The sequence below is a fragment of the Dipteris shenzhenensis genome, chromosome 18, assembly GCF_047967505.1.
Source record: "Dipteris shenzhenensis isolate YYH24624 ecotype China chromosome 18, Dip_SZ_1.0, whole genome shotgun sequence".
Classification (NCBI taxonomy): domain Eukaryota; kingdom Viridiplantae; phylum Streptophyta; class Polypodiopsida; order Gleicheniales; family Dipteridaceae; genus Dipteris; species Dipteris shenzhenensis.
In genome coordinates this window covers 37,434,862-37,496,567 of record NC_141613.1, presented here as the reverse complement: position 1 = coordinate 37,496,567, position 61,706 = coordinate 37,434,862, and the positions used below count along the sequence as shown (strand labels likewise).

The window sequence follows — 61,706 nt, the reverse complement described above, 5'->3', positions numbered from 1 at the left end:
TATACCACAAGGGATGTAACCACTTTTGCATCTTCTCAATCCACACATGTAGCCTTGCATGTGCAACGAAGCCTATGAATGGTATCCCTTGCATCCTTATAAAGTTCCTTACAAGTTTTCTTCCTTGACCTTCACTTCGGCACGAGGTCGAGGAAGAGGCTTAGATTGAGAATTCCACATGATGCAAAGAGAAACTTTTCTACCAATAGCATAAAGAGAAAGGGGGCCAAGTGAGAGTGCTTGTAGTATGGGATAAACAATCCTAAACTTGCCTACAATATGGCACACAAAAGAAAAGAAGAAGGCAGATCCTTGACAATTCAACAGTTGCACAGAAACACGCAGAGTGGAGGTAGTCAAAGGTCTTTGTGAATCTCAAGTGGATTGTTAGAGTTGGAAACCTTATGGAGATTTATAACAATGAAGCAGAGACTTTGTAATATTTTCCAAAAATTTTGGTACAAAGTTTGAGTTGATCATCTTTTCTTGTAGGACTTTGTGTCCTTTGTAACTTTTGACAGTACTCTTGTACTTCTTTTACATCGAGCTCCTCTCCTTCGATTTGTTTAGCCTCAGATTCTAGTAGAAATGGCTCTCTAAACCTAATCAAATGATGCTTTCCATATCCAACGTACAAGGCACAGAGTAACTGTGGGTGCTTACCTCACACGGGAGGTAGTAGCATCTACTTATAAACCTGCGAACGACTACCTCACACGGGAGGCAATACCATCTGATAAACGTGCGACTCCCAAACTACAACCAATCGGGTTGGCAAAATACGGTATCTTAACAAAGTCCAACAAAGTTTACTTCTCTGTAACATATTTTGTCACACAGAGAGTCCCATCGTGGAGAAAAAGGCAGAGCATCTTGGAGGGAGCAGAGCTCCTTGCAGCCTGACCAGGGAGAATAATAGGAAGGCGAGGCCCACCAAATCTATAAACGGTGCCTAGATTGTGTCTCAGAGCATGTCACTCCCTCAGACATTCCTGCATCACTACCTCCTGGAGGAAGGTCCCTCTTGGAAGTTCTGTGAGTTTTCAAGCCTGTAGTTTTGTTTAGCAAAGTCCCTCATCCATGGGTCCTCATCTTCCATGCGCTCTGGGTTAGAGTGGTGCCCAGTGAAGACCGTGGGTCTCGAGTCCACAAAAACAGCCTCAGTCCATGCTTGTGGTGTAAGGATTGGTTATCGCTGGCCTTTCCTTTCCGGGGGCATACTAGTGAAAGGGTTATCAATTTTCCCTAAATCCATTCGTCCTAATCATCCAAACATGTTGGATATAGTTTCCCTTAATCGAGAGGCTACGGAAGGAGCAGGAGAGTGAGGTACAGCTACGCTTGTGTGAGGGGCTTCAAAGGCTCTTGAGCCAGTTGGTTCTTGCATTTCCTCGTTTAAGCTCTCGGTCTCGTCTGAACTACATGGTCACTATGCCGGGGCCCTAATATTGAATGAGGGCTATTTTAACTATCATGGGCCTTCAAAACTTTCCAATTGTTTTAGTAGAGAAAAAAGTGCTGAAGAAAACAATTTGTCCTGTTGGATGCGATTTGTGTTGGTGGTTGTCCATCCTAAAGGACAAATCGCTTTCCTAATCACTTTTTAGACTTTATTGAGCATATTTGATCAAGAAGTGCATATGGAAGAAATTGTGCTATTTGAATTATGGACAAATGATGGAATGACTTTTTTTGATATTTTTGATAGGCTTGGTGGTGCTCACAAAAGCTATTTTGACTGTCATGGACCTTCAAATGTCTTAGTAGAGAAAAAAGTGTTGAAGAAAGTTATTTGTGCTCTTGGAAGTCCATCCAACAGGCCAAATCACTCTCTTAAGCACTTTGTGGACTTCATTGAGCGTTTTTGATCAAGTAGTGCATATGAAACAAGTTGTTGCTGTTTGAAGCATGGACAGATAATGGAATAACACTTTTGAGGTTTTCAATAGGACTGATGCTCACAAAATCTATTTTGATTGTTATGGGATTGTAGAGCATTCCAAAAGTGCTTAAGAAATTGATTTCTACTGTTGGAAGTCTACCCAATGAGTCAAATCACTTTCTTAAGCACTTGTTTTATCTTTTTATTTATTTAGAATTTCAAAATATATTTTTCCTATTAAAGCAAAGAGATAAGGACAGGATATTATATCAAAAAACGGCTGTAGACTTCAGTGCTGGTTTGGCCTCCTAAACATGGTAGACCCTTCCCTCTATGTATCTTGGTTTTTTCTTGTTAATGTTTTCAAGTAGATATTGATGTCTTGTTTACAATGATGTAGAAAAAAAGAGGAAGACCAAACAAGAATTGTCAACTATTCCCAAGGAAGGGAGATCCCTTTTCCTTGAAGGTTCCTAGAGAGGAGAAGGAAGAAAACCTTGTGATGAAATGCTCTTTGACTTTCTCCATAAGTGCAGTGCAGTGCCCACCAGGATTTCATATCTTCTATGACATGTTCAGATAAAGAATTGGATTATTAAGCTTTGTGGTGGATGATCACATGGAGATTCTGGCTGGACAATATAATGCGTTTTAAATGCTACAGAGGAGGGCATGATTTGTATTATAGACAAATATTACATTCACATGAAGGATGTGGTGAGACCTGAGAAGTTGAAGATCAAGAATTACATAATAAAAGATATGAACTCTTCCCCAAGCATGTCAAGGCAAAGTGCAACATTCACAAGAATAAAAAGTGTCGACTTTTGGAGGAGAGTTTGTCCTTTGTGGTGTACCTTAACTGTCATGAGTTTGACATTGCAAAAGGCCCAGGGATACAAGAGGAGGAGGCAGCAAAAGAGAAACCCTGGGATCAAGAGGCCCAAGAGCAAAATGAAAAGGAGATGCAAGAGGAGGAGAAAGCAACAGAGGGGTTCAAGAGGACCAAGAGCAGCAGGATGAAGAGGAGGGAATAAACTTAGATAAGGAGAAAGATGAAGTTGCTACAATGGACCTTGTGGCACTAAGGTCAGAGACACTTAAGGGGACAGTAAATATTAAAGGACTTAACATTGAAAGTTGTAGTCATGCTGTGCCATTCCCCACTTTTAGAATAGGAGGTATGGAGTATGTTCTTCTTCACAACATTCAAGCAATATTCAACTTGAGGGAAGATTATGCACTGGCAATGATTGCCCAAGCTTGCCAATTGGATTTTGAGCTAGGTGTGGAGGATGACCCCTTATTATGCATAGAGGACAGCTTCTATTCCCAAGAAGCTTTATCCATGTGCTTTGAGGAGGCTCAAAACTGTAAGGAAGACTATGCCATGGATGATGAGACATTCTTGAAGATTCAAAGAGACCTCAAGTTTGACTAGCCCAGAAAAGAGGAGAAGCATAAAGAATAGTAAGAGATTCTAGAAGCATCTACCTTTGGAAGGACAACAATCTAGAAGTAGATGAGAATATGAAGGTGAGAGATCTCATCTTTTGGTATGTTTGTTCTCATGTTGCCATCAATGGAGAGCTCCTTTTCATTTGAGTGATCCTTTCTCATGTTGCCTTTAATGGAAATCTCATTTTCAATTGGTTTGTTGAGTTGTATGATGAAGATTACTTCCTTTTGAGGTCTGATGGGAGCAGGGAGAGAAGTATTGACGAGCTTGCCGGCCTCTCTCACTATATCAAGATCTCAACTGCGAAAATTTTAATTTATTACCAAGCTTTAAGCAATGATGGAGAGACAACTGTTTGGTTTTTCAAAGCTTTGTCCAGTTTTTGGGAGGTGACCAAATCATTCCTATCGAAGAAATCTCTACATATAATATTATCCTAGTAAGAGTCGCTCTAGGGCAGGATATTGTCTTGCATACACTGTATATGCCCTTGCAAGTGACAGTACAAGACCTCTCAACTTGGAAGTTCATGGAAAACACCATCTTCTCAGGTTTATAGAGGCAGTTTTAGCACATGAAGCCATTCAATCTGAAGAAGATAAAATAGCCCAACAACCAAGTTGAAGAAGATAAATCAATTCAATAGCAAGAGATAAAGCAAGCTGAAGATGAAAAGGTAGAAGTAGACTCATAGATTATAGAATAGAAAATAGTTAAGTACATGTATTTCTTTTGCAGAATTCACATCATATAGTCACTATTTTACCACATTGACATGTACATGTATTTCTTTTTGCAAAATTTACATCTTATAGTCACTATTTTTACCATAGTGAAATGTACATGGTATTGTAACTAGGTTTTCAAACTCTATTTGTCCACTTGTGGTTTACAAAAGTCTTTGATGCCTCCATTCCACATGTGTTTGTGTAGCTATTGAGTTGTCCAGAATTTGCGTTCTCCTTTGATAGTTTAACTTGTGATGTTACTAGTTTTTCCTTAATTTGCAACCTTTGCAATATACCTCGATAGAACCACTGAAAAAATTCTTTGTTGAGACTATTTGCCTTTTGTGCTCCTCTAAAATGTTGCATGTGTTGGAAAAATGAGTTTCGTGTAGTGTAATGAGACTTTCCATTCCTTGGGTGGACCAAATTGCAGGGCATCCTTACTTTTTCACAAAATATGGAAGGTGGTTAAAGATAATATGCTGCATTTACAAAAAACAAGTTAATTTGCTTTATTAGATAATCTGCTACATTTACAAAGATAGAACTCACTTTGCTTTGTTAGGAGGTGACATAAGGACATGCTAATAAGGAAAGAGTGACTTTTTGTAACCATGAAGTGTATTTATATTACAAGCTATCCAAGCTTATTTGCTTTGTAAGGAGGTGACATAAGTACATGCTAATAAGGAAAGGGTGAACTTTTTGTTACCATGAAGTTTATTTATATTACAAGCAATCCAAGCTTCTTTCATTGATTTTGTAAAATTCTTCAATTCCTCTTCTAATGCATGATGATCGTTATTTCTCCACGTTTGTTTGTCACAAAGAATGAATAGCTTTTCTAATGATTTCCATACTTCATTTTTCACATTTTATGCAATTCCATCTATCTCATGAACTTTGACTACATTGTGTACGAGCTTCCAAAGGCCATACTTTACTTTGGAAACATATCTCGATTGTCTACCCAGTTTTCTTTTGCTTTGTGGTTCTAATAAAAACCTTCTAGCTTTGACTCCACCAATAGATGGCTTGACAGGGACTTCTATCCCATTTTTTTACTTCTTAAGGTCTGTTGTAATATGAACATCCCCTCCATGGAGACCAATGTCTGACAATACTTTTTCCAATGCTTGAAGTGCCTCCTCCTCATGCTTTTAGGACAAAGCTTCTAGCCAAATCCAATATATACAAATACCAACTTTTCAATGATTCGACATAAAGCATGCAATGAAAATATATATACATTGCAAAGGGGATTTCAAGAACAGCTTTGAAATTTGGATCAAACTTATCTCTATTGGATGCTCTCCTCCACCATTTAGGATCCATGACATATGTTGGCTCCTTGCAATAAAGGCATAGAGATTTTGAATTGCCTCCTTTGCTTATGTTGAACATGCACTTGAGGGTCTTGAGGTCACTTGCCATATGCCACTCCACTTGGAAATCATCTTTTCCCTCGACATGAAGATGCCCTCCTTGAACTTGATTTTTGATAACAGCTGGTATTTTTGTGTGGTGGAATACCCAATCAAGAGTCTAGTGGTCCTCTATCTTAACCTGCCATTGAGAAATGCAAGGCACTTTAAGTTGTGAAGTTGAAGAATCAAACATTAATAAATACAATATGCTTATGGAAAACATTTGAAATCCACATGTGTGATTACCTCAAATGCACCTAGCCAATGTGCTTTTGTGATTACACACTGAAGTGCTTTGGTTCTACATTTGTAATTGATGGATCAAGAGCTTATTCATTAATGTGATGGTCACTCATTAAATCTTTTTCTCCTTGACAATTTCACGTTCATCTAGCTTTATAACAAATTTGAGATATCCTTGGCACTCTTCTATTGTGATACCATAAAATTCAACCATTCGCCTTTGTACTTGTTTAAAGAGCGACAAAAATGTTGTTCCAAGGATTATACATGGTTCTTCCCTTGTCGCTTTCATACACCCCTTCAATATGAAAACAATATCCAATATAACCATCTACTTGCTGGTTGAATAGGCCTAACTTCCACACCTCTGCAAGCTTCAGGAAGAACACACTTTTTATCTTCTAATCTTTCAAAGTTATTGATAATGCTTTGAAAATAGAGGTGTAACCTTTTCTCCTCACTCCCCTCTCATCAAGTGCCCCTCAAATTACATTCACATTAACTTTGTTTCTATCTACAAATTGTTGCACACCGCTGCATTTGACTCTTTTACATTTTTTCTCTGCTAGCATACTTTTTGGAGCACTAGTTGACAGTAAACCTTTCATTTGTTTTATTGAATAGCTATCAAAATCTTGGGTATGAGATGTATTTACCAATATGTAGCCCGACTACACTATCAAGGTGAGAGCCACCACGGTGGTTGGCCCAAATTTTGAATAATTCAAGGTGACAGTACTGACTTGCATGGTAATGAATGATTGGAGGTGGTGGCATCTAAGATTTCCAGCCACGTTTGTGGTGGTGGCTAAGACCCATCGGGCTGGCAATTAATTACCAACCACTGCAGTGGCCCACAATTACTTAGCTTCCAATTACCACCATTGGGCTTGCATGCATGATTACTATAAGTGCAGTAAATTACCAATCACCAGACTTGCATGCTTAGGAGAGTACTAGAGTGCATGGTAATGAGGGATTAGAGGTGATTAGGCTTCATGATTTACTTTTGTGGGAATTATTGCCCGATGGTGGTGGCTACGTCTATCATGGCTACGATTCCACCATGCCACCGCTCACCCACCACCATGCTTTAGCATGCATGATCACTATGAGTGCAATAAAAATTACCAGTCACCGGGCTCACATGCTCTCAGTAGAGAACTAGAGTGCATGGTAATGAGTGATTAGACATGGTAATGAGTGATTAGAGCTTCATGATTTACCTTTGTGGGAATTACTGCCCGGTAGAGCAATGTCTCTAGGCATCACAATGCTGTCAAAAAACAAAGAATTGACACACAACCAAGGCTGAGAATGGGGCTGTCATGACAAGAGAAATCACTAATCAGTGATTAGACATTAGAACATTATTATATATTATATGCCAATGGTGTAACATGTATTTATATTTATGATGGACATGGACCGATTTGTTATGGTGCTGGATCATCTCAGTATATCGAGCTAGTCGAGTTGGAGCCACTACTTCAAACGGCATCAAATTTGGACATGTGACACTTTATTTTATTAATAAAAATGTGCACACGTATCTAGGTCCCAGGGGCAATAGGAAGGGAAGGGTGCATTAAGGTGCATTGGATTGTAGATGCATGGGTCATAGGCTAAGTATAGGTGTAAATGGGAAGATCGAACTTGAGTGATCTCAAGGGACATTAATGAAAGGGTATCACCCTTTCATTGTGAATCATGTAGCATTCTCTCTATTCACCTTGCATTCATCTGCCATCTCTCTCCCACCTTGCATGTAGGTCGAAAAGAGAAACAAGTACTCTCACGAGGGCGCTCTTCCCCATTGGAGGGCCCATTGGCATTCAAATTCTGCATGCATTGCACACATTCGCATTCTCGAGAAATCAGGTTCTTCACATGGGCATATTTATGAGAGACATTGAGGTAGCATTATCACAAGGTCAAATGCCATCTACTTGCATGAGATTAAAAAGTACATAATGGATTTGTTGCTGATAACAGACAAAAGTAGATGAAAAAATACAAACAGATTTGTTGCTGATAACAATAAAAAAATGCTTTAGTAAAGGCAAGGAATGAACATTTAAAAGCCATGCAATCACTAGTATGACCAGGAATTGAAAAACACAAATAAGGCCTGGAAAATAGCAAAGGAATCCGAGAAAGAAGGCAAAGCTTGCACATGATAAATAAAAAATATGGTTTCCTAAAGGCAAGCTAAAATAAGTTTTTTCAGAAATTGCATGGCAACAAAACTTAGGAGACGATATCCAGTGGGACATCTACTTGCTAAGCAAGTATCCTCATAGAGGTTTGGTTTTTATGAAGAAATCCATGTTGCGCCTAGCCAGGTGCTAGGCCCATGAATAAATAGTGATCTTTTACATCTGGTGAAAAAGGAATACTATGGACTGCTAGATAGTTAGTACTTGTTGGGCTAGTTTGTGTGCTAGCCCAAGTACTTTGTAATCATTCTTATTGCCTATTGATGCATAATCATCACTAGGAAGTGACTGTGTGGCCAAATACCACTCTCGTCAGTTTTGCAGATTTGCCCTTGTGAGGCAGAAGTTGTGTTTTTTTGCAGTGACAGAATATTTTGCAGTGTTCTGTAATGGCGTCTGATGCTCTTTCATAGATTGTCACTGAAAAGCTTGACAAGAACAACTTCCAAGCATGGAAGTTTAGAATGATGAATTTCCTTAAGGGAAAAGGCTATTGGGAGTTCATTACTGGAGCTGAACAAGAACCAGTTATTCCTAATGTTCCCAATCAATAAGAGTTGCAGGCATTTAAAGGCTGGCATGCGAGAGCTAGAAAAGTTATGTACTGGCTATCTATCAGTATTTCAGATTCTACGATTGTGCATATTCAGGATGCAAGCATGCCGAAGGAGGCGTGGGATACCTTGATAAAAATGTATAGCACAAATACGCAAGCCAAGAAATGTAGCTCAAGCAGGAGTTGCATAATGTGCAGAGAGAGAATATGAGCATCAATGACTACCACATGAAGGTGAAGAAGATTGCAGATGCACTTGCTTCTATTGGGTCACCAGTGGAAGATGATGATTTAGTTTCTGTGACCTTGAATGGTCTAGGAAAGGATTATGCACAATTCTAGACATCCATTGCCGTCCGTAAGAATTTTCTTGATTTTGAGGAGTTGATTGCTCTTCTAATTTCTGAAGTCTTTGTCTTTTACCACAAAGTTTGATTCTTCATTTGTTGATGGAGTTCTCTCTTCAACCAGATTTTTCATGTTTTTCTTCTTCTCATTGCAAAATTTCTCTGAATGATTGTTCTTGCCACAATAAGTGTAAGGGTTGATTTTATAACAATCCTTCTCAAGATGATTTTTTTTCCCACAATGCTTGCATGCCTTGTACTTTCTTTTTGATGAAAACTTTACTGCAAGTGCTTCTGTGTGCACTTCACCTATTCTTGAAGTGTTCTTTCTCTCCTCCTCTTGTAAAGCACTGATGATGCCCTCCAGTGTGGGTTGGGGAAGATTCTTTAAAGTAGTCACAACATAATCATAGTCTTGAGGCATACTCTTCAAGAGCACAGCCATAGCATCATCTTCAGTAACTAGAGAGTTGATTGAGGCCAATTGTGTCATAAGACTCCTCAAAGTATTAACATGAGCTGCAACATTGTCTCCATCCATCTTAAGTTCAAAGAACTTAATTTTCAAATTCAACTTAGAAGTATGAGAGCTAGCACCAAATAACACATCTAATTATGCTAGGCCTCAAAAGGGGATTCCAAATCTGAAATGTGATGCACATAATCATCTCCTAAACCTAATGCAATTATTGCATAAGCTTTCTCTATCCTTTAGCATCTGCAGGTGTAGTTGAAGAAGAGTCACTTGCCTTCCCTTTACCTTTGGTTGTGGTTGATTCACCTTCTTGAGATGATTGATTCCCTGACTTGACCAAGTCCCACAAATTCTCTTTCATAAGAAAAAATTTGATTTTCATTTGCCAAGTGTGAAAACCTTGGCCATTGAACTTGTCAATCTTAAAGGTAACCATGAGAGGGTCTTACCTTTATCAGGCAGTGTCTACTCTCTTACAAAATGACTAATCTTGCTGAACAAAGAAATCTCCCTCACCATATAAATGTAGATTGCTAGATAGAAACTCAGAAAAGGCTAGTTGTTTAGCATATGCATACCCAGTTGGCTTCTTCCAAATCTTCTTAGCCTGGGTCTTCTTTACCTTGTACTTTGTCCTTTTTGTAGTCTTCTTCAAGTGCTTAGCATTGGAAGAGCATTGAGAGCTTGGCATTTTGACAAGATATCAATGCCAACTGACCTTCAAACTAAAAGAGCATTCTCTAAACTATAGTTTAGCACCACTTCATACCTCAAACATCAACTTAGCACTTACTTTAGCATCAAACTTCAAGAACTGTAAAAAATTCTTGCAAAAAAAAGAGTAACTTGAAGGCTTGATATATCACTCCACATAACTTAAAATTTGGGGCTTTGTGAGCTGGAATGAAGTCCCTCTATCAGAGAATAAACACAACACAGGAGGGGTGAAAAATTGTGCCACATTGCCCATGAGAGTCATGCCAATGTCGATTGGTCTTTTGCTAATTTCTCAACAACAACCACTAGACCAAATGGGCTTAAATTTCACCAAGAGCAAAAGCTCTTAGCATTGCCTAACTTTTGCTTGAAGGGTAGGTTGTTATTTCTATTGTAGAGGCAGAATTTCGCTAACAGTTCGCAAAGGACAGAGAGTGTTGATACGCACAGTAGAGACGATATCTCGAGGAATGCTTTGAGCCAGAGGTGTGCCCTAGGGGGAAGAAACTTTAGTTTAGAGGGTTTGGCAAATGGCGCAATCGATGAAGAGAAAGAAGCTTAGCAAAATCTGAAGAGAAAGGAAGAGGGAGCTTCAAAAATGGAGGTGGTGGAGAAGATGATGAGGTAGTACTTTCAAAGTGGATTCTCTAGAACCTATAAGCTATGATACCAAATGAAGAGATGAGTGGGATAGAAGAGGTGCATAATGACGTGACAAAGGAAGAGCACAAGTGAAGGCAAAATCAAGTGTATTGAAATGAAGTGAGAACCTCCCTTATATAGAGTGGAGAGGAAGGTGTCCTAGATCATAGGCACCTCCCCTACATCAGTGGCAATCAGCCCCTACATCATAGGAACTAGCTAAAATCAAAGGGACCTCCCATGTGGGGACCTTTTCACTTACATCATCACTTATTTCATAGTCTAGAAACCTCATAGCACTAGGTGTGCTTCTACTACACACACACACACACACATGTGACTCCCCTAGATGCACACATGCACCTTAGAGCAAGCCCTTGATTAGATTTATCCCAACACACACCCCTCCTCTAGCTCTTTTCTTCCCCTACTCTACTTTTCTCCACACTCCCTCCTCCAACTCTCATCACGGTATCTGCTCCCTTGCTCATCTGCTGCTCACCCACTCATCTTCAGCATGCCTACTACCACCCCCCCTCAATGCTCTGTGATCCCAATAATATCTGCCTTCTCATATAAGGTGATTGCGTTGCACTCACCTGGAGTAGAAATGCTAGCACTAGTGGAGACCCTTCGTTCCCACAGGCGATTCCCCGCACATCTGAATATCATCACATTAGACGACATGCTCATAGAGGGCCTCTCTATGGCTATTCTATATGGGTTGCCCCTAGATATCGATGAAGGCCTCAATATTTTTAGAACAGAGTACTCTCGATTTGCTGGGGGGGCGTAATCTGAGTCTTGGCAATGTGCATGGTCTTCAGCCTCTCCATTGTATCCTCCATTGGCTCCCTAGAAATTTTTAATACAACAAGCTAGATTGGCGGAAAACTGAGTTGTACAAATTTCCTCTTACTCAGGTGAGGCTCTCAGCAATGGCTGGATGTAATCTTTTGGGCTCTCAACGATCTTTTGGCTCACTGGATGTAATGTTTTGGTCTCTAAGGCATTCATGTAATCTCTTTTTGTTCAATTTGAGGCTCTGAGTATGCACTATTGTTAACTTTTATATTTGTATTTGAATGGTTATGGCCGCTACCTGTAATCTTTTGGCCTTTAAGGCTCTCAGCAATTGCCAAGTTTTTATAAATGTAAGATCCTCTGTTCAATTTTGGATTGTACTTTTTCCCTCATTTATATTTATTGCAACAAGGACTACAATTTCCTTGGTTTATGACCAAATTAGTGCTAAAATAACTCCAACGACCCCACCGTTGTGGTTGCATGGAGATACATCTAGAAAAATACAGTTCAACTTTCAAAAAATGCAATTGACCATATGGCCCTTGAGGGGTCCCGTCTAGGGGCAAAGGCCATATCGACGTGCATTATACAATATCGAGGATGCCACTGGATAGAAATGGCATGTCGATATGGCCCTTGCCCCTAAAGGGGATCCCTCAAGGGCCATATCGTCAATTGCAATTTTCTTGGTTGCATAATGGAATACATTTTCCTTGGTACAAAAATATATAACTCCAAGAACCAGCGTGGTGGCTTTCATAGATCTCCTTCCATTCGCTAGTGCATTGGTCATCATAGACCTCCTCCTGTAATATGTAAAAATAGGTAACGGAGCTATAACTCAAAGAACCAGTGCGGTGGTCTCTCCAAGATAACCTTGAATTTTGGGCGATGACAGGTCGTCAGAGACTGCGCTGAGACTGCGCAGTCTCCAAGACAACCTTGAATTCTGGGCGATGACAAGTCGTCAAGCCAGAGACTGTGATGCTCATAATGATAGATTGTGTCTCATTATTACACCAAAAACCAGCGCGGTGGTCTCTCCAAGCCAACCTATGATTTGCATGGGAGTAAAGAAGTGGCAAAAGGCTGCACGATGACAAGTAGTAGGCCAAAGACTACGATGTGGCGGTATTCAAAATGATAGATTGCATCTAATTATTATGGCAAGAACCAGCACAGTGGTCTCTCCAAGCCAACCTTCAATTTTAATGATCTGCATGGGAGCATGCCCAGTGACAGGTGGCAAAGCTACATCAAAAGGATGCACGATGATAAGTGATCAGGCGGCGTCGTGCGCTGTGCGAAGCAATGCAGAGATGCCATGTGTCAAGATATGCGATGTTCGGAATAAATAGATTACATCTCATTATTATGCCAGTGCACCTTCATGACATCGAGAAAATTTTTGACAAGAGCGTGGGTCCACATAGAATTCAAATATTCACCCAGGAGCACATCGCGTTGCGGCCCCAAAAATGGCCTCGAAAATAGTTCCTCGATTGGCTACACCCAAGCAAATGTTGACTTGAGTAGCATGACAAAGGTGAAAAAGGGGCACATGAAAAGTTGCTAGAGGGGAACAGCAAATGAAGGCACCTCTGAGCAACAAAACCAAGACAACTTGGAGGGGGACAATGACAAGGGAACCTCCAAGGAGCCGAAGGAAGGAAACCCGAAAGGGAACAGTAGGAAGGGCACCTACGAGAGTTTGGTACAAGAATCTCTAAGGGGACAGAAGGCAGTGGAATGCCCAAGACTTGGGAAGAAGAGGCTATGTGGAGGTTAAAGGTCACTATGCCTTTACCCTGGTTATGTACAATACTCAAACATATATATAAATGAATGAAAAAGAAGATTAGGGTGTTCTGCACCCACCAAAACTTGTGTGGCTCTCTGTTTCTCTCTCTCTCCCTCTTCCATTCTTGCTTCCGTTGAGAGCACTCTCAACTGGTATCAGAGCCCGGGTGATCTAGCTGAGCATGCGTGAATGCTTGAAGCTCAGCAGCTCTGTGGGAGGAAGGAGAAGCTCTGTGGGAAGCTTTGTGGGTGACTTTACTTGCATCTGAGCGTGTAGAGACCTTGGAGGAACCTTTGGAAAAGTCACTTTGGTTTTGCAAAGTGGTTTTGAGAGCCTGTTAAGTGTTTTCAAAGAAAAAGTCGTTTTTTGAGCTTTTCCCTGTTTCGTTCGATGACAGAGACTCCGTATTGACTTGTAGAGGTAACTATTGCTTGCTTTTGGTGTCCACTTCACTTCAGGAGCTTGGAAAACACCTTCATTCTTGAATCTGGGATCGATTCATTGGATTTCTGACTCACTGTGTCAGTTTCTGCATTTTTCTACCCGGGTGTTGGAACTCAAGTTTGGAGCAACCATTTGCAGATCTGTCAGTTCCGGTGGACTCAGGAGGTCCTAAAACTTCTATGTTGCTCATCATTCGCACTCCGGTGGAGTTTACAAACAGCTCTGTTTCCAAAAACGTTTTTCAGTCCGTGTGTTGGACCCAGTGATTGAGACCACGGTTTCTAAAACCATCTGTCCCATTGTGTTCCGATGCCCAAAAACCCCTACCTGTCAGTTCTTACGCGATTCGGTGGAGGATTTTCAGAGTTATAGATCTTTGTGTATTCGATTTCGTCTCTCTGTTATGCATTTTTCATTCTAAGGTTTTGAAACCTTAGATTTATGCCACATGGCAGTGGATAAGTGTTGACTCCCATTTCTCACTCATCGGTTGGGATTTTGGAGTTCTAGCAGAAGAGAGATATCTGCAGATTTTCTTGCTGAGTCCGATTATGCAATGGCACCCATGTTTTGAGGCATCTCAGGTTCTATTTTCAGTAGCGGTCATTACCGTGGGACTATGATTTCTTGAGCATACCTTATGCAGATCACTCTGGTTGTAGTTTGAGTAGTGTGCACTCATTCGTGGTATGCATTGGGTTGCAGTGGATGATTTATAGGCCATTTGGATGCATTGCGATCCTTATTGGATGCGCTTATAGGCCCAAATTGCTTTGTGGGATGTAAGTCTACTATTAGACTTCATCTTGCAGAGTTAGTTTATTTCACACTAGTAAATGAGTAGACTACGGAAGATTTGTGGAAGAAACTGTGTGCCACTTATGAAAAGGAAACTACCTCTAATAAAGTTTACCTCATGAAGAGGTTATTTGAGCTGCAGATGAAGGAAGGGGTCTCCATTGCTTCTCACTTGAATGAATTCAATATTATTTTCAGCCAGCTTCACGCTCAGAAGATCAACTTTGATGCGGAGACTAAGGCAATATTTCTCTTATGTTCATTTCCATCCTCATGGGATACCTTCCGTATAGCTGTCAGTAACTCAACACCTAGTGGAGTACTGAAATTTGATGATGTTGTGGGTAGCTTGTTGGCCGAGGAGATTAGACGGAAGTCTATGGACGGCAACAAGCAAGATGCAGCCTTAAATGTGCAAAGGGGCAGATCATAGTTCAGGGAAAGTCCCAAGAAAGAGGAAAGTCTTGTAGCAAATCCAGGACGCAAAAGGATAAGAAAAAGAATGCAAATTGGGGTGCAAATCAAAAGGAAGAGAGTCCAAGGGAGGACAAAGGAAAAGTGAAGATCGAGGAGATCAATGCAGTCACACATGATAGTGACAATGACGTTCTCTTCATGTCTAGTTTATCTGCAGAGTTGCTTACCACTTCAAATGATGCGTATTCCCAGGATTGGATTTTGGATTTTGGTGCTTCATTCCATGTTACTCCCCATAGGGAATGGTTCTCCACTTATGACAGTGGAAAGACAGGTTGTGTGCATCTTGGAAATGACTATGCATGTGACAGTGTGGGAGTAGGTGACATAAAGTTTTCTTTTGCAAATGGGTCTGCATTTATTTTGAAACATGTGAGACATGTGCCTAAGTTGACCAAGAGTCTTATTTCAGTGGGTCAGCTAGATGATGTTGGTTTTCACACCACTTTTGGCTTTCAGAGTTGGAAAATTTAGAAGGGCTCTATGCTTTTGGCCAGGGGTGCCAAGTGTGGGACTTTGTATCCCTTACATGTATCAGGGGTATTTGATCATGTTGTTGCAATAACCGAGCAGCCAAGCACTTCTTTGTGGCATTACAGGTTGGGGCACATGAGCCAGAATGGAATGAAACTCTTATGCTGTTTGGGTTATGTACCGCATTTGAGTTTCTCTGATTTTGAATTTTGTGAGCATTGTCTCTATGGGAAGTAGACTAAATCAGCCCATAAAAGAAGGGGAAAGAAAGAGTTTGAAAAGCATGATTTGGTGCATTCAAACGTATGTGGTCCCAGGCCTACACGGTCATTAAGCGGGACTGAATACTATGTGACATTCATTGATGATGCAACTAGGAAAGTGTGGGCTTATGTTATAGCTCGAAAGAGTGATGTGTTCCAGGTATTTCAGAAATGGCTGGCCTTGGTTGAGAATCAGTCAGGTAGAACGCTTAAATGCCTACGGATTGACAATAGTGGAGAGTATCTCTCTCATGACTTTCAGCATTTCTGTGATACATGTGGGATTAAGAGGGAGCTCACATCCCCTTGTACTCCAAAGCAAAATCTAGTTGCAGAAAAGATGAACCGTACCATTCAAGAAAGGTTGCAATGCATGCTTTCCAATGCAAGTCTTTCTGGTGGTTTTTGGGCTGAGGCAATGTAGATTGCAGTGCATGTGATCAATAGATCACCTAGTAAGAGTTTGGATGGTGGTATTCCTGAAGAGGCATGGAGTGGCAAGAAGCCCTCTTACTCTCATTTGTGTATATTTGGGTGTGAGGCATATGCACATGTGCCAAAAGAGCTTCGAAAGAAGCTAGATCCTAAGTCTAGGAAATGCATCTTTCTAGGTTATGGTGAAAGTGGAGAGATGGGCTATCGTCTCTGGGATCCAGAAGCAAAGAAGATCATACGCAACCATGATGTAGTCTTCAATGAGAAGAAGATGCATAAGGCACCCATGAGGGATGTGGAAATGAGGAGAATCACTTTCCAGTATGTGAATCCACCTACATATGTTGATAGACAGCAACCTGTCCATGCACCAAATGTGCAAGAAATGGTACCACCAAGTACTCCCATAGGTATACAATCAAGGGTAAATGATGGATCATCTATTGGTGGAAATGATGAGCCAAATGTGGCTGATATGCAAGTGGGACAGAAAGCTGAAATGCCCTTGAGAAGATCATCTAGAGTGTCTAGACCACCTGATAGGTTTGATCCAGGGGTAGACTATGTGATGCTTACTGATTACAGGGAGCCTTCTTGCTACAGAGAGGCTATGATGCGCAAGGATCAACGCAAGTGGGAGGATGCTATGCAATCAGAGATGAGTTCACTTATGAAGAATAAGACTTGGGACTTGGTTTCTTTGCCACATGGAAAGAAAGCATTGCCATGTAAATGGGTCTACAAAATAAAGGTCACAGGTGATGATGTGCCTAGGTACAAGGCCCGTTTGGTCGCTAAAGGGTTCAAGCAAGAGGGGTGTGGACTTTGATAAGATATTCTCTCCGGTTGTGAAGATGACCACACTTAGATGCATGCTTGGACTAGTGGCATCAAAGGATATGGAGCTTATGCAGATGGATGTCAAGACAACTTTCTTGCATGGGGATTTGCATGAGGAAATTTACATGGTGCAGCCGGAAGGCTTTGAAGAAAAGGGCAAAGAGCATTTAGTTTGCAAGCTGAAGAAGAGTCTCTATGGTCTTAAGCAAGCGCCTAGAGAATGGTATCAGAAGTTTGATGCTTTCATTCGGTCCCAGGGTTTTAGAAGGAGTGAAATTGATCACTGCCTCTACACTAGAAGGGCTAAGGATAATAGCCTGATAATCCTGGCACTATATGTGGATGATATGCTATTGGCTAGCAAGAATACTTATGAGCTAGACGCCTTAAAGGCCAAGTTGCATGAGGCCTTTGATATGAAGGATTTGGGACTTGCAGGTCATATTCTTGGTATGCGCATCATGCGTGATCAGAGTAGGAAACTCCTTGGCTTTCACAAAAAGAGTATGTTACAAAAGTATTACAGCGTTTCAATATGGAGGGGGGGAAGGCAATGCATACTCCATTGCCTCCATATGTGAAACTGAGTCATACAGATAGTCCCAAATCAGATGAGGAAAGGGCCATGATGGCCAAGGTTCCTTATGCATCAGCGGTTGGGAGTCTTATGTATGCTATGATAGCTACTAGACCAGACATTGCATTTGCAGTGGGGGTTGTTAGCCGGTATATGGCTAATCCAGGAAAGAGGCATTGGGAGGCAGTTAAGTGCATCATGAGGTACATGAAGGGTACCAAGGAGATATGCATCTACTTTGGTAAAGGAGATATGCGTGTACTTGGGTACACAGATTCAGATTATGCAGGGCATGTGGATAGTAGAAGATCCACTTCTGGTTATGTGTTCACCTTTGCAGGTGGTGCAGTGTCGTGGATGTCTCGCGCACAGAAGTGCGTTGCTTTGTCTACCACAGAGGCTGAGTATGGTTGCAGCCATAGAGGGTTGCAAGGAGGCTATATGGCTTGATCGGCTAGTGGGAGATTTGGGGATTCATACAAGTGTACCGACATTGCATAGTGATTCCATGAGTACTATTCAGATAGCACGGTCTTTCATGCAAAGACCAAACACATTGAGGTCAGGTACCATTTCATCAGGTAGGTACTTTCATCAATACCAGTGAGATGGGATCAAGGCGAGACCTCTTCTCTCCATAACAGTACATATTTATGTGTCCAAGAATATGTGTTTTTGTGTGAATTTTTGTGTCTATAGAAACCATATCAAATTCACTCAAATTTGGTTTGATACTATAGAATGTGTGCTTTTCTCTATGTGTGTGTGTGTATCACATCATAATGTTAGAATGTCTACTATTCACTACCACTTTCAAAATTACTGAAGCTCATTTTCAAATCTTATGTGTGTGTTTAGGTGTCCAACAATATTTGTAGTTCCAAATCGATGGCTTATATCCACACAAACACACAAACATGGATGGTAGATGATATGCATTGAATTATCTAAAATTTTTGTATCTCTAAAAACTGTATCAAATGAACTCATGTTCGATTTTGATACTCCAGAATTTGTGTCTTCCTCTGAGCTTTTGTGTAATTATCGGTCCAAGAATGTGTTTTTGTGTGAATGTGTGTATCTCTAGAAACATATCAAACCGACCCAAGTTCGATTTGATAAGGTTTCTAGAGATACACACATAAAATTTCAAAATTTTCTTTTATCAACTTGCAAATCGACCTGAGGTTGATTAATAATTTTGAGAGTTCAAAATTAAAATTTTTCTTTCAAACCTAGAATTTCAAATATGATTTTCAAATTTCAAATCTGAAGTGTGGAGAGAGAGCAATAGAGACAGATATGAATATATATATATATATATATATATATAGAGAGAGAGAGAGAGAGAGAGAGAGAGAGAGAGAGAGAGAGCTTACTTCTTCTCTTGAGCTCAATCAAAGGTGGTTTCTTTGATTTTGGTATGTCTTCTTCTCAATTACTTTTGTTCCGAACTGATTTCTTTTGATTTCTTTCACTTGAATGAAAGTTTGGTTGGCTTGCTTCAGGAAAACATCTCCAATCTACTCAACGTGAACTGCAATCTTCCTATATGCTCGGAATCTGTAGTAAACAGGTTCTTTTTCTTAAAACACTGCTTCAAGGTTTTGTAAATGTGACTTTGCTAGTGTTTGATGGAAAGTTTCATGAAAATTTTTGTCTAAGACAGATGCATGGAGGTCATTGGCAGTTCTAGGACATGCATGGAGTTTGCTAGCTGATTTCTGTAGGAGAAACCTCTTTGTACCTTCTTTGTTTCTTGAGGTCATGGGCTCTCTTTGCCTCTGGCCACTGTCTATCTCTATGGAGGTTGCAGATTTACTGTGTCTGTGAGCATGAGTGCTTTGTCTCTGTCGTGATCTTCCAGGCTTTGTAAGAGCATTAGAGCAAGAGCTTCCAAGGTCTTTTTGATGGTAGGTTCTACGCAGTAGCTATAGGCTTTGTGCTTTTCTTTGAAGGGGAGCTACAATCGAGAAAGATGGCGTGCAAGCAGTTGTGAGATGAGCTGCAGGTGAGAAAAGACAACAAGAGAGGGGAGCTGAGAGAGCAGGGCGCCACGTGAGGGAGGGAGTTGTGAGGACTCACTACTATCATAGGAGGCGGTTGAGAGGAGTGAGGTAGGGAGGCATGAGAGTCGAGGTTGGGAGGGCATGAGAGGCGAGCTTGAGCGAGGGACCTAAGGAAGGGAGAGCGTGAGAGGGAGAGAGCGATAGGCGACACTGAGGCATGAGAGTCGAGGTTAGGCGGTGTTGAGGCGTGAGAGGATAGGCACTCACACACACAGCGTAATAGGCGGCGTATGTGAGAGAGAGAGAGCTGAGAGCAGTAGACAGCGCATGTGAAGTGATTAGGGTAGGGAGAGAGGTGAGAGATTAGGGTAAACCCCCTCCCCAAAGAACTGCACCCCTCCCTTTTAAAAATTCCTCCCTTTTTTCAAATCCCTGGCCACCCCGCCTTAAAATTATCCCCCCGCACCCCCTATAAATTATCCCCCCCTTAAAATCTCCCAATCCTTTAAAGTTAATCACTTTAACCCCTTTTAAAATTAATCTTTACCCCCCCATCCTCCCTCCTCTTTCCCTCCCACCCTAAAATCTTAGCTCTCCTAATATAACAAATTTAGGTTTAGTCTTTGCATTGTTTTTTAATTAGATTTTAAACTTTTTACTTTTTGAAAATGTAGCGATACACCAATCCTTTCAATTTTAAACCTTTTACATTTTACATTTCCGTTTAACCCTTTTTATTTATAGATTACATGATTTTTCCCTCTTAAATTTAATCCTCTCAATTTATGTTATAGGTTTAGGTCTTTCTCTAGTTTTAAATTAAACCCTTTTTTATTTATTGATCACAAATTTCTCCCCTTTTTAATGAAAAAGTGATCACCAACATATATGAAGTCCAAATTAACCTTAGGTCGATTCTAAAACTCAAATCATAATTTGAATGTGTTTTGGTGTATGTGTAAGTAATCATCACAAATTGTCCCAAGGTCAATTTGTAAAGAGTGACCATTGTGTTGAACACCCTATGCTATCAACTCTCAAATCGACCCAAGGTAGATTTGCAGGATGTTTGGGTGTGTCTTACAATGTGTGTGTGTGTGTGTCTATGAGCGTGTGTGTGTGTGTGTGTGAGAGAGAGAGAGAGAGAGACTATGATCATCAAATTGATCTAAGGTCGATTTAAAAGCTTGGCCATTGTGTTCAACATCCTATGCTATTACTTCTCAAATCGACCCAAGGTCCATTTGATGAGTGTTTGGGTGAGTCTTAGAATGTGTTTATGTGTGTGTGTAATTTCTAAGAGTGTGTGTGTGTGTGTGTGTTTTAACTTATCAGACATCTATTCTATAATACTACTGGACCAGTTTTCAATATCAAAGTAAATCAATTACAAACATCTACTATTGTCCTTTTCAAACAACTAGTGAGAATAGTCCGTTAATAACCAATCTCAATACCTCATAAGTGAGAATAAACCATATCATACCATTTCTCTTTACAAGGTGTCAACTTGGGAGTCAATTATTATACTCACATTTATATCTATACATTGCAAAAAGTACAACGATACTAATAATTAGTCTCCAATAAAGAGTTCAATTATATATAACAACACTTGGGAAAATTCCATTGTAGAGTGCTTCTCGAAGTTGCCAACACTGTATCTTTATGCCTTAGATTTTCTAATGTAAACCTGATGGAGAGGTATGCCGACTCACCTGCATCCATCCACAAACATAGCACATTAGAACATGTACACTATGAATTGTGGGACTGCAAGCTTCAATGCCGGCTCACAGTTGTTATCCGTGTCACTCGATCTAGATTAGCATAATTAAATCCTGGCATTTTACTATTCAATAGTAATGAGAGGTGGGCAAGTAAAGATATGAAGAAATGTATATAAAATGTTAGTGAAATCCAAGTAAAAAGTGGGAATCTCAAACAAACCATAAGTATGGGTGTTCCAACCAAGTCTAAGGGAATTCCCGAGGTCGAAAAATCCAAGTATAACCTCTGTATACTTATACCTTTTCTTGATTTCCTGTTGGCATTTTCTAATTACTAGTATTGAAGGACAAAGTCCATGTTATAAGGCCATGGTCCCATTCCACGTTCAATTTTCCTAATAATTATAACAAGTTATCGACTCATGGCATATAAATGAGAAATGACGGCCCTTTCCAATTATCAAAGTATAAAGTGTAAAGTGTAAAATATCAAAGCTTAAAGTGTAAAGTGTACCTGTTACCATACAAGTCCTCATGAGATAAAATCACAATGGCCATAAGTCCTCATGATACCAAGCTTTTGGGATCTTCAAATGTACCAAGGACTAATCTAATCCAATGATCATAGAATACAATAATAAAATGTCAAACAGTAGGTAGCAAAAAAATTCCCTAAATTCCATGGTAAAATAGGCTATATCATATAGAAATTTTATTATAACCCACATCATAAAGAAATCTTCCCTTATGATAACCATAAAAGACATTTTTTCTCTCATAAGGCAAAAAATTCCAATTGAAGGAAAATCTACATGTGATTTCCTTTCTTATGTTTAGAACTGCCATAACATATAGCTCAATGGAAACTATCTATCTCTTTCATCTTGAAATAATTGATCATTAGTAAGAAATTAGGATCATAGAATCTTATTACTAGCAAACTTTTGGAACATATCCAACTAAATGGACCAATAATATGTAAGCTTTTAATAGATCAGGGCTCCCCTACACCTCTTAATTAAAAAAGCTCAAATTTAAAAAGAAAATTCTTGCATGTCAAATCTAGTAGAGCTATTGGTCGGATCCATTAATAAATACGGTCTAGTAGACATAGCTTTCTCTTAGTGGCTACATGAAAAGCTATGAGAGGTGTTAAAAAACACTAGAGCACAAGGTGATGTTCTACTTAGAAGCTCACCTTCATTCTACATCGAGGAGATATTACTCGTGACCTATTACATGGAGGTCCCGTGGACTAAAAATTGCAAGTGAAATGACATTGGAATAGTGACTCTTGTGGAGAGACAGCAATTTCGATATCTATTAAGTATATCTCTATCCCAACGACTAGATCTCTATCTGTGTTGTGATGGTAGTGTGGTAGGAATTATTTTAATCTCAGTGCCGCAGTTTGTGATAAATATCTCGGGTAAGCTAGAGAAGAACCAGAGTAGACATTATCTGCGTTAGACATGGTTTGGGCCTTTTAAGACTAGCTGTGTTGATTTCGTGTTCCTTATGGACTCAGAAGCTACGTATACATCAAAGATTGTCTCGTCATAGCCAGTAAGAAGCTCTCAATAGTGGGCAGTCCTTCCTTCTCTCCTAAGAATTTTCTGAGTCATCGAAACTCCTATAGTTCCCTACTCGACCATGCTTTAGCTCCGGACAGTCTTAATCTAGCTCTTCGGAATTTTTCTTCTCTGTCACTGGCGGTGCTTGACTATCTGCTGCAACTTAGACAAGCAAGGAAGAGAACTCAACTCTGCTACCTCAAACGAACACTTTCGCTGTCTCATCAATGCTATATCCAAGTTTCCTTGAGGAGGTGCTACTTCCTCTCCAAAGCTTTGCAGCTTCCGTCTCGCATTTTGCTTCTCAGATTTTTGGCTCTTGCATTGCATCGCATCCAACTGATCGTCTGGGGATTTGAAACATTCTACGCTCATGTAGGGTGTTCGAGGCTAAATCATCTATGGATCAAGTACACATTTTTCGGTCTGGAATCGGATCCGTAATTCAACAACCCTGGGTAGCATATCCGTTCAGTCAGGCCTGAGGATAATCTCCCTCTCCTCTTGAACGCCGAACCCGTGAGCGCCAAACTCTGAATCCCGTTCAAACCCTTCCTTTACCGCGCCCTGCTTTACCATGCCCTACCTGTCGGACGTCAGAGAATTTGAAATGTCTGACAAAGCCAACTATTGATGCCCGGACCTTCTCCAGCTCTATCTTCTCCGGCTTCAGCTTAGGATCTTGTCCAGCTTCAGCTTCAGCGACACTAGGATGTTCTTTACATTGCCTAGCACAACTTTTACTTATTTCTCCTGTGCGTTGCAAGATTCACCGTGGTAGGCTGTGACCACCATTTGTGCGCTTGAAAGCCTTACGTAGTGAAAGTGGATCACTGCAAGCATTAGGAGGCAAGCTCATGACTTTTTTGCTCTGGGAACTTGTTTTGCCAAGACTTTTGTCTATCTTAGCATTCTGCAGGGCTCAATGTAGACAATATGCAAAAAGAGATCGATGCGCGTATCCAACAAGCGCTATTCTAGTTCAATATGGGTACTAGGTAGATCTCTGCAGTCCAGCGATGCATGGCACGACAATTCCATCCATGCTTGGAAAAGGTTTGCAGAAAAGCATAGTTGGTATTTGTACAGCGTGTGGTCTTTTCGTCTAGTGAGGGACAATCCTTGGGGGTGTGGTAAACGATTCATTGATTGACAAGCGAATGGTCTTTTGTCTAATGATTGTGATTGCGAGCGAGTGCCCAGTAAAAATGTTGACCCTCCTTCACATTCCGTTCAGCTGATTAGTATCTCATGAAGTTTTTCTTTGGCTTGGCATCCGACGCACTATGGAAGCTTTGAATTACCGTTGAGGCTTCCTCAGTCTTCTCACTCAGATCCAATCAAAATTCTAGCTTTTGGTTGCAAAATGTCCCTTCTTAATCACGTGCCATGATGTTGTGGTCTTTGGAAGCAATGGATGTGTGAAAGAGATTGTTCTAGAGATCTCATGGAAAGTTGCAACTCGGAAGCTCGCAAATCCATTGAAGGTCACACCAAAGGGCAACAAAGCAACAATTCCAACAAGGTGTTTCCAACAAGGGAGCTAACAAAAGGATATGAGCTAACGTAGATTTTTGCTGGACGTTCAAGCTTCCGGATCGTTGATGGAAAAGAGGATGGTGTAAAAAACTAGAGCTGAAGGAGCTAGAGCTGCGTAGAGCGTAGCTCTTAAGGTTGGTGGCACTCCCTGACATCTAAGAGGGAGGGCATAGTGAAGGATGTAAAAGGTGAATTCCTTTCACCTCCCTTGAACGGGGTTCAGATTTATAGTTTTCTCAGGTCCATTCAACGAGAGAGGACCCCTAAACTGGACCCCATCTCAGCGCTTTCTCACGAACGACAAACATAGCACGATAGAGTTTATCCTCAGGCTTCAATTAGGGACAGCATCGCATGGAGTGGATGCTTCACAGCTTCTTGTTCTCAATGTAGAGAGACGAGCATTCGATTCTTCTTGTTCTCAATTTGAGGTTAGAAGGGAAGCGCCTTTGGAGTTTCTCGTGGTTGGAAGGGAGCGGAAGATGTAGATCCCCATGCCTTCAATTTCCCAATAGACCACGTTGGTAAAAGTGTAACTCCTCAAGTACAAAGAGTCCTTCCATAGTATTTAAAACATATCAATATGTGATCTCTTCCCTCTATACAACACTTTCCGTCCCTTTCTTCAATGCAAATCCTTCTCTAACAATTAATAAAGTAAGGACCAAATGGTCTCTTTTTTCTTTTATATCCCTTATTGGTCCACTATGTGAAGTTGGTCCTAATGAAGCATACTAATAGGTTTTCCTACTAGTAATAATTAAGTATTTTAAAGCATAATAAACCATATAACTTTCCTCTATTAGTGGATAAAGTTCATAATAATAAATCAAAAATGGCTTGGCCATGTTCCTCCATTAATTCCACTATGCTAGTTCCATGATCACTAATAAAAAGCATTATGGAGAAAACACTAATAACAAGTATTGTCAAGTCCTATAGGATGTGACAACCTCCATGGGACTAAGCTTGTGCATAAGTGGGACATCATATTCTTTTTGAAAGGCTTCAATATGATTTCCGACCTTTATGGGCCATCAATATATTAACAATCCTGAAGCACACAAGGATATCCGACCTTAATGGGCCATCAGTATGTTGACAATCTTGAAGAGCACAAGGATCCCCAAAGGGATGTGTGTGTGTGTGTGTGTGCGCGCTGAGAGTGCTCTCAACGGAAGCAAGAACGGAAGAAGGAGAGAGAGAGAGACAGAGAGCCACACAAGTTTTGGTAGGTGCAGAACCACCCTAATCTTCTTTTTCATTCATTTATATATGTGTTTGAGTATTGTACATAACCGGGGTAAAGGCACAGTGACCTTTAACCCCCACAACCTCCTACTTAAAGGACAATGTGCCTTTGAGGGAGAACAACCAGTGGGCATACTATCCAATGCCCATCAATACACGACAATACTCAAACCGCTGACTAGGTAGACTCTTCGTCAGCATATCTGCAGGGTTATCATCTGTATGAACCTTGACAAGCTCTATGCGCTTGTCCTCAAGTACCTCTCTGATGAAATGGTACCTGACCTCAATGTGTTTGGTCTTTGCATAAAAGACTGGATTTCGTGCTAGCTGAATAGCACTCATGGAATCACTATGCAATGTCGGTACACCTGTATGAATCCCCAAATCTCCCACTAGCCGATCAAGCCATATAGCCTCCTTGCAACCCTCTGTGGCTGCAACATACTCAGCCTCTGTGGTAGACAAAGCAACGCACTTCTGTGCGCGAGACATCCACGACACTGCACCACCTGCAAAGGTGAACACATAACCAGAAGTGGATCTCCTACTATCCACATGCCCTGCATAGTCTGAATCTGTGTACCCAAGTACACGCATGTCTCCTTTACCAAAGCAAATGCACATCTCCTTGGTACCCTTCATGTACCTTATGATGCACTTAACTGCCTCCCAATGCTTCTTTCCTGGATTAGCAATATACCGGCTAACAACTCCCACTACAAATGCAATGTCTGGTCTAGTAGCTATCATAGCATACATAAGACTCCCAACTGCTGATGCATAAGGAACCTTGGCCATCATGGCCCTTTCCTCATCTGATTTGGGACTATCTGTATGACTCAATTTCACATATGGAGGCAATGGAGTACTCACTGCCTTCCCCCCCTCCATATTGAAACGCTGCAATACTTTTGTAACATACTCTTTTTGTGAAAGCCAAAGTAGTTTCCTACTCCGATCACGCGTGATGCGCATACCAAGAATATGACCTGCAAGTCCCAAATCCTTCATATCAAAGGCCTCATGCAACTTGGCCTTTAATGCATCTAGCTCATAAGTATTCTTGCTAGCCAATAGCATATCATCCACATATAGTGCCAGGATTATCAGGCTACTATCCTTAGCCCTTTTAGTGTAGAGGCAGTGATCAATTTCACTCCTTCTAAAACCCTGGGACCGAATGAAAGCATCAAACTTCTGATACCATTCTCTAGGCGCTTGCTTAAGACCATAGAGACTCTTCTTCAGCTTGCAAAATAAATGCTCTTTGCCCTTTTCTTCAAAGCCTTCCGGCTGAACCATATAAATTTCCTCATGCAGATCCCCATGCAAGAAAGCTGTCTTGACATCCATCTGCATAAGCTCCATATCCTCTACTGCCACTAGTCCAAGCATGCATCTAAGTGTGGTCATCTTCACAACCGGAGAGAATATCTCATCAAAGTCCACACCCTTCTCTTGCTTGAACCCTTTAGCAACCAAACAGGCCTTGTACCTAGGCACATCATCACCTGTGACCTTCATTTTGTAGACCCATTTACATGGCAATGCTTTCTTTCCATGTGGCAAAGAAACCAAGTCCCAAGTCTTATTCTTCATAAGTGAACTCATCTCTGATTGCATAGCATACTCCCACTTGCGTTGATCCTCACGCATCATAGCCTCTCTGTAGCAAGAAGGCTCCCCGCAATCAGTAAGCATCACATAGTCTATCCCTGGAACAAACTTATCCGGTGGTCTAGACACTCTAGATGATCTTCTCAAGGGCATTTCAGCTTGCTGTCCCACTTGCATATCAGCCACATTTGGCTCATCATTTCCACCAATAGATGATCCATCATCTACCCTTGATTGTATACCTATGGGAGTACTTGGTGGTACCATTTCTTGCACATTTGGTGCATGGACAGCTTGCTGTCTATCAACATATGCAGGTGGATTCACATCCTGGAAAGTGATTCTCCTCATTTCCACATCCCTCATGGGTGCCTTATGCATCTTCTTCTCATTGAAGACCACATCATGGCTGCGTATGATCTTCTTTGCTTCTGGATCCCAGAGACGATAGCCCATCTATCCACTTTCACCATAACCCATAAAGATGCATTTCCTAGACTTAGGATCTAGCTTCTTTCGAAGATCTTTTGGCACATGTGCATATGCCTCACACCCAAATATACGCAAATGAGAGTAAGAGGGCTTCTTGCCACTCCATGCCTCTTCAGGAATACCACCATCCAAACTCTTACTAGGTGATCTATTGATCACATGCACTGCAGTCTTCATTGCCTCAGCCCAAAAACCACCAGAAAGACTTGCATTGGAAAGCATGCATTGCAACCTTTCTTGAATGGTACGGTTCATCTTTTCTGCAACTGGATTTTGTTGTGGAGTACGAGGGGATGTGAGCTCCCTCTTAATCCCACGTGTATCACAAAAATGCTGAAAGTCATGAGAGAGATACTCTCCACCATTGTCAGTCCGTAGGCATTTAAGCGTTCTACCTGACTGATTCTCAACCAAGGCCAGCCATTTCTAAAATACCTGGAACACATCACTCTTCCGAGCTATAGCATAAGCCCACACTTTCCTAGTTGCATCATCAATGAATGTCACATAGTAGCAAGTGGTTTGATTGGGCCAAAATTTAATTTACATCCTTAAAATGATTCCAAATGGAGTACTGGTTTATGCGCCTAATGATCGTGTAGGCATGGGACCACATACGTCTGAATGCACCAAATCAAGCTTTTCAAACTCTTTCTTTCCCCTTCTTTTATGGGCTGATTTAGTCTGCTTCCCATAGAGACAATGCTCACAAAATTCAAAATCAGAGAAACTCAAATGCGGTACATAAACCAAACGGCATAAGAGTTTCATTCCATTCTGGCTCATGTGCCCCAACCTGCAATGCCACAAAGAAGTGCTTGGCTGCTCGGTTATTGTAACAACATGATCAAATACCCTTGATACATGTAAGGGATACAAAGTCCCACACTTGGCACCCCTGGCCAAAAGCATAGAGCCCTTCTGAATTTTCCAACTCTGAAAGCCAAAAGTGGTGTGAAAACCAGCATCATCTAGCTGACCCACTGAAATAAGACTCTTGGTCAGTTTAGGCACATGTCTCACATGTTTTAAAACAAATGCAGACCCATTTGCAAAAGAAAACTTTATGTCACCTGCTCCCACTATGTCACATGCATAGTCATTTCCAAGATGCACACAACTTGTCTTTCCACTGTCATAAGTGGAGAACCATTCCCTATGGGGAGTAACATGGAATGAAGCACCAGAATCCAAAATCCAATCCTGGGAATATGCATCATCTGAAGTAGTAAGCAATTCTGCAGATAAACTAGACATGAAGAGAACGTCATTGTCACTATCATGTGTGACTGCATTGATCTCCTCGATCTTCACTTTTCCTTTGTCCTCCCTTGGACTCTCTTCCTTTTGATTTGCACCCCAATTTGCATTCTTTTTCTTATCCTTTTGCTCTCTTTTCAACTTGTAGCAATCCTTTTTCATATGGCCCTTCTTGCCACAATGGTAACACTCAATGTTCCGTGCCCTGGATTTGCTACGAAACTTTCCTCTTTCTTGGGACTTCCCCCTGAACTGTGATCTGCCCCTTTGCACATTTAAGGCTGCATCCTGTTTGTTGCCGTCCATAGACTTCCGTCTAATCTCCTCGGCCAACAAGCTACCCACAACATCATCAAATTTCAGTACTCCACCAGGTGCAAAGTTACTGACAGCTGTACGGAAGGTATCCCATGAGGATGGCAATGAACATAAGAGAAATATTGCCTTAGTCTCCGCATCAAAATTCATTTTCTGAAGCTGGCTGAAAATAATATTGAATTCATTCAAGTGAGAAGCAATGGAGACCCCTTCCTTCATCTGCAGCTCAAACAACCTCTTCAAGAGGTAAACTTTATTAAAGGCAGTTTCCTTCTCATGAGTGGCACACAGTTTCTTTCACAAATCTTCTGTAGTCTGCTCATTTACTACTGTGAAATAAACTGACTCTGCAAGATGAAGTCTAATAGTAGACTTTGCTAATGCATCCAACTCATTCCAATCATCCTCAAACATATTTGCAGGCTTAGCTTCAATCCCTGCCAAGGGTTTAATCTGCTTGTTTTGAATAAGCACATCCCTTATCTGTTCTTTCCACAAAGAAAAGTTTGTCCCATCAAACTTTTTAATGTTGAAAAACTCCTTTTCAGACATGGAAGAGGATGCCATAATGCAAATAAAACAAAATCCCAAATGCTAGTGCATACAAGAGAGAATCACACCAAATACCAGGTGCACCCAAATGTGTATGCCACAATAAAGTGAAATATCACCAAAACTCATGTCTCAAAGCATCTGACTCATGTGCATATACTATGCATCCATATGAGCAAATCTGGCCCAAAAGAAAATGCCAATAAGTGCCAAATGACTCAAGCATGAGCACCGTCCACTGGCCTATGCATCAATAATGTCTCATCCAAGAGAGCATAGCACTATCAGTGCATCACCTGCAATATTTCAAAGCTGTCCTGCAGCATAAGATAGCATCCATGTGCAAAGCGTCCATAAAAAATAGCATCCTACAAGGCAATTTGGGCCTATCAGCGCATCCAACAAGGACCGCAATGCATCCAAATGGCCTATAAATCATCCACTGCAACCCAATGCATACCACGAATGAGCGCACACTGCTCAAACTGCAACCAGATTGGTCTACATAAGGTATGCTCAAGAAATCATAGTCCCACAGTAATGACCGCTACTGAAAATAGAACCTGAGATGCCTCAAAACATGGGCGCCATTGCATAATCGGACTCAGCAAGAAAATCTGTAAATATCTCTCTTCTGCCAGAACTCCAAAATCCCAACCGATGAGTGAGAAATGGGAGTCAACACTTATCCACTGCCATGTGGCATAAATCTAAGGTTTCAAAACCTTAGTATGAAAAATGCATAACAGAGAGACGAAATCGAATACACAGAGATCTATAACTCTGAAAATCCTCCACCGAATTGCGCAAGAACTGACATGTAGAGGTTTTTGGGCATCCGGAACGCAATGGGATAGACGGTTTTGGAAACCGGGGTCTCAATCACTGGGTCCAACACACGGACTGAAAAACGTTTTTGGAAACAAATCTATTTGTAAACTCCACCGGAGTGCAAATGATGAGCAACATAGAAGTTTTAGGACCTCCTGAGTCCACCGGAACTGACAAATCTGCAAATGGTTGCTCCAAACTTGAGTTCCAACACCCGGGCAAAAAACGCAGGAACTGACACAGTGAGTCAGAAATCCAATGAAATGATCTAGGATTCAAGAATGAAGGTGTTTCCAAGCTCCTGAAGTGAAGTGGACACCAAAAGCAAGCAATAATTGCCTCTACAAGTCAATACGGAGTCTCTGTCATCGAACGGAACAGGGAAAAGCTCAAAAAACGACTTTTTCTTTGAAACCACTTAACAGGCTCTCAAAACCACTTCGCAAAGCCAAATTGACTTTTCCAAAGGTTCCTCCAAGGTCTCTCTGCACACTCGGATGTAAGTAAAGTCACCCACAAAGCTTCCCACAGAGCTTCTCCTTCCTCCCACAGAGCCGCTGAGCTTCAAGCATTCACGCACGCTCAGCTAGATCACCCGGGCTCTGATACCAGTTGAGAGTGCTCTCAACGGAAGCAAGAACGGAAGAAGGAGAGAGAGAGAGACAGAGAGCCACACAAGTTTTGGTGGGTGCAGAAACACCCTAATCTTCTTTTTCATTCATTTATATATGTGTTTGAGTATTGTACATAATCGGGGTAAAGGCATAGTGACCTTTAACCCCCACACGCGTGTGCATGAGCGATCATCAAATTGACCTAAGGTTGATTTAAAAGCTTGGCCATTGTGTTCAACATCCTATGCTATCACTTCTCAAATCGACTGATGAGTGTGTGGGTGAGTCTTAAAATGTGTTTATGTGTGTGTGTAATGTCTAAGAGTTTTTGTGTGTGTGTGTGTGTGTGTGTGTGTGTGTGTGTGTGTGAGTGAGTGAGAGAGAGAGATAGTATCTGTATAGAAACGACGCAACAGCTGTACATAAAAAGCATTGTGGATGGCAACCTCCGGTGGTAACTTCAATTTGTAGGTTACCTCATCAAGCGCGTACATTACTTCATACGGTCCATAGAACTGATGATTGAATTTCGCGGTCAGGTTCTGCGGCAGCTTAATGTTGCAAGAGCTCACAAGTACCAAGTTGCCAGCAAAGAACTCCATGTGCTTGCACTTCTTATATGGTACCTCTTCATGACTAGTTTACTCTTTTGCAAGCATTCCTTTGCAATTTTCAACCTTTCTTGCCATCTATTCAAGAACTCCTCTGCATCGGGATCATCCACCTTTGAAACCCCTGATGCAAGAGCCATTGGCGTGATAACTTCTTTACCTATTGCCAGTTCGAATGGTGTGAAGCCCGTGCTTCGGTGCACCATGTTGTTGTAGTGAAACTCAAGAATGTCCAAGTGCAGGGCCCAATCCTTTTGGTCCACTTGAACATAGTTGCGCAAGGAATCTTCCATCGTTTGATTCACCTTTTCGGTCTGTCCATCAGACTCTGAGTGATACGATGAACTGAAACGTAATTGTGTCTCCAATATCTTGAAGAGTTGAGTCCACATGTCACTTAGAAACCTAAGGTCCCGGTCAGAGATGATTGCGAGGGGCAATCCATGGTACTTGAAAATATGCGTGAAGTACAAATGGGCTACGTGTTTCGTCGTGATGGGCGATTTGATAGGAATGAAATGGGCCTGCTTAGAGAAGTATTCTACCACCACCATGATTGCGGTGTAACCATGAGAGTTGGGAAGACAAGTGATGAAATCCATGCTCATCACGTCCCATGGCCTTGATGGTACAAGCATGGTTCGCAACTTGCATGCCCTTTTGGTTCTGTCGACCTTCACAAACTGACAAGTAGGACATGTGCATACGTACTCCACTACGTCATCGCGCATGTTGGGCTAGAAAAACATTGGGCACATTCGTTCAAGCGTCTTGTTCTGCCCTGTATGTCCCGCAAGCTTACAGTCATGGCACTCCCATAACAAAGTTTTCTTGAGCTCCAAGTCATCCAAGATATACAAGCGGTTCTCATAAACAGATAGCAATCCATTTTCCTCATTGCACATTCTCCACGGGATGACACCCTGCTTCACATCTTGAAGCAGTTTTTGAGATTCCGCATCTCGTTCCATGGCCTCCTTGATCCGTTCCATGAGAGACCCTTTTATAATGCTAATTGCCATTAGCTCTGTTTTCCTACTCAATGCATCTGGCATTGTGTTAGCCTTTCTTGGCTTGTGCTCGATCGTAATATCAAACTCTGCCAAGAAATCTTGCCAGCATGCTTGCTTCGTAGAAAGTTTTGGTTGAGTTTGAAAATACTTCAATGAAATGTTATCGATCAACACCTTGGTGTGCTTGTCCTACACGTAGTGTTTCCACTTCCAAAGACATTCCACCACTGCCAACATTTCTTTCTCATGCGTTATCCACCGATGCTCCACTGCATCTAACTTTCGTGATTCGTAAGCCACTGGGCACCCACCCTGCATGAGCACCCCTCCTAGAGCAAAGTTTGATGTGTCTGTGTGTATTTCAAATGGCTTGTCAAACTCTGGGAGTTTCAACATGGGCGAATCGATCATGATCTCTTTCATTTCCCCAAATGCCTTACTGCACTCAAGGTTCCAATCAAACTTTTCCTCCTTACGTAAAAGGTCATTTAGAGGAGCTGCAACTTTGCTGTATTCATTTACAAACCTTCGGTTGAAGTTACAAAATCCCAAGAAAGTCTGTACTCCGCATACTATTCTTGGCGCCTCCCACTCTATCACTACTTCAATCTTGGATGGATCCATTTTGATCCCATCTTTCCCACCACGAACACTAGGAAATCTATCTCGCTTACCCCAAACTCGCAGTTTTTGCGGTTGGCGAACAACTTGTGCTCTCGAAGTTTGATAAACACCTTCCACAAATGTTCTTCGTGTTCTTCCATCGTTTTGCTGAAGATTAATATGTCATCAATATAGACGATGACAAAGTCATCTAGGTACTCCCTGAAAATATCATTCATTATGGTACAGAACGTGGCCGGAGCATTGGTAAGTCCAAAAGACATGACTAGCCAATCGTAGCTCTCATACCTGGTTCTAAACACCGTCTTCTCAATGTCTTCGTTTACGATCCTTATCTAGTGATACCCTTATCTTAAATTTATTCGGCTAAAGTACTTAGCCCTGGCCAGCTGATCCATCAAGTCATCTAATAGCGGCATTGGATACTTGTTCTTGATTGTGATCTTGTTGAGTGCCCTATAGTCCACGCACAATCTGGAACTTCCATCTTTCTTTGTCAAGAATAAGACTGGAGCCCCGTATGGAGACTTACTTGGCTTGATGAATTCGCTCTCAACCAGTTCATTGAGTTGCCTCTTCAACTCCTTGAGTTGGTCATCGTTCATTCGATACAGCACCTTTGCTGGTGGTGCGCTGCCAGGAATCAACTCGATTTGGTGGTCGACATGCCTCCGTGGCGGTAATCCTTTGGGGAGTTCCTCCGGGCATCACATCGCCAAATTCCTCCAAAATCATATCCAATCCACTGGATTTGTTTGGGCTCGCCCCTTGGCTCGCCCTGGATGCATTACAACAAATGCTACTTTTGCCATGGTCGGCCTCTACCATGCACATCATCATTAGGTGCACCTCCGCACCTCGTTTGACTTCCTTGCTCAATTGCTTGGCACTTATGAGTTTGTCAGAAGCCTTATCACTTGGGGGAATAAGTTTTGAGCCACTGCTGGTTTCTTTCCCTCGTTGATAAGACCTTTTGCATCCTTGGGCGATACCCCCCATCTAATGCACTTTACTTGGACTCCGCATCCTTGCATGTCTAGGATCAAGGAATCCACTTTCTTGCCCATCATTGCGATCACAAACTTGTCCCACCATTCGATTCTGTATATAGCTTCATACGAATCCATGGGGACTACCAAGAAGTCCATCTTGACTTTCCATTCTCCAATCTGGCATGGGACGTTCCATGCTATCTTTACATAGTCCTGCTTTCCTTGCCCAAATGCCACCTGAATATCTGTTAGATTGATCGTTTTGATCTTCAAGCGCTTAGCTTTTTTAGGGGTAATCACATTGTGTGTGGTCTCCGAGTCGATCATTACCCTTTGCGGGACGTCGTTCATCTGTGCATCGACATAAATGTTGGGTATGCCCATTGCCACTCTCACGGCCATGCATCTTGCACTTACCGTGCATGCCCCTATCCTGGGCTATTCATCCAGTCGGGAGGAGCCTCTTTTGTCAATCTTTGTGATTTGAACTTCTCCTATGTCTTCATGATCCCCGGCTTCCTCAGCCTGGGTCAAGGCGATTTGAGGCCTTCCAAATCTGCCACGTTTCGGACAAATCCTTGACATAATGGTCCTTTTTGCATTCAAAGCACCCCCTGTTGGTGATTGCCTAGTATCGAAAGAGCTGGCGCCTCTACTCACAAAGCCCCCTTGACCAGAGTAGCCACCTCTCATCAGGTTCCGAGTCACCATTGCTCCACTAGAGCTCGCCCTGTTAGTATTTGATGAGACACTCTCTGACCTGCCCTCACGTTTAGGAGTGGGCTTGCTCATCCACGAGCTGCCCCCAGTATTTGCTTTCATGAAGGATATCTTCCCCTCCAGATCGATTATTCTTTCAGCCATCTTCAAGGTTGCGGCATAATCCTCAGGTTCTTGTTTCTCAATCTCACGGTGAGTCCAGTGTTGTAGACCATACAAGAACTCGTGTAATCGGTCTACTTTCATCATGTCTTCGGCCTAGATCATGACTTGCCTGTATCGGTTCACATATTCTCTGAGCTTTCCATCATTGTGGTGAAAGTTTCTCCATTGCTCACAAATTTTGAACACTTCATTTTGGGGAATGAAGTATGCCTTCATTCTCGATTTCAATTCCTCCCAGTTAGTTATCTCATCATGAGCCTCCTCGACTAAAAACCAATTGCAGGCTTCTCCTGACAATTGTTTGATGGTGATCTTGAGATGGAATTGCATAGGCACCTCTGCCATTTGCAAGGTAATCTTTCATCTCCCTGATCCATTTCTTGACAGCTAGAGACTCCTTGTCTCCACCATATTTCTCGGGCAACTGCGACTTATATTTTCCATAGTTTGCCTTCCCATTGTCCTCAGAGTCGCTACTTGAGTCCACCTCAAGCTTGGTCTTCCTTCTCCTCAGAGGTTTTAACTTCTTTCTCTTTGGCTGACCCTTCCCCAGGGTCGTCACTAACTCTTTCAACGTGTCATGAACCTTGTTCATGTTTTTCGACAGTTGCTTCCTTTCCCTATCCCCCTCTTCAAGCTTTTGGCTTACCCATGCAAAAGCACTTTCGTGCAAGTCCACCTCACTGGTTCCAGCTTCTTCGTCATCAACATTGAGGAATTCATCCACACCATCTTCAAAATCCACACGAGCGCCTTTGTCCTCATGAATGGATTCTCCAACCCCTACGTTGGTTGTATCACCGGCGGTATCACGTTTTCTATCGTTAGCCGCGTTGGCCATTTCTGCAACGTCCAATTTCTTTTCACGACTTGCGTCCAAGGTCTCAAGTTTCTCTTTTCCTTTAGTTCTTCTTCTCCTCTCGGTTTTGTCATTCGTGCCTGGATCTTTACCCTCGTTGGGTAGTTCATCGATCCTTTCTAGCCTCTGGTGCGGCATCCTGTCCAGGTTGATGCCCACAAGCTACAAGATCCTCCCCCAAGTCATAGTTTTCCCACCGTGCACCTCAGAGTGAGGCTCTGATACCAAGTGTAAGGTACCGCACCTCTCCCTTAGTTGTGGGAGGGCCGAGGCGACTCCGCGTCCCTTAAACATAGCCAAGTCTCACGCCGACTTCAGCTTGAATAACTCCCTCCTGGGATTCCAACGTGGATGTCCACTGTCCTAGCCTCGATGAGCACGACGTGCCCATCGCAACGGTTCAAGAAGCTCCTCAATCAAAAATGTACCAAGGGGTCTCCACGACCACGTCTCCCCCGTCCGCTGGGGTCTCGCGCTCGTCACGTCCTCCGTGATGCGTCCTGCAGCCAAGCACCCAGACACCTGCCTGGACGTTCATCCCGTTCCCCCCTCTCTTTCACGTACACTCAACCCACCCCGTGCGTGAGTGTCAATAAGAAAACCAAGGGAATTGAAAACGCTATAGAAGAATGCATGTATTCACAAAACGTGCCAAAACGTCCACACGCGTTACACTGTCTGAGAGCACCACCTCCCATATAATGATGCTCACTAGGGTGGAGATGCAAGTGAACTAAGGTTGCTGGTTGATTTGGTCCAACAAATTAAGGCAAGCAATAATTGATTGATCTTACGCATGTTTTCAAAAACCAAAGGAGATCCACTCGGGTGCTAGTAAGAAGGGTGAGAAGGAAGAGAAGGAGGAGAAGAAGAGAAGCGAGGAGAAGAGAAGGAAGAGAAGAAGGAGGAGAAGGGTGTTCAGCTAATCAAGTTTTTGTTAAGAGTGAGTTGTGGTTTTACCTCGTTAGAGATACTCAGGAGGTGTCACCAGAGGTGCATAAAGGCCTGGTGGGTAAACAGACGTTGAGGCTTCAGGATCTGGAAATGCATAACTGGGTAGTAGGGCGCTGTACGCTATCACTGGCGCTGCATTCAGCTGGCCTGGTGCGTAAAGATAATTCGGCTGATGTAAAACTGCAAATGCATCTGCTCGTGTCCATTGATCTTCAATGACAACGCACGTCTTCAAAAACAGATCAGCGTTGGTCTTGCTCGGCTCCAACGCGGGCACCAGAGCCGGGGAGGACCACCATCGGGTATATGGATCAGTTGCAGCGATGCCGCCGCCAACCTGTTGAGCACCGATCCGCATGTAACTTGGCGAGAACAGAATCGTGTGTATGATGTACTCCACTGGCCAATTAGAAGGCTTGAAGATCTCGTTCATCTCGGATGCACCCACCATGTCTGCGTCTTGTGTTCGCCAGAAGTTGCTTGCCATGCCCTGGAGCTTGATTCGATTCGCGGGCACCTCTAAATGACTCCCCAATTCCGGAAATTCTGCCACAAACTGATCCCAGAAGCGACTCCAACGGATTTCCTGAAAAGGCCCAATGCGGTACTGCCAGAACTGCCGGATTCGCGGATGCTCGATGATTCGTATTGGCCCTTCTTGTGAGGCGCGGAAAAAGGTGACGATGTGCAGTTGAAACAATGATAAGTGGCTCTCCAGGCGTTTCTGCAAGTCATTATGCTTGCTCGACATGTCTGACTGACGAAAAACCCTGCGAAAAGTGCTTCTCGCTTGGACCTCCGTCACAAACGCCTCCACATCATCCAGAGTGCGTTTAAAATGATCCAAGAACTCCAGAAACTGGGGGCTGGTTAGGCGACCATACCACTCTTTGACAAGGTAGCCACATACAGTAGATTGCCAAACAAGGTCAGGCAGGAGCTGAACGATTTGGGACTGATCTCTCCTGGCGATGATGAAGGCTGCAAGGGAGCAGATGTTACCCACGGCGAGCAACACGGCATTGGCAGGGAAGGGGATGACGGAGCCAGCGTTGGCTAGGAAAGCCCCCCACGTGGAGAGATTCTGAGGGGAGACGGAGAGCTTGAGCTTGGGCTTGGGTGCCATGGGTGTAGAGTGACTGCAGAGGGTTCGTTTCTAATTGAAACTTGAGGCCACTCATTGCCTCGACTCTAGAAGATAACTTCCACATTGGTTCTTTGGAAGATTACTTGCACCTTCCGATCCGCCGCTCTCATTTCCACGAAGTTGCACTCCGTGGAGTTGTGGGACCCCTGAGGGGTTCACTATGTATCACGTGTGTTCAAAGCCTATTTGTAAAAAGCATGGGCATTGCCTCATCAAGGGCCACCGTCTTCTTGGAAGATAACTTCCACCTTGGTTCTGTGGAAAATAACTTCGAGGAAGATGCAATCCGCGAAGTCATCGGACCTTACAGTCAAGTTGGAAAAAAGGCAAGTCTCCGTTGGCTGATGGAAGAAGGTTCTTTGGTCAACCATGTCAAAAATGCAACACCAATGGTTGTGATCTTTGCATCCATGTATTCCCATAGTCTCTAGTGTTGCACATAAATTTTTATACATTTACGCATAATTAAAAATCATATGATCATTTGAATTGATTGGAAATTCATAGTTACAAGGAATAATCATTACTGTTTTATTATTAAGAAACTTTTAGTATGATCATTATGTTCCTCACCTTCAACCCCAATGGATGTCAAGGTATAGTAGCCTCTCATCAACTATACACATAAATTCCAAAAGAAATAATATACAAATCATTCATACATGCAAAAAAATGTAGGATGTATGATTAAATGCCCATGCATTTGATGATTTTAGGAAAGATCATGCTTTTTGGAAAAATTTAATCATTTATAAGGAGAGCAAAATTTTCGTTGTAATGCACCCATGCTATAGTATGATTTGGGCAAATATGGTAGGGACAAGACTAGAGATCTAAGGACTTGGTCAATTTTGAACGTACAACCCTCTCTTCATCAATTCATGTGTCTAACATGATGTAGCCCCATGTAGATATGGTAACCTTCTTCTTCCTAAAACACCATGATAATTTTGCTTAGTCTTTTTTATGACTTGGTGGGAGTCCCCTCATGAATTTCTTAGTCTTTATGATGACTTGGTGGGAGTCCACTCATACATTGCTATCCATTTACCCCAATCTTAATCTTGTCTCACAACTGATGTGGTGCATACATTACTGTGAATCAATCCCAATTCTACCAAAGTGGTTAAATATCAGCCCATCCTTTTGCCTATCCCCATCCCCAATCATTTCAGTCCTTTCCCATTTCCTTGAATCCCATCTCTATCCCTTCCCCTCTAATTTCCAACCCTTGACCACTCTCTACCCATATGCCCATACCACTCTCTTTCAACTTCGTCTTTTTTAGTGTAAGTGTATGTTCATCCCGTCCATCTTGGTCATCCTTGATTAGATGTAGATATGGACATTTTTGTTTAATGGTCATCAATTCATTGTGTATCACTCATGCCTCCCCATCAAGGCCTTAAATTATCACCATACTATAGCTCAATGCATTTGTGTTTACAAGATCATAGGAGCGTATTGATGCACTATGAAGACGATTGTTCATAAGTATCTCATTCTCACGCTATAGTATGACTTGGGAAAATATGGTAGGGACAAGACTAGAGACCTCAAGACTTGGTCAATTTTGAACGTACAAACCCTATCTTCATCAATTCATGTGCCTAATATGACCTAGCCCCATGTAGATATGGTAACCTTCTTCTTCCTAAAACACCATGATAATTTTGCTTAGTCTTTTTGACGACTTGGTTGGAGTCCCCTCATGAATTTCTTGGTCTTTATGATGACTTGGTGGTAGTCCACTCATGCATTGCTATCCATTTACCCCCTCTTAATCTTGTCTCACAACTCATGTGGTGCAGACACTACTGTGAATGAATCCCAATTCTACCAAAGTGGTTAAATATCAGCCCATCCCTTTGCCTATCCCCATCCCCAATGATTTTAGTCCTTTCCCATTTCCCTTCCCATCTCTATCCTTTCCCCTCTAATTTTCATCCCTTCACCACTCTATCACCATCCAATCTCTACCACTATGTGTAAGTATGTGTTCATCCCAACCATCTTGGTCATCCTTAATAAGATGTAGATATGGAGCATTCTGTTTGATGGTCATCAATTCATTGTGTATCTCCTGTGCCTCCCCATTAAGGCCTTAAATTATCACCACACTAAGGCTCAATGAGTTTGTGTTTACAAGATAATAGGAGCATATTAATTCATTATGAAGACCATTGTTCATAAGAATCTCAAGAGTCACAAAATTATCACCGCTCATTTAAAATTTTGCACAGTTTTGTTTTAAGCCTCTAAATCAACTTTTGTTTTTCTTGCAGAAATATGTTTGATTTGTGATATAAAGTTATTTATTCTAATTGTGTTTGCATCATAGGAAAACTCCCATAAGACCACCTAGCAAGAAGGACTCTAGAGATGACAACTACATGAGTGATGGTGACGGCATTGGAAATAGAGTAAAAGCATAATTGAGTGTAGCCAATCATAGTACTGTTTTAAAGATGTCACTCTTATGAGAATATGTGAGTATATGGACCTTAAACAAATATCTTTAAAAAACTTGATGACCATAAAGCACATATGCATATGTTATACGTCTATGTTTGAAGCGCAGTAATGCACAATTTCTTGGAAGTTATGCACCATACATGGTCAAAATGGAAAAAGATTCATGTCCAACCTCTCAAATGATGTCCAATCCTTATGAAACTTTATGAAAGATATTCACATTGCTCACAAAAAGTCCCATGCAAACGTCCATGACCATCATAAAAGGAACACAACAAATCTTTGGCATGGCTTGATGGACTTTTGATGGACAAATCTTTGGCATGGCTTGATGGACTTTTGATGGTCCAAACCAACGTGGAGCTTCAAGAATGATGCACCAAGCAAACGGTGTGCGATTAATTGTCACATAGCGATACTACCAGAAACTTCATTACCGTATTGTCAGAGATAGTATATCTTAACTTAACTCAACCTATATAATTAGTTATGCTTATGAACTATCAGGTACTACTCACTACTTTAGGAGCAACTCGTGACTCGTGTCTCTAGCTTTCCTATCTTCTCTTTCCTTTCGACATGGTATTAGAGTGAGGTCAATTACTCTCCCATTCTTTACAATATTAATGTGCTAGATATTGTGTCCCAAGGCTTTTATAAAAGCTCCATCTTTTACTCAACGCATAGCCCTCCTAAGGAAAGGTGAAATCATATGGTTCACTCCATGGTTTATTTTCCATATTCTTGTCAAGGACCCATTTTCGTTCATCATGGTAGTTGTCCGATCCTTGGTTCTTTTTTAAGATACGACACAATTGGCATTTGAATATTCAATTTTCTTACTAAGATCATTAAAATTATTGTGGTTGCATTTTTGGTTGCTTTAGATCTTTTTCGTTGACAATGTGATCATACAAACTCCTATGATGATTCTTATAATCTGATTAACTCTGTTGATGATTCTCGATCTTATTAACTCTTATGAAGATAGTGTGATATTTTACATTCTTATGATGATTCCCAATCTTCAAGATGCATTTGATCATTGTTCAATGTCCTAAGTGACCTACATCATTGTCACTATGCTTTTGCTTTTTCTCCCTTCAAGGAACATGACAATCTTGACTTGTATCGATCATTAGGGTTTTAGATCACTACATTAATGGAGATACAAGAAGGTCAACTTTGTTCATCTTAATGCCGAATGGCAGGCTTGTTGAGCTTCAAAGTTGTTTTGTTTGCTTGCAAGACGCTTCATAGATTCAAATCACCCCTTTCAATTGTTCTCTTGGCTAGTCTTTGTAGTTTCCTAGAACATTTTTATTGTTTACATTCAAAATTTAACCATAGATGTATTAGACAATTTACTTATGACATGGTATATCGCAAAGATGAGAAATACAAGTTTGTATTATAATTTCTCCATTTAGAGATGCGAATGTGATAACACCACATGTTTATGTTATAATTTCTCCATCAAAGATAAAGAGACTTCAAATCCTGTCTCTCTTTTAGAAACTTTTCATAGTACATAAAAGATAGGGGAAAGAGACTGTGAAATCCCCAAGTACATTCCTAGTATCAATGCAACTAAGCACAAAGTTGTTTCCATCAATACCATACCATGGATAAAACAAGAAACTGTGTGTGTGTGTGTGTGTGTTTGTGCACGTGCATGCACGTGCGTGTATGTGTAAATAAATAAATAAATAAATAGATAAATAGTTGTATGTATGTCTTTGTCAAAAATAGTAGCAGTAGCATATTTTTAGTAGGAACAATTTTTATATTTATAGAAAATTATAAAATATTTATTAGTTTGTTTAAGAAGAAATATGACATGTGTCTGTTGGGGGTTCCCTTATGTTGACATATAACAACTCGCATGCGAATACAAAATATATATTCTTTCTTGTGCCGGTTGGGGGTTTGCATATGACAACCTATAACAACCCATACAAAGATATAAAATATATATTCTACTATAAGTAAAGTAAGAGATAATAATTGACTTTGAACTAGTTGTGGTTCGCTTATGCTAATGGAGGATAATAGCAACTCATTCAAATTCTAGCCAATTGTGTAAGTCATAGTTGCTAGCTTTTATCAACCTGCAAATACACTTGCAAATACACTCTACAAATCCCCATACATGTTTAGAAAGCAACAATTGATAGATTATGGTATATCTTGGTCCATAATCTATAGATATCATATAGTATAAGCATGAATTATTTTTTTTTAAAGGGTAGCTTGTATCAACCCATAAATGACCTCTATGAAATTCCATACTTGTTTAGAAAGACAAAAGTGTTGATAGATTATAATGTATGTAGCAATATAATCTTTAAATTCATGGATCATATATTTTATAAACATGAAATAGTAAATATATTTCGGTATCTTCCAAGTGAAAGTCAACAAAAGAAATTGTAAGTGTCCTAAGAAAATGAAGAAGAATTTGACAACTAGAAATGACTATAAGTACAAATGTAAGTATCATTAGTTAATGTACTAGTGTGTGTGAAATATCGGCATTCATCAACAAAGCATGATGCCACAAATGTCCATGGTGCAAATAGTGTTGAGAGCTATGGTGCCATGAGCACATAATTAGAGGCTAAGGTATGGTATAGGAAAGAATCAAAGTAGCCACCCTTGGATGTGGACTACATGATGTGGATTGAGGATATCCACAAGGAGAGATGTGGATGAGAGGATCCCACATGGTTTGACTATTCTAAAGGCTCTCTCTATATAAGAAGCCTATGTTGTATTGATTTGATATAGATATACATTTGCTATCACCCTCTCATGTCTTACTCAGTCTACTTTGAGCCTCCTTGATCTCTTGCATTTCACATGGTATCAGAGCTTAGGTCTTGCTCATGTTCACATCTCCAATTTGAGAGGGAAAGCTTAAAATTTTCACTTTGAGAAATTTCCGTTCATCTCTTAGAAATTTCCATCTTTCCTTTGAAAGTGAGTTGTTCATTCTTCTTCGAGTGTTTCTTTGTGAGGATCCATGTGAGGAGAGATTTGAAAGGTTTGAGAGAGAGAGAGCTCTATAGGGAGACTACTCAGAGCCCTAGTTGCCTAGTTCTCCAATGAGAGACTAGACTAGTCCGAAACTGCTCGGCTGCCTTCTATGCTCTATGCAGCTCCACCCACAGCCAGCTCTGTACCTCCATGCGACCCAATGCGCAGCCACACGGAGCTCACGACTTCACATGACCTTTTGTGTCTTTGACGTGCCGACGGCTCCAAGCTCCCTACTCACTAAATCTCACGACAACCAAGGCCCTGCAACCGTGGCTCAAAGGCTCTCCAAGGCTTCAGATCTCACAAAGCGGCCAAGCTTCATCGACACCTACGCAAGCTCTCAACATATAGCTAGCACAACAGCCTTCCCATCCTCTTTGCAACTAGCTCCAGCACCGATAGCAGCAAGCGCCTTGTACATGGCTCTTCCATAGCAAGGCATAGCACTTCTTCTCTATTACCACCTTTGAGCTCCCTGCGATCTTCTGAAACCACGACGCCATCCCTGTTTCTCAGTTTCTCCACAAAGTTCTCTAAGGTCTCCACAAATTAACACATGGCATTTTTAAAACCCCTAGTGAGATAGGGTTGGTTAAGTTATCTATCTGGTTAGGTTAAGATAACCTTGGTTAACCAGTGGATAAGGTTGGTTAACCTAACTGTGGTTAGGTTCAACTGCTTGGTTAAGTTCATGTAGCCTTGGGTTAAAAGGTCACCACAGTGCCACCTAAGCACACAATACCTTGCTAAGCCACTGGTTTGTAAGTAGCATGTGACTCTCTGTGCCACCTCATCATGCCCCCTTTTCTCCACAAAATCTTCAACAAGGCGTAACTCTCAATCCAGAAAGAATTTGCACATGCTCGAAAAAGAAAAAATAATCAATTTTTTGAGCTCTACGTACCTGTCAACTCATATTTTTTGTATGCAATTAGACACTACTAGATTTGAAAGTGTCTTCAACTAGTAAGACCTTTGCAATGGCAATATGCACCCCAACTGTTGAGAAGTTCACTGGGGAAGGATTCCACATGTGGTCTACACAAATGAGGTATCTCTTGATGCATTAAAAGCTTTGGAAGACTGTAAAAGAAGAAATACCCACTGCACAAAATGATGCCTGGAAGGAAAAAGATGAAGCGGCACTATCACTCATTTGTTTGCACTTGGGTCCTAACATAATTCATCATATACACTCCAAGGATCATGCCAAGGATGCATGGGATGAGTTGAACATAGTGTTTGGTGCAAAAGCCAAAAACCAAGAAATCCATCTTAAGATTGAATTCTATGGTATGCACATGGGCTTCAATGAATCCATGGCACAATTTTTCAACAAAATCAAAAGCATTATGACCCAACTAAAGGGCATAAATGCAAAAGTAGGGGAAAAAGATGCACTTGCAATTCGCATGCAGAGTACAATGCACTGACAACCACTTTGAAGAATTTGCCAAATCCAAAATTTGAGGAATGTGTATCCTCTCTACTTGAAAAAGAAAGAGAGTTAAAGGCATTGACATTGACATCGACATCTACATCAACATGCAACAGCTATAATGAAGAACAAGCACTATTTAGTAAAACATCAATGAAGTGCTACCATTGCGGAAAGATGGGTCACTATCAAAGTGACTACAGATTGAAGAACAAACCAAAGTGTCACCATTGCAAGAAGCTGGGACACAAGGAAGAAGATTGTAGATTGAAGAACCAACAGGTCAACTACACAACATCGTCATCAAGCCATGAGCCAAAAGGTGACATCAATGGAATGTATTGAGCAAAAAAAAAAAAAACCTTGCCTATATTTTGTAAATCAAACCTGACCACCTGAGAGTAGCTATGAAAGCACCCAGGGGAGAATTTGATCTTGTAACTCACACCTGACCACCTTGCAGTAGCCAAAGGATCATGGCACCAAGGGGAGGTGTTGAGAGGTGTGGTGCCATGAGCACATAGTTAGAGGCTAAGGTATGGTATAGGAAAGAATCAAAGTAGCCACCCTAGGATGTGGACTACATGATGTGGAGATGTGGATTGAGGATATCCACAAGGAGAGATGTGGATGAGAGGATCCCACATGGTTTGACTATTCTAAAGGCTCTCTCTATATAAGAAGCCTATGTTGTATTGATTTGATATAGATATACATTTGCTTTCTCCCTCTCATGTCTTAGTCAGTCTACTTTGAGCCTCCTTGATCTCTTGCATTTCACAGATAAATGCTCACTTGAGACAGAGAAGAATGTGGGAAAAGGTTACCCACCATCCCACACCAATTTCAATAGGAAGATTACCATGTTTGTAATCATCAAATTACATTGAGATGCGGGAAGACCATTGGATGCTCTCTCTCTCTCTCTCTCTCTCTCTCTCTCTCTCTCTCTCTCTCTCTCTCTCTCTCTCTCTCTCTCTCTCTCTAGTTGACTAACATGAAATGTTATAAGAGTAATTTTTTAGATATTCATGTCAATTCCTCGATGTAGAACTCAATACTGTAAATGAAATTTGACTATTTGAAGTGTCATAACTTACATGATATAAACAAAGAAATTAAATTAGCACTAATGGACATTAATTATACCAAAAAAATTATGTTTATCTTCCTACCTTGACAACAATCTTGGCTTGTGAGAAATGAGGTCAAAATCCTACAAAGGTATGGGATGAAATGTTGCATTGATAGATAGTCAAAAGTGGAGATTTAACATTGCCATGAAGAGTATACAACGTGAGGCCCTAGTGAGGCACAAGAATGCATAAAGACTTCTTAGGCGGTCACTACTACACCTTGGTCCTTTTCTGACACTATCGCACTGATGTTTTAAGCACCTAGGCATGCAAAGGTCGATACAGTCGGCGGGGAGTCAATGGTCCCTATATACTGAAGCACGGGTCAGTATATACCAGTGATTATTAAAGAGTCAATCATCGATATATACCGACTTATATTAGTATCGGTATATATGAATCTATACTTAATTAGATATGAACATGTGCCAATTCTTTAAAAAATGAAGACATTAGCTTAACTAATTCATGAGTACGTACCTGTTCACAGTGCTCAGGAAGAACAAAAGTATCACTTTCATCGGTCTAGAGTTTGGTGGAGTCTATGGCAAATAAACGACTACTATCTTTCCTCACTGTAGCATAGGGACTGTTGTAGATAGTTCTGAAACATTTTACATCAAGAATGAAAATACTAAATTGTCTAAAATAAACTTCATAGATTTTGTGTATGATCCCATAGTAATCTAATTGTGAGGAGAGAAGATTGGTATTAGAAGCCCTTGCTCAGCTCTCTTGTGTGAAGATAGGCCATGACTCCACAATCATATGTGACTCTCTTTGAATCGATGTGTTCTAAATGAAAATACCATCCATGTGGCCACAATGCACTGTTTTTTTTGTACTACCAAAATATATCATTAAAACAATAAGGGTGCATTTTATAGCAGTTGTGGCCATGAATAACTTAAATAAGTCAAAAGGTAAGAAACTTACATGCATCATACATTGCTAACTCTCACTCTCACTTGGTTACTGTCTCTCCATCAAGTTCTACTCTATAAAGAGCTTGTTGTAGCCAATCAAGTGACATGTCTTTGGGGAGAAGGGAAAGATCCTGTGGATATGGTATGCCTCACCTATGTAAGACTCTGAAACTCTTCCTCCCATTTAATCTTTCATCTCTAGCCTCTTTATATCTTTTAATCCACTTTTCCATGTCCTTGCTATTGAGGATACAAAACTGGTTGAATTTCTCCCATTGCTCTTCGCTCATCTTTCTCCTAATCCCTTTTCCTTGGGAAACCTTGCCAACAATGCGATCATCATCCTTGTTATGCCAAGCGGGTGGCATATCGAGATCCATTGGTGCAAGAAACTCCGTGATATATAATAATGACTCTCACACAATCCATCCCTCTACCATGCTTGCTTTGGGTCTAGGTCTCTGCCTTACAAATCCCTTCAAAGTTTTCATAAATCGTTCAAGGAAAAACATCCACCGACTATGAATAGTTCCTGCAATGGCCACCTCATCAACTATGTGTACAAGTAAGTGCACCTAGTTGTCATAATGCTCGATGGAAAGTGCTTCTCAAGCAAGCACATGGCTTTGATGGAGTCAAGCCTAGCCTTCTTGATTCTCGATATGGAGATATCCAACTATTTCACCTGCCCATGTAAGATTCTCATTTTTTTACAAATCGTTCAAATTAAATTGAAGAAAATTTAATCAATGTGATATGATAGCAAGCATACTTCACAATACCACTGATCTTGTAGATAGCAGTTCTAACATCTTTTGTTAAGCATCCTTTTACTATATTGGGAGGATAAACTACCCAAGCAACAAAGGAATCATCTCAACAATGCATCATAATCATAATTATCCTAGTACAACACAATTGTAGTTCACAAAATAATGCCTATAACATCTTGTGCCAATCATGGGACTTGAGGCCACTAAGATTATTGTCCTTCAAAAACATTCCTTTCAAGAAATGCATGTATCCTATCCATGTTAGAAAAGAGGCAATGTCCGCCTTCAGCCCTACCTACTCTCTCTTGGAAAGGATCCATGGTGCTTTTGGGAGGACCACTTTGGGACCACTTGTTTGGGGCCACAAATGACGCATCCTATCCATAGCTCACAAGTCTTCTCACACTCCTCTTGTGTCTTTGTCACCAACCAAGTGCGCCCAAATAGAAGCCCCCACATTATTGAAGATATTCACGGGATCTGAGAGATCATTGATTTGTAACTCACCCCAATAAGGAATCTCATGAAAGATTGATAGCCTCTTCATACCAAGAGGAGGCTCCTCTCTATTCTCCCTCCAAGCCTGAATCCAATCACTTGCCTTCAAAGTGTCATCGGTGGACTGATGTGTAGCATGCCAGGTAATCAACTTCGCTATGGACTTGCATTGGAACATGTGCTGTATTCTGGTGATGATGGGAAAGTGTCTCAAGACCTTTATTGGGATCTTTTCACCCTACAAGTCATCTCTATAATGATGTGCCCCACACTTAGGACAACTAACCAGATCTCTGTGCTCATGATGAAAGAGAATGCAATCATTCGAACAAGCATGGATGGTGTCATAATCCATCCCAACCATTGTTAGAGTCTTCTTTACTTTGTCTCTTGATGTGGTCATGGTATTTGGGATAGGCAGCATCTTCTAGAGCAGCCTATTGTGATTCAAATATTCAAGGAACTTATACTAATGATTCTTAACCGATTAAGATCCAAACATCAATTCATATAAATTATGCACTAACCTTACTAAGTCCAAGACACATGTATCCGACCAACCATACTTTACTTGCAACTTCAAGATCGATAGGCAAGCCCATAGTTTTAACATCCTAGCACCCTCATACAAGTGTATTGATTACAACTCATGCATCTGATTCTTTGACTTGGACATCACGTGCACATGTGATGTAATGCCTCTAAAAATAGAACCCATCATGTCCACCGTATCATCTGGCACATCCGAGAGACTACCCTCAGGCTCCATGTGTGCAGGTGCATGTGCTCCCTCATCGCCCTCCTCATCCTGTGTGGTTAAGGGTAAATACAAGGTCACCGCATGATGTGTCAATGATCATGTACTCACATATCATTCATTTACTTATCAATGATCCACTACATCCACCACCAACGATTGTTACTGATGACGACTTTCCATATATCCCCATGTAGCGCATGACAATACGATGCTAATGTCGAACTTATCGCCTGCAATGTCTGCAATGACAATACAACCTCCCCTTGAGCCACTTCGTGCTCTCGGGTCTTGGTGCATCATCTGACGAGATCCCACTCATCCTCTCCATCTGCACACCTCCAAAACTACAACACATATCTGGGTCAAGGCCTGAAAATTTGAAAAATTGCCCAATCATGCACTACTTTTCTTGCAATCCCTTGTTTATCAAAATATACCGATTTTTGGACCTAATAATGTCAACATAAATCCCCTTCCTGAGTAAACCCTACAATCGTCAAGAGGTACCAACGATTTGGGATACACAATATCAAAATATACTGACTGTCAAAGTGCAGATCGTACTAGCCTAATGGACACATGATTAGCAGAAGATCTAAGGAGGCTCAAAGCACACTGAATAAGACATGAGAGGGAGATAGCAAATCTATATCTCTTGCAATGTGTGTGTTCTCAACAATACATGATAGGCTTCTTATATAGAGAGAGCCTTTAGAATAGTCAAACCATGTGGGATCCTCTCATCCACATCTCTCCTTGTGGATATCCTCAATCCACATCTCCACATCATGTAGTCCACATCCTAGGGTGGTTACTTTAATACATTCCTTAGCATATACCTTAGCCCTTTAATCTATGTGCTCATGGCACCATATCTCAACACCTCCCCTTGGTGCCATGATCCTTTGGCTACTGCAAGGTGGTCAGATGTGAGTTACATTCCATCACCTCCCCTTAGTGCATGCATTGCTACTTAAGGTGGTCAAGTGTGGTTTTTACATGTCAATACCTCCCCTGGGTGCTTTCATAGCTACTCTCAGGTGGTCAGGCTTGATTACAAAATATAGGCAAGGTTGGCAAGGTTTTGTTTCTCAATACATTCCATTGATGTCACCTTTTGGCTCATGGCTTGATGACAATGCTGTGTAGTTGACTTGCTCGTTCTTCAATCTGCAATCTTCTTCCTTGTGTAGCTTCATGCATGATGCTTTGTTCTTCCATGTGCCTTGATACTTTATGTGTGGATGCCATGCTTCGTGCTATGGTCATCTCATGCACTTGTACTTTTGGCATGCTTATGATAACGATGTGTGTATTCATGCTTTGATTTTCCAGTTGTTGCAAAGGTTTTACCAATTGATTTCTTTCAATATTGGCAGTGTCTAATTGCTAACAATGATTCTTATCTGACAAGCGCGTAGAGCTTGAAAAGATGATCACTTTTCCTTTTTGGAGCATGTGCAAATTCTTTTTGGATTGAGAGTTACGGCTTGTCGAAGATTCTATGAAGAAGAGGGGGCCTTGATGATGTGGCAAAGGGATTCACATGCTGAATTCCATACTGTGCTTAGCAAGGAGCTCTGTGCTTAGGTGGCACTGTGCCATGTGGCAATCTTTAAATTAAAATAGGTTAACCCATGGTTACATTGACTTTACCATGGTCCACCTAAATTGAACCTAACTATAAAGTTAACCACAGTTAGCTTTGACCACCTTATCTACCACGTGTCACTTTGTAGACTAACCCTAGGTGAGTGGCTTATCTGCCATGTGTCTCTACTTTAGGCTACCATGTGTCCTAAGGTTAGGACCTTAGAACATAAGGAAATCGAAGCTTTGAGGCTTCTTATAGTCGGCGATGCGATGAGGAGGATGCTTGGAGAGGGAGTCGCTATTACTGCAAATTCGAGCTCATGGAGGAGGAATCGGAGCTTCTATGGAGCAGAGTTTGTAGGAGAGCTCAGCCGTGAGCGTTGAAGGCTATGAGCTTGGAGAGCCAGTCATTGGTGAAGAGTCGAGAGTCTTTGTTGGAGGGAGCCGCCTATGCTTGACTTGCTTGATCACTTATTACAAGAGACGGTTGTTGCGCTAGAGTCACAAGGATGTAGGGAGTATTGGCCATTAGTGGATTTTGTTGGCTGGATTAGCTTTAGCTGAAGTTGCTATAGTCCGCTATAGCTAGAGAGTCATTGAAGCTTGGAGTCTGTCTCTCGTGTTGTTGAAGAGGAGTCGGAGCTGGTAGTCATAGGTGATGTCTGCTGTGAGACCGTTGGCAACTATGGAGCTTTTGCTATGGGTATAGGACTCACAGGAAACCTCACAAATTTCTCTTTCTCTCAAATAATAGGATCTCTCCCTATCTCTCTCTCTCAGCACAAAGAGTGGACTCACAAGAGCTCTCTTTTTCACAATGGAACTCTCACAAAACAATTGAACGGAAATCTTCAACTCTCATGGATGGAATTCTTTCAACGGGAGAATGAAAGAATGAACACTAAAAGAGAATACTCAACCTCAATCTACAACTAATCTAGGAGAACTAGACCTAAGCTCTGATACCATGTCAAAGTGCGGATCGTACTAGCCTAGTGGACACAAGATTAGCAGAAGATCTAAGGAGGCTCAAAGCACACTGAATAAGACATGAGAGGGAGATAGCAAATCTATATCTCTTGCAATGTGTGTGTTCTCAACAATACATGATAGGCTTCTTTATATAGAGAGAGCCTTTAGAATAGTCAAACCATGTGGGATGCTCTCATCCACATCTCTCCTTGTGAATATCCTCAATCCACATCCCCACATCATGTAGTCCACATCCTAGGTTGGTTACTTTAATACATTCCTTAGCACATACCTTAGCCCTTTAATCTATGTGCTCATGGCACCATATCTCAACACTGACATTGTGTATCCCCAATCGTCGGGATATACCATGATTGTCTGGGTAAAAATAGCACTGCGATGCAATGCTTCTTCTTATTAGGCAAATCCCTACAACTCTCTTCTTCTCTTACCCTCCCTACTACTGCACTTTCCATCCCACTTGCCCTCCCTACATACAAATCTCCCTCCCCACCTCCAACCTCTCCATCCTCTCTACAAATCTCCCTCCCCTTTTCCAAGTCTTCCAACAAAGATCCTCCTCTCTTTCCCTCCGAGATATGTGTTTCTTTACTTTTTCTTGCATTTCTAGGTTTTTGAATCATAAGATTTTCATTTGCTATGGTTTCCCTTCACTTTCCCTAAGCTTTTCTCTAGTTTTCTTGTACTTTCTCTCTCTTTTGCATAAAAAAGAACCAAATTGAATGGTAAGATGGAACTAAAGAGCCATACCTCTTTTTTTGCTTGTAGTAGGAGTTCCCCTTGCTTTGTTGCCTCCACTTGGTCTTGCTTCACTACTAGTTTTTATAACAAGTGGTTTCTTTACTTTATTTTATAGGGGAACCTATTGTCCCTGCATTCTCGTGCTTCGAGCACATCGAGACTTCTTGAGCTCTAGGTAAGAGTCTTCTTTTTTCCTCTCTTTTTTTTATAATTCCATGTTACAATGGTCATTTGCTAGCACGTTAAGCGCTAGCAAATGTGTTGGGCATAGGAAACCCTTATATCTTTTTCATTCTCTTATTTCTGTCACTTTCGTATTCTTTCTTACTCTTTATTTCTTTTTTTTCTTCTTCTTCTCTTCCTTTCTTCTCTTATTTTCTTCTCTTCTTCTTCCTTCTCTTATTTTCTGCTCTATTCTCTTCTTCTCCTTTTTTTCTTCTTCTCTTCTTCTCTTCTTTCTCTTATTCTCTTCTTTTCTTCTCTTCTCGATCCCCTTTTTTTCTTCTCCTTTATGAGTAAGGATTAACCAATTCAATGCAAGAAATCCACAACGTACTATCTACATGCAAATGGTCACACCAAACCACAACCAACAAACTAGAAACACCAAGTTTATGCAACTTGTATGAAGTGTGGCTAGATATCAACGAGTAAATGCAATCCCACCATCAACACCAGATACTTTCTAAATGTTTTATTTTAATGCTTTGCTTATCATTTTTTAGAATTCTTTCTTATCCTTTTGGGAGTGTTGGAGCACTGGAATCTCAAGAATGTGAATAGTAAGACGGGAATGGAAATATTATATAGTTAAAATCATACCATGCATTATAATGATGATATTGTGTAGTACATTCATAGACACCACACCGTAGATGAAAATACCATGCAGTGAGCATGCGGTATACTTGCAAGCTCCCATGTTTTGTCGTTTATCATGTGGTGGCTGCTTGTAGCCAATTCTGATAAAATACCCTACTTGACCGTTTCAAATCCCGAGCCGATTAAAGCAATGTTTTAAACATCTTGAAATGTCATTTTAAAACAAAATCCCCTGCAAATCCTTGCAATCCATATGTAAAATCTAGGGATGTCACATTGGTCGATGCAAAGCATATATTTTGCTATCTTTAGTATACTTAAGAGCTTGGAGTTATCTATACAAGCCCCACAAGATATACCGATGCTTGTAGGTTGGAGTGATGCTCACTAGGGTGATTCACACAAGTGAACTATGATTGCTTGTTGATTTGGTCCAATAAAAGGCAAGAAATAGTTGATACCTCTACTACCAATGCAGAATACATTTCCGTGTCAATTGTCATTTGTGATGGAATCTTGATTTGGGGCATACTTAGTGAACTAGGTTTCCTGTTGAAGGTCCTGTCTACACTCTATCGGAATAAGAAGTCATGCATTGCCATTGCAAAGAGTAAAGAACAAAATGACCATACCAAACATAGCAATTTGAATTGTCACCACATGAAATGTCATCTCTCTCAAGGGTTATTAGTACTAGAGTACATTTGCTTTCAAGGCAAGCAGGGAAGATTTTCTTATGAGTCTGGTGTAGCTCACTAGAAATGTCAAATTTGATTCTTCGTGCAAGAAGGTGTGCCACTGATGCAATAGAAGAGGCACCCCAAGGATATTGATTGGAATCCAGACATTGATTCGCCCTCAAGAAGCATTGTTTGTCCTTGCAAATCATGTTTCCAAAGTTATATCCCTTCAAGTTATGTAAATGATTTTGGACTTGAGAAAGGTGTTAGGATAAATTAACTTCAATTGAATTAGTTCATTTACATAAGTTCGTCTAGGCAAAAGCATGTTTACAAGGATATCTAGCATGTTTGAATAACTGATTACTACTCGTAAGTTCTCTACTCACGTCAAGGTTCGAGGTAGGCCTGAAATAAATATGTGCCGTGTGATCACAATGTACCTCTTCCATAAAAGATGGATCCACATACTTTGGCAATTTACATCGACTTTCAAGTCTAAGTTGTCGCCTTCCATCTTGAGAACTGCATGGAAGATGAGCCTAAAGTCGCTTTCATTCGTGGAAAAGGCCTCAAACCTCAACGTTCAGGAAAAGCTTCATGTTCATGAAATGAACATGTCTTGTGGCTGCACCGCTCGGGCACTCCCCATCATCATTTCAGGAAAATCCTCCATCGAGATTCCCTTCATTACGTAAATTAAGCATTATATTTTCCTTCTTACTCTTCTCAGTGCTATCCCCTGCCCCCCAAACACCTCTCTCTCTCTCTCACGCACCTCTAATTCGCAGATGCTTAATGATCCGTGTACGACCTTCTTGTAAGGTGTTGAAAAGGGTGACGATATGTAGATGAAACAATGATAACTGTCTCTCTAAGCGTTTCTGCATAACTATCTCTCCAGGTGTTTCTACAAGCTATTATGCTTGCTCAACATGTCTAACTGACGAAGAAGCTTGCAAAAAGTGCTCTTCGCTTGGACCTCCATCACAATGCCTCCACATCATCCAAAGCGCATTTCAAATTATCCAAGAATGCCAGAAACTAGGGGTTGTTTAGGAAACCATACCACTCTTTGACAAGGTAGCCACATATAGTAGATTGCCAAACAACGTCAAGCTAGAGCTGAAGGGTTTAGCACTCTTTATTGGTGATGATGAACAGATGTTACCCACGACGAGCAACATGTTAGAGCTATATATAGCTTGCCCTAACTCAGCCTAGTGCTCAACTATATATATGCCTATGATCTATGAATAGAATCACTTCCTTGGGAGCAACTCTTGTGTCCGCCTCTCTCCTCTTTCTCTTCCTCTCAACATGGTATCAGAGCCTGGCTATGCTCTAGCATGACTGTGAGAAGAAAGCGACGTGTTTTTCGTCAATCTAGCAATGCAATCATTCATAGAACATTCTTGCTGATTGTTTCGACTACTTGATCGTTAGGTTTTGATTTGATATGCAAAAGTTATTAAAGATGCATTGCAAATTAGCGTTGTGGTCATGATTGATGAAAACGACTCACGGTAGCTTGTTCGAAGCATATGCGCCATTTATTTTGTCTGGTTAGATCACTATACTCCTATTTCAGGTAAAAAAGTTATGGTTATTTCTTTTTGCTGTCTGCTATCAATAAACTGGTAGAAGAGTGTTTGAACAGGAAGATGAACATGCATAACCAAAGAGGACTTGATCTAGGACATGAGGATGGAAAAGGTTCATACTTTTATAAAATCAACAATATTTGAAGCAAAAGCAAAAGCAATGAAAATTTAGACTTAATGATAAGAAACTTCCTGATACGGTGTCGCCCTCCTGCTTTTAGTATCCACCAGTTGATCACACCATCTTGCACTCAGTATTTGCGTTCCCTTGGATTTAACACACTAGCATATCATGCTTTTACATTCCCACATGGAGAAATAAGATGCTCAATCACACAAAGCAAACTTCTTTAGCTATAGGACTCCACAAAAATTTAGATGAAGAGGAGACCCAACACCCACCAGTCATAACCAAGAGTGCACGATCATTGTTGTAAGCGTAGTCAATCTTTAGGAATGAAGATCTTATCTAATCGATACCAAGTAGAGTCTCAATCTTGTCGTTAAGAGTAAGGCAACCCAATCTACATGCTTTTGCAGTGATAATTATATACATTCAACAAACCAGAAAGTTGATTGAGAAAATCACTTGGACAAAAGGTTGTCTACCATTTGAAACTAATTTTTTATTTCTATTAGGTCATCAGTGAAAACAAGAGTTTAGCACTTCAGCGCTTGTAGTTTCATGCTGCTTTTGCAAAAGTAAAAGCCAATGATGCTTCACATATATTAAGCTAGTTTTTATTTTGTGCATCCTTTACTGACCAGCTTCTTATTTAGCTCATCGCTTGCTGAGTCTTTGTGTAAGTGCTTTGCTACTTAGCATGAACATAGAACCTCCTTTAACTACAGAGCTTTGTCAACATCTATACTTAGGTGCCTTGCAAAACTTGATTATTTTTCAGCAATCACTATGACATACATCTATGTGTTGGAGCTTTTCTTTGCCTGTTGGTATAGAGATAAACCAACTTTCTTTAATGTTGTACATGATTCGAAACCATGATATCATCGTAGTTCAGTACAATGCTTTGTTCTTGATATTTCACTTGAAAGGTTATGTTATTTATATTTCACTACATTCATATGCTTGGTGTTTTATTCGTAATGATAATATATGCATTATTATGTTTTGCTAACAAGTTTAGCTGGAGCTTCAAGTTTCCATGAATCTCGGTTAAAGAGACTTGCCAAATATTCTATATCAAGCTTTACTTTCAGCATGAGCGGATTGATTCAAAGGAGCTTCCAAAATATTTTGTATTGTTTTGAAGGCTAGATTTTCTTTTGTTAATCAAGCATGCCTATAGGCCATCCATTGTATTTGATCTGGAGTATGGTAAAGATCATGTAGGTGTGCTTGATATGCAAAAGAAAATGTTGATCTAATGTTTCTTTCTCTCTTATAAGCTAACATCTTGCTTGACTTGCTCGTCATGTATTCAATACTAGCTTCACTTTCATAAGCTGGTCAATCCTATGTAAGAAAAGGACTTGCCAAATTTTTTATGTTATTAACATGCTAACATGTTTTCTTTCAATGTTTCTTTTCTATTTAGCTTTGATATCATTACTTCGTGGATATGTTACTTCACATATTCGAAGGTGCTTCTCACATGTTTTGTGCAAGATGCTGAAAACGAGACGGAGTTCCACAATGCAATGCTAATACACAATGCACTACAGGTAGAGCACAACACAACAATGGACTTCCAAGGTTTCCTAAACTATGTTGGCCTAACAGAGGACAAATATATTACGGCACTGAGGTCAAAATTGTCAGAGCCATCAATTTTCCTAAAGAGAGAGCCGAAAGACATATACACTAACAACTCCAACCCAACAATGTCTAGGCTATGGGGAGTGAACACTGACATTTAGTTGATTTTGAACCCCCACGGAGCGGCGGCATACTGCACATCATACATTGCCAAAGAAGATAAGGTGACAATAGAGGTTGTCAAAACAGTGTTACAAAAGGCGATTAGGAAGAAAGACACAGTGAATGAACGCATATGCAAGGTGGGAAATGCAATATTGAACACCTAGCATAGAAGCACCTAGCAAGTAGCCTACCTAGCTTTGTCTTTACCCCTGACAAGTTGCACTCGTGAGTTCATAACATTAACACAAGCAAACAAGAGGAACGCACATTGCTACTAAAAAGACGGCACCAACTACAAACACTTGATCCCACTAGCGAAGATGTTTTCTTCGATGATATAATCACAAAGTACCAAAGAAGGCTACAAGAATTGAACAACACTTGCCTAGTGGAGTATGCAAGCACTTTTAATGTCACCAACCACGCAAGACATAGAAGGAGGAGGCAAAAGATAATACGCTTCAACAACTTCAATGAAGCAAAAGACCCAGAGAATTACTACAAAGAGATGTGCTTACTGTACGGATGCGTCAATTTTACGAGCAAAAACCTATGAGCAGGTTTGTCCAAGCGTTTTATCATAAAAATATACAGACTAGTCACTCATTCATTTTTACACAACATAATTTTCTTATTTAGAGACATCCCTTTGTACCCCTGTTATTACCTTAAAAAAGTGTTGATTCCTTTAAGAAACATTCCTCATAATCACTCTCAATGTAATAATACTATGCATATATAATTACTTATTAACACATTTATATCATATGGTAATATCTTTTTAGTGTTTTTATAGCATATTTATGGACATGTTTCTAAAGAAGTTTAAATTACTATAAATAAGTATTAACTTGGGCTTATATATCACTCTCATAAAATACATGTAATATTTAATACTATATATAGAAGATTTTCCAAAATATAACTTCACAGATGTGCTCAAATGGGGTGTTCCGATCAATTTGAGTGGTTGAATGACTATATTTGGACATTGGATATGAAAGTTATGTCACTTTTAAAAGTGCTGTCCAAGGTAGTTTCGCTAGCGAAACTACCTTGGGAGACTTGCTTCAAAGGGGTTTCGCTGGCGAAACTACCTGGATGGCTTGCTTCAATGAGTTTTCTTTGAAGAAACTCTTTCATGAAGATAGGTTGAGAGAGGGTTTTCAATGTCACCCCCTATACGTAAAAGTTGTAAGAAGGATCATAAGGGAATTTTCATAGAGAAGTCTACTCTACATGTGGGTTTCTTCAAAAGCCATCCCATTATGCTCTCACCATTCCTACAGATTCACCTAAAGATTTTTGTATAAAATAGGCATTGCTATAATACTTTGCATATTTCTAAGTGAAACTATGTTTTCTTCTGATCGATTTTTGCCATATTTATGCATAGTTGGAAGCTTTTTTTTTCCTTCGCTCGGACGCTCGGAAGATTTCGCTCAGAAAATGCTCGTCCCCCTTATTGTACCTACCATTTCAAGGAGAGGAACGAAATTTGAACATGCATGACCTATCTTGGCATGACGTATACTTGGACCACAAAGAAGCAATAAACACTAACAAGGCCAAATTCAATAAAGCAATATCACCCTTGAGTCAGACACAAAGACAATGTTGGGAAACTAGCCCGAGCTCAAGCGACAGCGATAGACAACAATTGCACGAGCATTACGACATAGGTATGGACTTGCACACTCCCAAGAAATGCACAAACAAACCTGCACAACCTATACAAATGTATGACAGAATGTGCAATGAAGAGTACCACAAAATTTACAAGAAACTAAATAACAAGCAAAGACTCATCATTGATGATATCATGTGTAAGAAGAGGAGGGACGCAGATGCGAGAATACATTTAATTCTATTTGGAAATGCAGGGACCGAGAAAATGTTCATGCTCTCTTTTTCCAAGGGTTCTGTTCCACCTGTTGAATATCAGAACTTGAATGTCATTCTATGTAGGATGGGCTTCTCAAAAAGGACATTATACCCATGCAACATCCTCCAATCTTTGCTTCAGTTGCATTAGCCTCAGGTCAAGCTGGATTGTGCATTTCTAAGAAGTTTCAATTAGCTAGATTTTCATGGGAAACTTTGCCATCCTTTTGAAAGGAAAGAGCCTAACCTTATTCTCATCTTGGTTTTCAGGCAGAGGATTTATTGAAAGAGAAAATTGGAAGCCACATGACAGAAGATCTTGAAAACTGTACGAGAATTTAGATGAACTCGCATATCACAATTAGAGTTCAGCGAGTATATAGTCACCTTTATCTTTATTAGAACTTGAATGTCATTCTATGTAGGATGGGCTTCTCAGAAAGGACATTGTAGCCATGCACCATCCTCCAGTATTTGCTTCAGTTGCATTAGCCTCAGGTCAAGTTGGATTGTGCGTCTCCAAGAAGTTTCAATTAGCTAGATTTTCATGGGAAACTTTGCCATCCTTTTGAAAGGAAAGACCCTAGCCTTATTCTCATCTTGGTTTTCAGGCAAAGGATTTATTGAAAGAGAAAATTGGAATCCACATGACAAAAGATCTTGAAAATTGTACGAGAATCTAGATGAACTCGCATATCACAATTAGAGTTCGGTGAGTATATAGTCACCTTTATCTTTTAAATTGTTGGAGGCATTTGGAACACTATAGAATTTGACCTAGTGAGGGAAAATTATATATGTCTCCATTTTCCTTCAATTGATTAAGTTACCACTGCCAAATTTTTCAAAAAGTCTACTCGTTCATCTGAACAAATAATTTGTCCAAGAAAAATAAAGAGTGTTAATGAATGAAATTATTGCAGCTAGAGTTATGTTCGCACATGCGGTCATTGCAATACTACTTTTCTCATCTCGCAAAATTGCAAGATTCCTCAAAGATCAACACATAAGTACAAAAGCAAAGGCCAAATTTAAAAGACCTTTATAAAAAGTGAGAAAAGCTACATAATTCGTGTGGAAAGATTTCACAATGTAAGGAATTCCTCATTAGAGATCTCCCTCTACTTCTAAATGAAATTGCCTACCACTGTGTGCATCGTTGTGCTTGCTTCAATATGTTTCTTGCTCTATTTTCCCATACACAAGCCAATTTCCCTTTCCAAGTAACGTACCACCTCAGAAATAAGCTCAATACATTGAACAAGTCTTGTTAACAACAACTAGATATGGTAGGAGGGTCCTTCCTTCAAATACCTTTAAAGCAATAGCAAGTACTACTTTGGAAAGCAATGGAAAAGAGACAAGCCACAAAGCGGATGAGGAGGTTGGACAAATGTAGCGACGAGGTCATTGTGAAGGTCATAATCACGATGAGGCAATGAACAATGTAGAGAAGGTGGAGTATGCAAATAGTGGAGGAGGCAAGAATTTCATTTTGATTGCATAGAAACCACAAATGAACATTAAGAGCAAGAGAGGAGGCTAATGGCAAGGTACATTCTTTGTTCAATAGGGGTGTGCACAGTTCAATAGGGGTGTGTGGGGTTCTGTTCACCTCTTGATTTATTAGAAGTTGAATGCCATTTTGTGCAACATGAGCTTCTCAGACAAGACATTGTAGCCATGCAACATCCTCTAGTCTTTACTTTCGCTCCATTAGTTAGCTATGTCACCTCAGGTCAAATTGGAGTGCATCTAGCAGAAACAAGAAAAACCAACTCTGGGAAAATGTTAGCTATCAGCCCTCACTGTGATTCCAGAGAAATCACAGATGAAACTATAGGCAATTCAAGAGCAGGAGAAGAGGCTATTGACAAGGTACATTCTTCGTTCAACAGGGATGTGTAAGCTTTGCATGAAGTTTTATGTCCTAAAAATGTCTAACTACTTCTAATGTTTATCATTTTTGC

At 40.8% G+C, this 61,706-nt stretch overlaps 2 protein-coding genes across 3 annotated transcripts; both read right to left on the bottom strand.

Annotated features, from left to right (window-relative positions):
- Nucleotides 1–21,070: 21,070 nt before the first annotated feature.
- LOC147891189 (uncharacterized) lies at nucleotides 21,071–38,510 on the bottom strand. 2 transcript variants are annotated; one of them, XM_087389876.1, is made up of 2 exons: nucleotides 37,346–38,510; nucleotides 21,071–21,338 (listed from the first exon to the last, which is right to left on the bottom strand). In XM_087389876.1, exon 1 carries the CDS (start codon nucleotides 38,463–38,465, stop codon nucleotides 37,350–37,352), a length of 1,116 nt encoding a protein of 371 aa, XP_087246002.1. In that variant the 5' UTR covers nucleotides 38,466–38,510; the 3' UTR covers nucleotides 21,071–21,338; nucleotides 37,346–37,349. The 2 variants fall into 2 exon arrangements, with proteins under 2 accessions (XP_087246002.1, XP_087246004.1); XM_087389878.1 differs by lacking the exon at nucleotides 21,071–21,338 and having other exon boundaries at nucleotides 37,024–37,676; nucleotides 37,788–38,510.
- Nucleotides 32,750–35,025, bottom strand: LOC147891190 (uncharacterized). The gene is made up of 5 exons (XM_087389173.1): nucleotides 34,733–35,025; nucleotides 34,025–34,282; nucleotides 33,677–33,850; nucleotides 33,337–33,533; nucleotides 32,750–33,111 (listed from the first exon to the last, which is right to left on the bottom strand). Exons 1-5 carry the CDS (start codon nucleotides 35,023–35,025, stop codon nucleotides 32,750–32,752), a joined length of 1,284 nt encoding a protein of 427 aa, XP_087245299.1.
- Nucleotides 38,511–61,706: the final 23,196 nt, after the last annotated feature.

Coding starts and splice junctions, on each gene's coding strand:
- LOC147891190 (XM_087389173.1), bottom strand. CDS start 35,025: ATGGGCATACCCAACATTTATGTCGATGCACAGATGAACGACGTCCCG. Junction 34,283..34,732: donor AGAATCGAATGGTGGGACAA/GTTTGTGATCGC, acceptor GATTCCTGGCAG/CGCACCACCAGCAAAGGTGC. Junction 33,851..34,024: donor GATCAGCTGGCCAGGGCTAA/GTACTTTAGCCG, acceptor TGATATTTTCAG/GGAGTACCTAGATGACTTTG.
- LOC147891189 (XM_087389876.1), bottom strand. CDS start 38,465: ATGGCACCCAAGCCCAAGCTCAAGCTCTCCGTCTCCCCTCAGAATCTC.